The 60948-nt window shown below is 41.7% G+C and overlaps 1 protein-coding gene across 6 annotated transcripts; it reads right to left on the bottom strand.

The window, feature by feature from the left end:
* Positions 1-2286: 2286 nt before the first annotated feature.
* Positions 2287-49985, bottom strand: LOC133475618 (multivesicular body subunit 12B-like). 6 transcript variants are annotated; one of them, XM_061768721.1, is made up of 12 exons: positions 49959-49985; positions 44748-44804; positions 43108-43203; positions 34234-34329; positions 33645-33707; positions 31713-31803; positions 30622-30751; positions 29615-29725; positions 21172-21230; positions 10094-10149; positions 6475-6534; positions 2287-2883 (listed from the first exon to the last, which is right to left on the bottom strand). In XM_061768721.1, the coding sequence occupies exons 1-12, from the start codon at positions 49968-49970 to the stop codon at positions 2842-2844; spliced, it is 873 nt and encodes a 290-aa protein (XP_061624705.1). In that variant the 5' UTR covers positions 49971-49985; the 3' UTR covers positions 2287-2841. The 6 variants fall into 6 exon arrangements, with proteins under 6 accessions (XP_061624705.1, XP_061624708.1, XP_061624706.1 ...); XM_061768724.1 differs by lacking the exon at positions 6475-6534; XM_061768722.1 differs by lacking the exon at positions 10094-10149.
* Positions 49986-60948: the final 10963 nt, after the last annotated feature.

Genomic DNA, 60948 nt, shown 5'->3' with positions numbered 1-60948 from the left:
CACCAACTTCACTTCAATACGGAAGCGTGAAAACGGTTCCTTCTGCAGAAGAAGAATCCTCACACTGTCACTACCACTCCAGCAGCAGAACTGAGGAGGTAACATAAAACCCCGTCGAAAAGTTGAACCGAGGCAGCTGCGCTCTTCTTGGTCGGGCCGGTCGCCTCGATTCAACTTGTGTGAATCACCGTGACCTGGGTGACCGAAACGCTACACAGACACTCATCAAGGGAAGTCATCTTCATTGAACCACCGTGAACTCCAAGAGTCATCAGGGATTCCGGTTAGGAAAGAAAGACAGATACTTAAATATTTAGACTACAGGTCTGGAACAAGAAGCTACTAGTTTAGAGTTCTTCTCTTAATCGCTGCTAGTCCTCCATGTTAACATTGATATTTGAATTCAACAGCCGTCGATGGCAGTGAATGAGTTTATTCGAGGCAAAGTTGTAGTAGGGTTCCGTCAATCAAATAACGGTAATCAAGTCAAAATTCTTAAAATAAATGAGTATGATATCCTCCTGACAAATACACCTTTGTTTGGGATCGAGATTTATTTATTTATATATATATATTTTTTTTTTCACACATACAAATGTTATACAAAGCGCTTTGCAAAAATTCAAACTGACAATTCAAATGGCATGAAACAGACTAAATCCACCCCTCCCACCTCGACATAACAAGGCCAAACACACCCACAGGAACACGCACGCCCGCGTGTTTTTGGGGAAGTCTGTGACTGAACATCAAATCTGATAAAGGTTTTTAGAAATGTTGAGCCAAAGCAAAAGAGGAATGTATTGAGATCACAAAGTAAACATATTGTAATTTCTGAGGGAAGACAATTTATTTTGATACAGCAACACCTCTACATTGCACATTAACAGTATGCATTATTTTTTTTTTTTTGAGGGGGAGTAAACCAGCCCCCTATAATAAGTACCTGAAATTGCAACAGCTTGTTCTTATTTACTATTATTATTATTCGTTACTTTTAGGGTTAAATTACAAGAACAGAAATGAACAGGCATCCAGTTTGCAGGGGCGATTCCAAGATCAGAAGTTTGGGTGTCATGATTTGCTTTTGTTGAATTGGTTTTGATTAGATTGAGTTTGTTGCATGTTTTTCTCAAGTTTTTTGTCTGGTCTGCTGGTTTGGTTTTGGTCTCCAACGGTTCTGGTCAGCCCGTTTACCTTATGGCAACCAATCAGCTCCTTCCAGCCACTCGTTTGCAGGTGTGCCTCATTGGCTCGTCAATTTGTTTGCATTTACTTCCCTGTTTTTTTTGTTTTTTGTTCAGCTCGTGTCAGATCTTTGTTTATGCAAGTCATGTTTCTAGTTTTAGTCACCTTGAATTTTGATTTTTTGGGGGGGGGGACTTTGTTAATTTAGTCATTTAGATTTTTCCACGTTCGTTGTTTGGCTTTTTTGCTTTTGAAAATAAAATCCTTTGTTGAGGTTCATCCTGCCTTTCCTCCCCGCTTCCCTCCGCTGGGTTCCTCATCTTTTTTTCACCATCACCACACAACTGACATTGGCGCGCTGGGATTCATTTTAGAAAACGGGCTACAAATGCCTAAGCTCACATTTGAGTCTTCGATGACCCTAACGTGGATGTTTTTGGAAGGTCACGAGTCAACCGAAGCACAGGGAGAACATGCAAGCGCTGCACATATGGGAAGGCCCGAGCCTGGATTCAAAACCCAACCTCAGTGCTGTGAGGAAGATGAATATTATATTGTCATACACTGAAAATAATAACATTTTCAACTTTGGATCAGTTAATGATTAAATGTTAGGTTTCCTCAAGCATAGGTGCATATGCTAATAATATACAGTGCCAATGTTTTGCATCACTGAATATCAAAAAATAAATAAATCTCATTTGTTTGTGAAACAAAGTTTGACATGCTTTTGAAAGATATTTTACATGACGTTTATATTTGGTAACAGTGTTACTGCTTGTGTTTATTAACAGTTGATCACTTTCTATGCGAATGGGAAAAGGTATGCCGAGCATCAGAACTGACGTGAAAATGCACGTGAATGATCTTCTTGAAGCGCTGACTCAGTTAACGTGTCACTGCAGTGGAGTTTGGGGGTCTGGGGTCAAGGCTCGCCGGGTTGTGCACGCTGCATGATGAACTGCGTGATGGAAATCCATTTCTGCGAGAAGATGCACATCAGAGACATCTGTCTGTTTGTTGTGGGTTTTGTGGTCCCTCAGTGGAAACCAAGGGATGTCCAATGTCAACGTTCCCGCCAAATTAAAATTGCACATCTCAATTTGATAATAAATGCATTTATTTTTAGCATTTCACAATATTCTCATTTTAAAAAACAACAACAACATGGAACTGTTTTACAAATCAGAACATTTTGTGCTTTGTACAAAGCAGTGGCGTGCGGTGAGGTTCCTGATTGGTGAGGCACTGACTACGTCACGTGACTGTCAGTCAGTGGGTACCTGTCAGCGGAGTTACATTTCCAAATAGTATTTTTAACAGTTGAGGACCGCTGGCTTATCACTGTGACAATGATGAAATCATTGAAATTATTGGATTGAAAAAGAAAATCAACGTAAAGCACGGACCATAGAACTAAAATGGAACACTTTCATGTAATCATAAGGGTTTTTTTTTTACTATTCACATGCAGTGGAAAGGAAAGACCACCAGGGGGCAGTGAGGCTCTGCCTCACTTGCGTACCCGGACCGCACGTCACTGGTACAAAGCCATGCTTTCGCCCCCAAAAACATCATCAATCCGCTGTTGTTTTCTGCCATCGCTTTTGTCCACCCGTGTGGTCCATCACATTGAAGGAATTCAGAGGAACGTTATGCAACAATGCTTCGCTCTGTGCTGAAGTTGTAGTGAAACTGCGGCAGGAGGAAAAAAAAAAAAAACACCCATTAGTGAACACATTTCGCAAAGAGAACACGTGCTTGAATGCGCGTCTCCACTCCAATCTGAACTCGCCAAAAACATCACACAATACTCTTTACAGCTTTTTAAAAGCAGATAAATGTATGTCTTGACTATTTTAATACCATGCGCATTTATTTCAGATATGTTTCAGGTAAATATAGGTAATAATGTACGAGGACTAACAGGACTTCGGTCTGAAGTGAGAATTGGAGAAAAAATGTTATACTGCCCTCTCCTGGTGACTACGTCACTCCAGTCTGTGGAGGGTGACTCACGAATCAATTGGCACGTTATACATTAAAAAAAAAGCAAACAACGTTGTTATCAAAAGTATATACAGCATACGCAAATAATCATGATCTCGTCTCAATTTAGTCGCATACTCATAGGAGTCTTCATAACTGAGAATAATAATCAGGAAATAATAATAATTCTGGTGAATGATTGGCAACAGGTGGATACACACGTTTAGTGTACATTGTGTGTACATTTCGCACTTCTGCCCGTCACTGTACGTTGCTGTCATAAATAGACGACAAACGACAAATTATTTGTAGTAAATAAATAATATTTTTTTTTTTGGACCATGAAATTGAAATTGGATAATTTGCTATGCCACACCATATGATCTCTCATGCCATGGCACAATGGAGTCACTAATATACATATATATATATATATATATATATATATATATATATATATATATGTATATATATATATATATATATTATATACTTATATACTTAACTAAACTAACTAAAATATACAAAGAACACAAACCACACGAAATTGTAAATTGTAATCGTATGCCATTGTTTGAACGTTGTGACAATTTTCCCAAACAGTTGTATTACTTTAACGAAACACTAGAGGGAGCTGAAACATTACTGGAGTAAATGTTCCAGCTCTCCAACAAAAGCCGGCGTGCAAACTATCTTTGCATGTTGTCTCCATCAAAACACCTCCAATTGTGATTTGCATCAACTCGACGGAACCCCGAAACCTGTCACATGTCACAACCCCGTTAGCGAGGACACTCAGGGCCCCACCACACAATAAATTCACTTTCAACAGCTGGCCACGCAGCAAATAAATCATTTAGGCCTATGTATGTATCTATGTATGTATGTAGCCCATGTATTGAAAAGCGGGTGAGTGTGCATGTGCGGATGATGGATGGGGGGACGGGGCGTTATCGGGGCGAGCATGTATCAATGTCTGCCAGTTTTACACACAGGCTGACAGGACAGTGACACACTCGAACACGGGCGGCAGTCGCCCAGACGAGCCCGGCTTCATTTCCTGTTCCTGCTCCACTGCCAAAAATATGTGACATGTTGTCTTCATTAATTCCACCTCTATTTGGAGCTCTCGCTCTCACACCACGCGCACGCTGTGTACCTCAGTGGCTCTCTGCAACCAAGCGCGCATACGTCGGAAGAAACGCAAGGGAACACGCACGCTAACTCCCAAAGCAATGCTGACGAGCCATCATGCACGGGTGCTAATGAAAGTCCCCGGCATGTGTGCGCACACGCTTCATCCTCCATCCTCACGCACTCCCTAAACCCAAATCATTAAGCCGGCCGCCGCCAACATCTTTCAGCACGGCAAACCACACAAAGACGTCACTTTAAATCGTGTACTAATTAACACTTAAAAAGACACAAATTAGATATGCGTGGCTAAAAGCAATTATAATATCCGCAAGTTTTGCGAGTCATCTGGGAAATGAAAAGAATGCCTAATTGCTGGAACCAACATCATTGCAGGCGCCGCTTAAGTGATGCCTGTTAGGAAATGGTCTTCTCTCCAATTGCGTCGTCTACATCAAGTCACAGAGCACGTAACTTGCAGGCGGCCATGTTTTCAGCGGGGTTAGCAAACAGCCAATTAGCTCAAAACGACGTGACGTTTGGTTTTAAGGGCATCATACGCACTCGTGGCAACTTCTGGACAACAATTAAAAACCGAACATTCCGAAATCAGTAGTAGCAGTGGCTCAATCAAATGCTGTATGTTTTTCTGAAAGACTCAAAAAGTCGCCAACTCGCTTTTTTCCGACGCCAGAAAACAAGTACAGAGTTTACGTGAGTGGAAATGGAGCAAATGGACATTACCATTTGATAATTAACACAATTACCTCCACCAAGAGCTTTCCTTGGTGCTGTTTTTCCTCAAAGCAGGATTATGCAAAACAATATTAAGCCCATTTTTTACCAAACTTGTTGGACAGCTGGAGGGAAATGGGTCAGGGGATATACCGCTAAATGTTGATCCTATTGTTACAATGAGAGCATTTTTCAATATGTTACTCATTCCCCCCCCCCGAGCAGTGGATGCATGTTAATGAAGAAAATCAGGCATATAAAAGAGATTTGAAGAATTGTTTGGCCTTGGTGGAGGTCTGCGCTCTATTCCAGTTTCCGATGAAAAGCAGCACTTGTGTTATGTTTGTAAAAGTCTCACTAATTATATTTCTCTCCCGCTTGTGTAGATATCATCCTGGGATAATAAGAAGAGGAGAGAGAAGTAAAAATAACACAATTGTGAGGGATGCTTCCACTTGGAAACTAATTATCAAGCTAAGCTGCGACTTCATCCTCATCAGCCCGGCCGCGCCATTAATCTTGTGCTGTCGTCCACTTGACTAAATCCAGCGTGTTACACTATCTCACATTTACTTCATCAGCTCCAGTGCGGCTGTAATTAATGATTTCTCATGCCCTTCCCTTCCCCGGCTCAGCTCGCCATGTGGCCGCCTGCTAATCACACCCGCTGAAAAGAAAAAGGAAGAGGCGAAGGAGCGGAGAGGAGAGAGCAGCCGGGATGAGCGACCGGGTCGGGCGCACAAACACGCACGCACGCACGCACGCACGCACACGACGTTGACAGTGAGCTTCAATCAGATGACCGTATGACAGCACGGCGACGGCGTGATTGGGATAGTTTGTGACAGAAGACAGAGGCAGAGTGCAGAACAGACACCTGGTTTGATGAGGGAGTGTTTGCTCCGCAACACATCTCAAATCCAACAGCACCTGTTCTTTTCCAGTGCTCTGTCACTTTCTGGCAGTTCAGATACCACGGAACCGTGCTAATGAGAGCGAGGGGAGGGGAGGATTGTCCCTCCATTTAAAGCACACCCATATAGCGTGCAACACACACACGCGGGTCTTAATTCCCGCAGGCTACAGTGTAGCGAGGAAATTGAGCATGTTCCCTGCGCGAGCTCATCTTTTCCCGGGTGCCGATTAGAAGACCCAAACCTCGAGAACCTCCAACATTCCGAGAGCTCTGCTGGATTGAACTGTTTTGGAGAAGAATCGGGGAATAAAAGTCAAGGGCTTTGGAACAGGAGACAAAGCTTTTGAAGAGGCAATGGCTGCCCAGCCAGGGCATGCTTTTATTCAACTGGGGCTTAGTGGAGCCAACAGGGTCTCGCTGTCTCAGACACTTAATTACAAGCCCGAGATTGTTTGCTTTGCATTCCGGGCCAGCGGCGGCAGCTGCGGCCGAGCGTCGCAGCCTCTACTCACTTCCTCCTCGATCTCTGCCAGGGATTTGATCGTAATGCCCATTAAATTGACTTGCTGCATCTGAAATCAAAAGCGTGGAGAGGAGGGAGAAGGGAAGAGGGAAAGAAAAAAACACACAAGGAACATGGCGGTTAGGCTCATGGCTAAGTAAGCATCCTTAAAATCTTTAATCCTCTCGCTCTGTGTCAATACGAACCGGCTACGGTGACAACCGCTGCCAGCCAGCCAAATGGATCGCATTGAGCCAGCGCTGCCTGAGTGCATGCATTCATCACTCAGGGTGAGGGAAAGGAAAGGATAGCAGATAAAGGGATGCGAAAAGAGAGAAATGGAGAACAACGGGATGCGGATGAGAAGAATTGAAAGGACAGTGGAGGAAGGGGGGAGCGAAGAAGGAAGTCAAGAAGAGAGGAAACTATCGGGGCAAAAAACAAAAGCTTAGGTGAGCAGGAGAAGGCAGGAATGGAAAGGCTGGGAAGTGTAGTGGAGTGGAGCGATAAACGGGGGGAGAGAGGGAAGAAGTTCAGTCAAAAAGATGGAAGAAGTGAAAGAACAGAGCTTCACACTGAGTGGACAAAATGGAATCAGACCCATCGTTTCGGGAGAAGTCATAGTCCAGCATGACCCCCCCCCGTCGCCAGAAGGTCCCCCATCGTAATTATTTCCCTCAAAGACAGACCTTCATAATTGCGTGTATGGGTTCTAGTTTGGTAGATTGCGCAACGTGCGCAAATGGTGGCAGATCTTGACTTATTTCTTTCTTTATTTAATTAGGACAATGCACATGAATCAACACGTCAGCAAAAAAGCATTCATGTAACTATGCCGGAGTTAGCACAGTGGCTAAATGTCATCCGTTGTCCGAAAGTGGATGTCATAAAACACAAAGGCCACAGTGAAAACACAATACACCACGACAAATGGACAGAACGTACAACCCCAGTTCCGATGAAGTTGGGACGTTGTGTTAAACATAAATAAAAACAGAACACTATGATTTGCAAATCATCTTCGACCTATATTTAATTGAATACATATATAGATATTTAATGTTCAAACTGATAAACTTGATTGTTTTGAGCAAATAATCATGAACTTCGAATTTTATGGCTGCAACACGTTTCAAAAAAGCTGGGACGAGTGGCAGAAAAGTTGAGGAATGCTCGTCAAACACCTGTTTGGAACATCCCGCAGGTGAACAGGCTCATTGGGAACAGGTGGATGCCATGATTGGGTAGAAAAGGAGCTTCCCTGAATTGCTCAGTCATTCACAAGCAAAGATGGGGCGAGGTTCACCTCTTTGTGAACAAGTGTGTGAGAACATAGTCGAACAGTTTTAGGACAATCTTCCTCAACGTACAATTGCAAGGAATTGAGGGATTTCATCATCTACGGTCCATAATATCATCAAAAGGTTCAGATAATCTGGAGAAATCACTGCATGGAAGCGGCAAGGCCGAAAACCAACATTGAATGCCCGTGACCTTCGTTCCCTCAGGCAGCACTGCATCAAAAACCGACATCAATGTGTAAAGGATATCACCACGTGGGCTCAGGAACACTTCAGTAAATACAGTTCGGTGCTACATCCGTAAGTGCAACTTGGAACTCTACAAAAGCCATTTATCAACAACACCCAGAAACGCCGGCGGCTTCTCTGGGCCCGAGCTCATCTAAGATGGACCGATGCAAAGTGGAAAAGTGTTCTGTGGTCCGACGAGTCCACATTTCCTATTGTTTTTGGAAATTGGGGATGTCGTGTCTTCCGGGCCAAAGAGGAAAAGAACCATCCGAACTGTTATGGACGCAAAGTTCAAAAGCCAGCATCTGTGATGGTATGGGGCTGTGTTAGTGCCAATGGCATGGGTAACTTACACATCTGTGATGGCACCATTCATGCTGAAAGGTACATACAGGTTTTGGAGAAACACATGCTGCCATCCAAGCGATGTCTTTTCATGGACGCCCCTGCTTATTTCAGCAAGACTACGCCAAACCACATTCGGCACGTGTTACAACAGCGTGGCGTCGTAGTAAAAGAGTACGGGTACTAGACTGGCCTGCCTGCAGTCCAGACCTGTCTCCCATTGAAAATGTGTGGCGCATTATGAAGTGTAAAATACGACAACGGAGACTCCTGACTGTTGAACAGCTGAAGCTGTACATCAAACGAGAATGGGAAAGAATTCCACCTACAAAGCTTCAACAATGAGTGTCCTCAGTTCCCAAACGTTTATGGAATGTTGTTAAAAGAAAAAGTGATGCAACACAGTGGTAAACATGAGCCTGTCCCAGCTTTTTTGGAACGTGTTGCAGCCATCAAATTCTAAGTTCATGATTATTTGCTAAAAACAATCAAGTTTATCAGTTTGAACATTAAATATCTTGTCTTTGTAGTGTATTCAATTAAATGTAGGGAGAACATGATTTGCAAATCATTGTATTCAGTTTTTTTTATGTTTAACACAATGTCCCAACTTCATAGGAATTGGGGTAGAAATAATACATAAAAATAGGTTACGCTTCACATAAAAGGTTAAAATTCATGCATAAAACAGAAAAGAAGAGTTGTTTAGTTTACCCACGAGAGCAGGTCAGGTTTGTTTTGTTTGAAGGTGGCGTCATTGGACTTGTGTGGAGGCGCAAGACCCGCTGGCGTGTTTGCAAGTTTGCAAATTTGCGCCAAGATGCGACGCAGGGAGGGTGTCTCTTTTGGCATCTGCCCCGTGCATGAATGCCGGTCTAAACGTACGCCTACTCACACTACATCTAACCTTTGCCGCAAGATAGATGGCTGGTTAAACACGATTTTGATGAATTTGATCGAGGTGCAGACAGACAAATACGCGAGCTCCACGGACGTGTGTCAGACTTTTTTCATTCATAAATACAGGAGGCACACGGGCACGACTGATCGTCGGTGGGGGACAATGTCCAAGTGCTCACTTCGCGACGCAGATCGTGATCTGCGATCTCCCCCCGAAGTCCACTTTACATCATCCGCCCGTGGAAGTCTGCTTGCAGTTCCTTATAAACGTACTTTGCACGCTTCAACGAACGAAAGAAGACGACTTGGAGTCGGCTGTGTTCACGCCCACATGACACAAACCTCGTTTCAATTACGTCACCTTGGCGCCCGTCTACGAAATTACCACCGCCTGGTCTAACCGCTTTCTTGCAATTTTACGCCAAGCGCAGGGCTGTATTTGCGCTAGTCGTGAAAATAGAGCCTGATATCTGTATACAGTAAGTGTTTGTATGGAATGGACACAGTTGCATGATCACAAATGTGATGTGGAATGAACGCCTGAGTTCAGCCAAGAGCGTCGTGACCGCGACTAAACTAGCAGCTCGCTCTTACTGACCTCTCGTGACCCGGTGGTTCAATGTTTACAGAAAATGGTTAAATGGATTTAAAGATAGATAATGTTGTTTTCAAACTTTATTTCAGCTGTAATATCCAAATTCCAAATCAGTGCAAAAAAACCCAAACTGTACAACATTAAGTGTTATCACGATATTACGCCTCCGGACCGCTGACGTTGCCTTGGCTACGGCTGTGGATATGATATCCTTAACATACACCGGAATGATTTTGAAGCTTTCGGTGTGATTTTACCTCTTTTGGTGTATCATAAAATCGCGGAGTGATCTCAAAGGGTACATCATCCATGGCTGTAAAAAGAAAAAAGAAGATTTTTGAAATGTGACTTTTTCTACCAAAAATCACAATTTTGTCTTGACTTTGAGAGTTTGAACAAAACTACATGTGGCATAAAGAAGCAACAAAGCTATCGACATCCCCACGCTCCCGACAGCTCCCCTCCCAGCCATCTCCGGAGACAAGATGAAAGCCTTTTCTTATTCTTTGCTTCTCTCCTCCAACTCAGCCCATCCCAACACTCTTCCACTTTAATTACTCTTGATTATTCCTGATTTTGTCTTGTCAGAAATATGTTCACCTCACAAACAAAGCCACACTTACACCCGGCACAGAAAAATTGAAAGATGAAAGACAAAACGTTCGCCGGATATCAAATTTGCATGAAAATAAGCCACAGGGTTCAGCCCACAAAAAAGGTAGATTGAAATGAGGACTTGCCAAAAGCATGGCAGTATAATTAGCATTTGACCAAACAAACGAGCTTCAACAGAGCTATAATTAAGCAGGCCTGTAATTAAGTGTATGCCCTTTATCATAATGATCGTGGTTAAAATGGTGCGATGGCTGCCAGTTGATTATTAATGGTGCATCGTGCACTGGAATCAAGGTGTCACCGGTGTCAGGCGAGAGTGCAGCTCTTTATTTTAAAAAACAACAACATTAGGGCATAAATTAACACGAGGTGACAAGAGATACAAAGCCTCTCGTTTGCAGGCTGAAGGGAAAACTGCAGCTGCTTGGCCTCATTAAAAAAAAGAAAACTCTGGAGCTCCGACACTTGCTGCAATGCGCTTCGACGCAGGCCCAAATATCAGCGGGCCGAGTTCCCAACTGGTGTTCTTCAGGCGGCTGCCGCTGGGAAAGAAATTTCCAAGTATAAACTGAAGCAGATTTACGGTTTTGGAGCTTGCAGTGGTTTTTAGGAAATTCCAAAATCTGCCTCCCTTTGTCACTCACTTGAATGGCTTTCTTTGCTTCCTTGGTCATGGAACAATACGATCCTTGTAATCCAAGAATGATCCGAGACTGCACGGCCGCGGGTAAGCTTGTTTATAATTTTGGCTCCACCGTAGGACTAAAATAACAATCGAGAATAGCCAGTAGAAAGCAGACCTGGTAATGATAATATTCCAAGTAGAGTGTGGAAAATGGCAGAGCTCTTTGTGAACTTCTTCTTCTTCTACTACAGTAATAAAACACAATCAAATAAAAATCCCACAGTCATAAGTATATTGTAGAGTTGCACATTAATGGATCGGCAACAAATTTTGTAGGTTGTCTTCCACAACATTCACACAATCAAAGGAATTAAAAAAATATATATAACATTAGATGTTTTAACAAACGAAATGCACGAGGAAGAACATTACTTCCTTGGTGGAGGTAAAAACGACAAAGCGTAAACAAGTCCACTGTGGTTTCCAACTGTCTACAATCACAGACTGTTAAAGGCCTGCTTTGATACCCACGTTGTTTCAAAAGTGAGGTTATCTGGAGGATGGTGATTGGGACGGCCATCATGGATTTCCTTTCCATTGGGGGGTGGATCACTTTGAACTGTTTTTGATAGCTTATTTCAACGACTCGGCGTCGACACGGCCCCGTACATGGCGGTGTTTCGCGCCGGTCCGTGTTTACACCCCTCGACACGGTGACGGCAAGGATCCAAGTGTTGGACGAAACATTTTTACATAGGAGTAACATAAGCAATTTGTTCAAAGACCTGAAGATCCCACATCCCGAGAGTCCAGTGAGCTCGAAAGAAGACAAGCTGCGCTGCCGTCTCCTTCACCAGCAAAATGTTTGCAAAAAGGCGACGTGTGGACAAGGTATCGACACAGACAGAACTGTTACCTTCGTCCTTAATCCTTAAAGATTGTGATCAAAATGAAATTTTAACACAACACACTTCAGATGAAGTAGATCATTACTGTATATCACGTTGTCCGCTGTTTAAAACAGACATTGGTTTTCGTAACGTTAATTGAATATTTTTTTAAAGTAGTTGTGCAAAACCTTTACTGTATGTATTTCAGAAGTCTGAATACTTGATTAAGCCAGATCTAACATCCTTATTTTATTAGGTCTGTGTGGATATGTAACAGGCAAATTCTTTACGGAGATAATTTGCTGTAAGTCATCCAGACTTCAACACCATGAGGATGGATTTACTTAAATTGAACATTTCTGGCTCAGACAATTAAAGAAGAAAAGGAAACAACAGTTTCATTCATATTTGCTATTTCTTTTACTTTTGTTTGCATTACAGATTGCATTACAATATATACCGCATTAGGTATAAATTGCCAGTATTTGTCACATGATTTGTGTGTAAGTGTAATAATATTTTGACGAAAACCATTTCCTTGAAAAAATAATCAGTATCGGTTTAAGTCCCAGTGTCGATGGAATTGCATTACATTGCATACAAAAATGTATCGGTATTGTATCGGATCCAAAAAGTGCGGTTTGGCCTATCGCTAGGTATGATGGCTTGTTTAAGTTATTGAAAAACAACATCAAAGCAGGCGAATGCGCACGCACCGCTACTGTCACTGGGAGCAGAGGGAGCGAGCGAACGCATTTGAATCAATAGGCAGCCGTGGAGTGGCGAGATTGCGGCGGCTGATGGATCTGTGCGGCGCGGACAGACGTCTGCATAGCACCGAAGGCCAGCGACTTTCCTTATTGCATTTAAACCAAGTCTCACTTTGTATTCCACCAACGTCCGTACCGGCGAGGCTATCTTCCATCCAGATGAATGGAAAGGTGTTGAAGATGACTCGGTGTTAAGAAATGGATACCCGCACCACGGTCGAATCGAACGCAAAGGGCAAAAGTAATGTAAATACAATCTTCGAGCCAGGAAGTCCATTATCGAGCATGTTGGGAGCTGCTCAAATGGCCAGGCTACGGTTCATTACCTCATGTGTATCGCAGTATAGTTTACTTGGCACGTGGCGTATGTGCGAGCAGTCAATAGGAAACCGTCACCTCAGATTTCTGGCGCGGTGACCGCAATGATGGCGATGATCACAGCGGTGAGCGCGGAGGTGGCGTTAAGTAAGGAGGAACCCGTGGCTTGAGGGATTGTAGTGTAAAGAACGGAGTCAGCGCAGGTCCCGTGTGGATCATCGCCTTATTAATGGCTCCGTCAGGTGCCGTGAGCAATGGCTGCATTGTCATCTCCAGTCCCCGGGCACAGATGGATGGCTGTTTCAGCGCGGGAAGGGCTTCCTCGCATGCCAGCCGCAGCACTAATCCCTCACCCTTCCCTTGTTGGATGCACTTGATGGAGCGTGACCCAAATGACCTGAACCACATTTTACGGGTAAAGCTTTCGGAATGTTGATGAGCTTTTATTTTACACTTCACTAATCCAGCGCAACTACATTGATCTCCGTTGAGTCGCAGTTCCAGAGTGATTCTGAGTTGCTCCTGAATTAGATGAAAAAGTTAAGGATCTGGTTTTTGTTTGCTTTTCGTTTTCGTGAGCCCATACCAGAATTCGGTGGTGTCGTAATCTCAAATCATCTTGCCATGAAATGCCAGCCTCCCAAAAGAACAAACAAACTAACAAACAAAGAAAAGGAGAAAAAAAAAACTCCATAATATTTTATGAAAAAATAAATAATGTAATGACGAATGATGAAATAGAATCAAATAGAATGAAACAGTTTTTGTCACACTTTCTCCTTCACTGTACACATTGCGCTGCCAGTTCTGGTGTAAAGGGGGCAGTATAAGACACATATATGGCTATACTGCACTGGAGAGGCAACTCCTCTCTTTGCTTCCCAGTACGGCAGTGATATTAGTCGTTCTTTACAGAGGATAAACAATATATGCCCGTGAGTATTGTTATGTAATAATAATAATAATCATAACAATAATAATACATTTTATAGAGGGTTTTACAAGGTTCTCAAAGACACAGAGAACAGAGTAAGTAAGAACAGAGTAAAAAAACAAAACAAAATGAGTAACAGTGAAAAAAGTGAGTAAAACACACATTCATAGAAATGAAAAAAAAAGTAGAGGCATGCAGAAATAAGTAAGTAGGGAGTGCAACATGGCTAGGTAATGAAAGCAGATTGGAACAAGTGCATTTTGAGGAGTGATTTAAATGATGGGAAGTCACGTGTTGGGCCGACGACGGAGAAGGCTCAGCACCCCCCCCCCCCCCTCCCCCCCTCCTCCCAGTTTTTGTATTTGGTTTGGGGTATGGACATAAGGCTTATGTGTTGCTCCAACATTTCAAGGTAAGAACACCGCCACAAAGATGCTAATTGTTAGCCTGTGTCCCTATGGTGTTTCCCATTGTATATTAGCATTAGGATAGGAGAGGCTATGTAGTTGTTTAAAATACACAACGTGTAATTTTCTTTGCTTTATGTTGAGTTTGACAGCAACATAAAAGTTTGGGGGAAAGTAAAAACAAAAAAAAGTTTCCAAATAATATAGTGGATGTCCTCTAAAGTGTTGACATCACATGCATGTTACATGAGAAGAATCTACAAGTAAAGCTCCTCTAAAAATATCATTTTTTGTTTTTTTTAATTCAAGCAACTTGACGCAGCCTGCTCTCCATCTGTAACACGGCCAGACAATGCTCGAGCTCTCATGTCACTGCGACTCTCAATTTGAGGGGGAGCCCATGGAAATGCTATTCTGGTTGCGGCACCGGCTCTCTGTCACCTGTGCGGATAATGGTGAGTAGACAGACGCAAAGAACACTGGAAGAGGACCCCCCCTATGCCCACTCACAGCCCTTAGCCCCACTCTCTGACATGAGAAATAGTGTCCAGGCCTGACAGCATCTCGGAGACATATTGTAGTTTATTTTGTCGCCCGGGTGTGCCATCTGTGCCATTCCGATGGAGGGTGTGTGCTCAGGCTGCTGAGAGAGGGAGCGGGTGCCAGGCTGCGGGTCCCTCAGTCGCGCCACAGCCACGGCAGCTCATTAGTCAAATTGCCTAATGAGAGAGAATACAAATGGCCGCCTATCCTGACAGGAGGAATTTTGGAGATGTCAGAGCTCCTGACCCATACTACCAGAACAGATGATAGCTATATGCTATTTTCAGATTCTTTTAATGACTATGGCTCTATGAAAGCCATTTTTTTTATTTTATCGTTCCACAGTTTTACAGTCTAGACTAGAATAGAGGGACATTCAAATGAATGAAAAGTCTCTTTCAAAAGTGCATGGAAGCGTATCTTAATATGTTATTCATTTTGTTTATTATTAGTTATTTGTTTCTTGGCACATCAGATAGCATTTGAAAATGCATATTGTCGCTCTCCAATTAATTGCATTTTTTTTTTAATATATATATTTTTTTTACATATTTTTTTTCTGGGGAGGATATGATTTTGCCTCTATACGATGGCTGCACACGCTTCTACACTAAGGTTTGATGGCGGGAAAACCTTTTGGGGAGAAATGATATTGCATAACATGACATTACACATCTATTCCCATAATATTCATTATTTCGATGTAATTAATTGTACTTATTACGATGGCAATGTGTTATTACTATATTACTATTTTATTGACACTCAACACTTTATTTACAAATTGAAAACCCCAAATTAAAATTCAACTTGCTACCAGAGGGAGGCAAAGAGAAATCTAATGTAGAACGAGCCACTTACCTCGCCATCTGAGACACACATTTCTAAAAATCGGGATGTAGGAAGGGAGCCAGGAGGCAGTCCCAGTCGGACTCGGGTCCATCAATCTTCCAGAAAGTGGGCAGAGCCAGCAACGCCATTGCTGAGTTTAATGCGCAATGCTCCGAGGATATGGTAAGTTGGGAAACTCAAAAAGTGCAGCACTAATTATGTTTGAATGAAAAAAATGGGGGAAAGTACATTCATTTCAAACGAACAAAAAAGAGAACAAAATCCTTCCCACCCTTTTACTGCTGGGTGATCCCTTGTCCCTGGCCCGCTGTTGAGAAATTAAACGGACTATCATCTGACTTTAATCAGCAATCAGCAACACTGTGTCTTTTCCGACAGTGCCGTGGCACTGCACCGATCTCCAGCTGCGGCTGCTGGTAAATGTGCAGCTGAATGTCTGTAGAAATGGCCAGCGCCTCTCTGGACAAGTGTAAAAGCTGGCAGAGGGCTGACAGTAAATTGCATGCGCCGGATGGGACACAGCAGAAGGCACAATTACAAAAATCCCCTCTTAATTAGCAGCTCGCTAACCCGTAATGATGCAAGGAACGTGGCGAGGCACAGAACGCCTAACAAGTAAGGCCTACCAATGCGGAACACTTGGTCACGTGCTTGTGGTTCCCCTAAATGAGTGACCGATGCGCGAGTCTTTTTGATCAGTGCCGACACCCGGGTCGGCCTGGTCTCCACAACCCTGAGCGCCCAGTCAGCAACTTGCCCTCCGTACTGCGGAACAGCGGGACCCGCGTGCTTGCGGTTGGCGTTATCAAGTTGTCCGTGCTCAGAGTACCGGGCTATGTAAAGTGGCACCTCACGCGGTGAGTAATGAACAGTGCCAGAGTGGAAGCAGGAGGGATGACAGCCAAAGAGGCCTCCTTGGCAGCCGCTAACCTGGGCATGCACCAGTGTAGCATCCCTTAGAACCCATCCACCAATGCGGTGCTGCAATTTGTCATTAATTATGCTAATAAGAACATGATTTTCCCCCAGAATAAACAGGCAACACTTATTAGTATTATGGTACACAATTAGTTTTTCTTAACACACCGTTCATTGAGAATGCTAAAATCCAGAGTCGAATATTATGGTGGTACACGATCGCAGGCATTGCTATGGCCGAATGAATACAATTCTGCTCGCTTGCACCTCCTTTCAATATCCAGTAACGTCTGAGAATCTCCGTTGCAGCTTTTCCAGAGCGACTTCATCCCTGCACTTCCAAAATTGCACCACAGTATGTATTAGAAAATCATTCATTACAAACTTAACAAGTCAGCAAAGCCATTCAAAGATCTTTACGGCGTATTTGATCATAAATCTCCTTAAACTATATTTAATGGGTGGAATTTGCAAAATATTTTGATCAAGTTCTAATTAGATGTGTGATAACAACGCCTGCTGTACAGCAGGCAAATGAGGAAATGAGGTGACAGGCCCATCCATTCAGGCTGTCCACGTCTGGACGCCGGAACTGATGGAGCTTTGCTTCGATCTCAGCAATGTGGGATGAGGCTCTGGGGTCCAGTAAGCTCTGCAAAAGTCTCTGATTTGACTGTTTAAACGGGTCCAAAATGCTTGAGGCTCTGGGCCATCACTTACAAAAAACAAAACAAAAAAACATTAAGAGTCACACATGATTGGGGGGCTAATTCTTAATGGCAGCATATTGGCTAAAACCTAGTTAAGTTCAAACTTATTGAGAGTTTGTTAAAGAGTTTTCAAGATTAAACGCTCAACACGGGGGTTAGGGTCAATGAATGAATGAATGAATGAATGAATGAATGAATGTGGTTGGATGTTTGGCGGTGGTCGGAGGGGCCGCACGCACAGAATGGCAAGGGTGTGACTGTGTGACTGAATGAATAACGTTTCAACATAAGTGTCATGCATTATTATTATTTGTACCATTATTATTATTATTATTATTAAACAAAGTACTAAAGTACTGAATTATCATTTTGCATTTCAAAATAGATTTTGCTAACCACTGGAGAAATATTCGGCCGCGCGGTGTCCGAGTGGTTAGCACGTTTGCACGGCAGTTCTGAGAATCGAAATAAAAGAGAAGCTATTCTCCTTATCTCAGAGTTTTGAAACAACGTTTTAATAACATTTTACCTTTGTAACGTATAAAGATTCAAATAATATTCCCGTGTGTTATTGTCCTCCCGAATGACTCTTTGCTTTGCCTTTCGCTGACCAGGGAAATTACGAGGCAAAACTTGAATTTCAAGAGCGTTCTTTCATGTCTTGATGTAAGCGCTGGCATTACTTCAGACATCAAGAGCGGTTTCATAGAAATCCCATTCCATCTAAACGAAAAGCGCGGCAGTAAATCTGCTCATACCTCCCCCATAACACTTCCATAAATGATTCATTCGGTTCAGTTTAACTGATGCAAAACAGAATGTCAGTGAGCTGTGGCTGCCTGACTCCAGTTGCAAGTGGACTGCAATCCCGTGAGAAAGAGAAAGACACGGAAGAGAATGAATTTCACTCATAATACGTTTTGTGTCGCTAGCCAGAGGTTGTGTTTTTAATCCCTTCGACTAAATAGGTGTGCTATTCTCAAATATATTGGCCCGGCAGTGCAGAAACAGTTGCGATCCATCACGGAGTGCGATAAGGGCTCAAATGACACCCCCCGCGCCCCACCTCAAAGCCCCACCCCAGCACAGCCTGAAAAAAAATAAGATGGAACTTTTGTTTGAAACCTGATGAGAAACCTCTTAGCGAAAGTGCTACGCCAAAATAATCTTTTTTCTCCAAGTTAGTCAATCAAGCAAGGGTGTAGTTTGGGGGGGAAAGAAGAGAAAGGAAGTCATTTTGCTTAATCAGTGAGCACCATCTGGAACAATTAACCAAATTCCACAGAACCCAGAGGATCAGTCATATGGACTTATTAAAGATCCAGAATTATACAAGTTATAAATCCTTGGAAAAACCAAGCGTACGGCTGCCTGTCATGACTATTTTAACTTCAAATACAGCGGAATACTTGATAAGGCTGAAAAGAGGAGATTAATATATGCAAATTATGTTGAGCATTTAAAAGCCCCCCAACAACTGTCTTGCGTTTTTCCTGTCTCTTATTACAGGGCTTTATGTTTTATTCATACACCAACTTACCTGTCATTTCATAAGCTATATTATTACGAGGGTATTATTAAACAGCATAAAGTGGAGCTTTAATTGGAAAGCACCATTGCATCTTCCAATTATTTGCTGCAAATTAAATGAAGATGCACACAGTTTAATAAGATTTTGAATATTGTTTCCTGAGAGTCAAAAATCACTGTCATCCTGTCAAGATATTTTGCAAACCCAAGTTCATTTGCAGCTTTCTATTTTTTCCCCACCTCTTTCTCTGAAGGATGAATTGTCTCACGTCTTTTAATTGAACTTCCTCTAATGGATCGGGAAATAATTGCACTCCATATTCCTCTAGATGAGGGCCAATGTCAGGATTTATTTTGGATTAATGGGACAGATATGCAAATGTAGGACTTTTTATTAGATTAACAGGTGGATGTTTGCTGAACACTGTGTGCAGGGGACTTGCTTTCTCTGTTATCCCAGTTTTATACATTTTATTTCTTTTGAATGTATTATTCTTTGACACAGTTCAAGAATGCAGGATGGATTCTTTCATGATATATCATTTTCCATCACAACAGACCTAATTGGGAAGGCTTGGATCAAAGTGATGCCAGCATAGAAAAAGCCTACGATTGCTATGAAAACTCGATAACTCCTCAAATGAACTTGAACTGTCAAGTGAAAGGGGGATTCAAAAAATGAATGTGAATAGGTTTTAATAGTGTGGTAATAAATGTCAGAGCGCCTGCACATCACATCTGTACATAACGTGACTGCTGATGACACGTTTCCCAGACATGTTACCTCTCCTCCCCTCGCCGCGCTTCTCTTTCGTGTGCTGGGCTTTTTGTTTAGTTGGGAAGTGACGGAGGGTTTAATCAAGAAAGCAGGCAATTCATCAATCCTAAAGAAGGCGCCTGTACGAGCCTGACAGAGCGCACATGCTTTTAGAGCAACTCCAACCTGGCCAGCTGTCAGCCCGCACACACAGACTCCCACGCATGCACGCACGCACACGCGCGCACACACTAACCGTTCACAATTAAATAGCTTGTTGTCTCCAAGGTCACATCGGGTCAGCAGGCAATCACATTGTTAATGAAGCAAAGTTTTTTTTTTTTTCTGTCCAATTTTGATGCTGCGAAACAAACAAAAGATGTGCTGCTTCTTTTTGTCCAACGATAAATGAGGACCGTCGCAAGCGTATTTACAGTTTGTGCTAGTTCTTCACTGTCACTCACATCCCTTTGCAACCAGCAATATTTCTTCTCATTCTGGGGCCGCATATTATAGTCTTAAACCCGCATACATATCGTGACTTATTACAATAATTTGTCATTTTATGATCAATTAAACCATATTTTGGCTTTGTGTCCAGAATGTTTGTCAGCTGGGATGGGCTCCTAGCCTCCCCGTGAACCATGAACATAATGATATGTGTCGAAAAAAAAAAAAAGAAGATAAATGTGTGGTATTAAATTCCTGAAACAAATATTTCTTATGCCTGTTTATTATTTCTGAAACTATTTGGATGAGGTTTGGTAAAATGACCTCAAGCTCGTGTGTGTGCTGAGCAGCAGGAGGATTATCCTCACCACATGGTGTCTCTCTCCAGCTAGATAAAAAGCCGCCTGCTTCATGTCGTCACACAAACAGATTCCGTTTGGCGCTTCCTGTTCCTGCTTAAATTCTGCCTCGAAAATGGAAAAGCCTCTCACCTCGGTTTACGTCATAATGTCTCTTTGCCGGATAATGGAATGCAGGGTAAATAATAGGAAAGTTTCTCAGCTGCAGATCAAGCAGAGAAGAAGTGTAAATGCAGGGCTGTTTGTTGCCATTGACGTTCAATCAAGAAAGGGTTTCTGGTGTAATAAATCCTGCATAACACAGCAGCAAACAAAGTCAAAAATTGTTTCATTCTTAAAAGTCGTAACCTCCACGAGCCCACACTGCCAATTATCACTATTACTAGTTAAATCTATGTTTTGATCAAAATGGTAGAAACGTTTTTATCGGGTGACTTTTGGTGGTACATCCGACCTAGCACGTGAACACGTATGGAATATAGACATTGTCACGTTCCTCTTTTCTTTTCACTTTCACCGGTAAATACTCTTATTCCCACAATGCCACAAAAAAGTACATTTTGCTGCTCGTCAGAGTTTTCATCAAAATGTCATGGTTGACGACAGTGGCGGTAAAATATTTGCGTGTTTAGGTCTGAAGTGTGAGAGAGGCTCTACCTGTCAACGTGTAGCTGCCGCTCCTCTGGTGCTCACACTCCGGGCTGCCGCTGGTCGTCCTACGACAGACGGAAAGAAATAATACAGTGTCAGCCTATCAATACCGTACTTCAATGTGTGCCATATTAAATGAAAGGTTGCCGTACTGTATTCTTATAGCATTTATTGACACACGTTTACATGTAGCGGAGGCACGGAAAGTCTACGGAAATATTAAAGTCGCTCAGTCGAAAAGACAGACCGGAGCTGCGAAATCAAAGTTTGAGTTTAAACGGAGAAAATAAGACAATCGTTAAACCCGCCTCAGTCGCCTGCGGGCTCGCACAGACCTTCGACGGGGCTTTAGAACAGGATCTTGTTAAGTCTGGAGGAGCCACGGGATTCCATGATTCAAGGGAAGTCTGCTTTTACCGTTTCATGGCCTTGTATTACAGCAAACGGCACTGAATGCACTTTGTGGGCAGCTGAAGTTAACAAACCATACAAGATTGAAATCCTCATCAATCAAGCTATCACAAATTACAGCCCCTGCTTCACCCCTACGGATCGATAAATCCACAGCTAGTGAGGAGGGGAAAAAACTGCTTCAGGAGAGCTGCAAAACATGACGTGCCTTGGAGGTAGCTCAAGAATACGGCGGCTATAAAACAAACGATCTCATAACAATGACGCAAAGCAGTCAGTAATATCATTAAATGGGAATTGCTATGATTAGAACGCACAGACATTCGATGTTATACAAGACCATGCAGGTTCGAAAGATTCCGGAGAAGTCACCGTTGTGCTATAAAAACAAACAAACAAGCAGATTGTGGAGGCAAGAACGCTCCAAATGATGAGTGCTTTGTTTGTTTATACACGTACTATATACGTTCGCGGCGTATACTACATGATGCATGTTCTATGTGTGGATAGCAGCCTATGGTAGTTGGGAGAGAGATCAAATTGAAATTCTCCAGCTAAAAGGAAGAGGCGGTACATAAATTGCACCTTTGGACGACGTAGCTCGTCTAAGGAGAAGAATAAATACAATAATTTCTATCAAGTGCAATAAAAGAAGACTGTTAACTGGCTGTGTTATTCATGAGCTGATTTCCTTGCAATGAAAGTCTCAACTTTTTTCCCCCTCATTTACATTAGCATTTGGCCATGTTGAATGCAGACCGATGGTGAATTTTTAAAAGGTTGGCATCAATCTTGTGGGGACGATTGCCATATTCGTTGCAGACTTCTTTTACCTTGCAAAGGTTGATCCCGCAGCTGAAAGGAAAACTGCACATCTGTCAAATCGCACAGACATCCAGCACACTGATCAAGTGCTGGTGGAAAGGTTTCAATGTCTTCTTTAGGAGCCGGTATTTGTTTTTGTCAATCAATACCCAGAAACACCATCAGAAACTAAAAGAGAAGTGGGATAAGTATGTAGTGGACTCGATATTTGTACACGAAGCTCCCTAAACGCTCCCCATGGAAAACATTCCTGTGTTCATATGAAGCTTTTCTAAAGTAAATCTCAAGGGTCGCTTTTGCCATCTGCTCGCATTCCAAGGCCGCCTCTCTCCAAATTGGGATTTCCAAATACAATTTCAGGCGCTTTGGAGAGGCCGACATATGGCAAATCAATTAGACAACTAATGCCCAAAACAAAAACATGGCAAGTACATTTGCTAATCAACAGCAGTGTCGGGACTTGTATTATGGTAGCCACTGGAGTTTTGACAACCATTAATCCTCATTTCAGTCAAGGAGAGCCATACTGACATATTTTTGAGTAATTGGAATATTCAATTAGAGCGTGTAGTTCCTCATCACATTATAGTAAAACCGGGAACAGAGCCGTCCAGGATTTACACAATTACAACACAGATCAAGATATTTATGTTCCCATGAAATATGTCCGTGTCACAAAGCGTACCACAGCTGTTAAGGTCACGTCACAGTGTTTTTGCAATTGACGTTCAAATCTTGGACACAATGGTCTTCATTTTGCTGTATTGTCAATGTCAGACAGAAGAAGAAGGAGAAAAGAAACAGAAGTGGCAGTCAGCAGGATGACGAGGAAAGTGAAAGTTCTTCTTTTGACACACATCTCGCCTCCCCTGTGACAACACGTGCTGACGGCGCTGCTTCATAGGTGCCGTCATTCTCCTCCCCCTTTAAGCTCAGTGTCAGAGGCACTTCCGAATTTGGTGGCAAATCGCCGAAAGGATTGAGCCCGTCAGATTTCGGCCAATCATTCAATCATCTCTGGCATTGTTCAGAAACCACTGCGCTGATCTGAGCCAATTGTTGCCACCTTTCAGAATGTAACAAAGTAATGTGTACGCATAGGTAAGAATGGATTTCAACACCTTGGATAGATTGTCTGTCAGGAAACAGACACACAGTCAGGGTGGAGTAGGAAGTCTTGTCTAAGCAGCCTGCAACACAGGCTGCTCCAATCTCCTGCAGAGGTGCATGAGTGGCGCAGCCAGAAGGCAGCCCGAGCCACAATGTATTGACATGCCAATTGGCACATGGATCACTCTTTAGGTGTCACGTATACCACAGTCAGCTTTGCAATGGAAACAAAGGACTTTTATTTGTATCACTCTCCAGTTTAATTTGAATGCTACTCTGTGTACATTGGGCTAAAATTGTAATAGAAATGTCAAAAACTGCAGTCCAATTGAAGCAGATTCAGTGGTAATATTAGGACAAGGCTAATTTATGCTAGCAGTCACTTACCAGCTTTAGCAGTGACAGTTGTATCAGAAGAACAAGCGGAGATGTGGCCGTAGGAATGCAGAGTGAAAGAGGATGAAGAAAGAGACTTTCCGAGTTTGCTCGCATATTGTAGTGCGGCCAGTGGTTGGGGTTGTGACTTCCACCTCAGCCGCAACATTTGCGGGGGAATATGAGAATGTACAGTATTTACAGAATTGAATAGAATTGTAATATTGAAGAGAATAGCACAGTCAATGATTATTTATTGATTAGGATCTCAAACTGTACTTACACACTGATTCCTGAGAAGAAAAATAATGTTTTATTGGTTGAATGTTATGCTTTATTAATTGTAACGATCCAGTTCTTCTTCTTTTCCTTTGGGCTTGTCCCGTTAAGGGTCGCCACAGCGCGTCATCCATTTCCATGTAAGCTAATCGACTGCATCCTCCTCTCGAACACCAACTGCCCTCATGTCTTCCCTCACGACATCCATCAACCTTCTCATTGGTCTTCCTCTCGCTCTGTTGCCTGGCAGCTCCATCCTCATCATCCTTCTACCAATATACTCACTATTTCTCCTCTGGACATGTCCAAACCATCGAGGTCTGCTCTCTCTAACTTTGTCTCCAAAACATCGAGCCTTGGCCATCCCTCCGATGAGCTCATTTCTAATTTTATCCAACCTGGCCACTCCGAGAGCGAACCTCAACATCTTAATTTCCGCCGCCTCCAGCTCTGCTTCCTGTCGTCTCTTCAGTGCCACTGTCTCTAATCCGTCCATCAAGGCTGGCCTCACCACTGTTTTATAAACTTTGCCCTTCATCCGAGCAGAGACTCTTCTGTCACATAACACATCTGACACCTTCCTCCACCCGTTCCAACCTGCTTGGACCTGTTTCTTCACTTCCTGACCACACTCACCATTGCTCTGGACGGTTTACCCCAAGTATTTCAAGTCCTCCACCCTTGCTATCTCTTCTCCCTGTACCCTTCTCCACCCCTCTCATTCATGCACTTATATTCTGTCTCACTTCGGCTAATCTTCATTCCTCCGCTTTCCAGTGCATGCCTCCATCTTTCTAACTGTTCCTCCACCTGCTCCGTGATTTCCCTGCAGATCACAATGTCATCTGCAAACATCGTGGTCCACGGGGATTCCAGTCTAACCTCATCTGTCAGCCTATCCATCACCACTGCAAACAGGAAGGGGCTCAGGGCTGATCCCTGATGCAGTCCCACCTCCACCTTAAATTCGTCTGTCACACCTGCTGCCCTCGTACATGTCCTGTATTATTCTAACATACTTCTCTGCCACTCCAGACTTGCGCATGCAGTACCACTCGGGTACTCTGTCATAGGCTTTCTCTAGCTCTACAAGACACAATGTAGCTGCTTCTGACCTTCTCTGTACTTTTCCATCAACATCCTCAAGGCAAATAATGCATCTGTGGTACTCTTTCTAGGCATGAAACCATACTGTTGCTCGCAAATACTCACTTTTTTCCTGAATCTAGCCTCCACTACTCCTTCCCACAACTTCATTGTGTGGCTCATCAACTTTATTCCTCTATAGTTCCCACAGCTCTGCACATCACACTTTTCCTCCATTCCGCAGGCATCTTCTCACGTGGTAGAATTCTATTGAACAAGCTGGTCAAAAACTCCACAGCCACCTCTCCTAGATGCTTCCATACCGCCACAGGAATGTCATCAGGACCAACTGCCTTTCCATTTTCACCCTCTTTAATGCCTTTCTAACTTCCCCCTTACTAATCATTGCGACTTCCTTGTCCACCACACTTGCCTCTTCTACTCTCCCTTCGCTCTCATTTTCCTCATTCATCAACTCCTCAAAGTATTCTTTCCATCTAGCTAGCACACTACTGGCACCAGTCAACACATTTCCATCCCTATCCTTAATCACCCTAACCTGCTGCACATCCTTCCCATCTCTATCCACCTGTCTGGCCAACCGGCATAGATCCTTTTCTCCTTCCTTAGTGTCCAACCTGGCATACATGTCATCTATGCCTCTTGTTTGGCCTTTGCCACCTCTACCTTTGCCCTACCTCTCAATGTATTCCTTTCGCCTCTCCTCGGTCCTCTCAGTGTCCCACTTCTTCTTAGCTAACCTTTTTTCCTTGTATGATTTCCTGTACTGTGAGGTTCCACCACCAAGTCTCCTTCTCTCGCTTCCTGCCAGAATATACACCAAGTACTCTCCTGCCTGCCTCTCTGATCACCTTGGCTGCAGCGGTCCAGTCTTCTAGAAGCTTCTCCCGTCCACCGAGAGCCTGTCTCACTTCTTCCCGAAAAGCTGCACAACACTCGTCCTGTCTCAGCTTCCAGCACATGGTTCTCTGCTCTGCCTTTGTCTTCCTAATCTTCCTCCCCACGACCAGAGTCATCTTACACACCACCATCCTATGCTGTCTAGCCACACTCTCCCCTACCACTACCTGTCGCTAACCTCCTTCAGATTACATCGGCTGCACAAGATGTAATCCACCTGCGTGCTTCTACCTCCTTGTAGGTCACCCTATGTTCCTGCCTCTTTTGGAAAAAAGTGTTCACTACAGCCATTTGCAAAGTCTACCACCATCTGTCCCTCCAAGTTCCTTTCCTGGATGTCGTACTTACCCATCACTTCTTCATCACCCTTGTTTCCTTCACCAACATGTCCATTACAATCTGCACCAATCACGACTCACTCTCTGTCTGGGATGCTCAGAATTACTTTGTCTAGCTCCTTCCAGAATTTCTCTTTCACCTCGAGGTCACATCCTACCTGTGGGGCATAGCGCTAATCACATTATACATAACACCCTCAATTTCAGGTTCAAGCCTCATCACTCGATCTGATAATCTTTTCACCTCCAAGACATTCTTAGCCAACTCTTCTTTTAAAATAACCCCGACTCCATTTCTCTTCCCATCTACACCATGGTCAAATAATTTCAACCCTGCCCCTAAACTTCTAGCCTTACTGCCTTTCCACCTGGTCTCCTGGACACACAATATATCAACCATTCTCCTAATCATCATGTCAACCAACTCCCGAGAATTTCCTGTCATCGTCCCAACATTCAAAGACCCCACATTCAGTTCTAGGCTCTGTGCTTTCCTCTTCTCTTTCTGCCGAAGAACCCGCTTTCCACCTCTTCTTCGACTTAATGATCCAGTTCAGTTCAGTTTATTTTATTCATACCCGTTGGTAGATTTGTTTTGCAGCACGAGTTATTCATGTTGACACAACAACCACAACAGTAGACAAACATAAAAAAAAAAGAAATATTAAAAGTACTCAAGGCTCCGATCTAAATCTCACTTCTACCATGTGTGTGCAATGTTTTTTTCTGCAGAAATTTCCAATTGAGAATTACATAAATCATAAGATTGGAGCGATTGCCTCAAAATGTTGGGCAACCAAATATATTAAGCTTACCAGATTTGTTCTCCAGGCCAATAATAAAGCAATGCCTGAGTTCCATTTGTTAAAAAAGCAAGGAACCATCATAAAATAATGAATTTCTGTTCCCAAATGATTATTATTTGTTCAAAACAAAACTTTTGTCAAGTTATTTAAGTGACCATTGTTCTTGAACAGAAAGGTACCAACTATTTTGTGTCTCGCCAACTAGTTTAGAAGTGTAATGGGTTCTGAGAAATAAGTAGATAACTTGCTTAATGTATTATTGATGCTCATTTAACTTCGCAAATATGCAATGTATCGAGATTATAAGTACTAGTGCTGTTTATGAAAAAAATATGGGGGAAAAAAACAACTGTAAGCAATTTTAAGACACTTGTGAATGCTCGCAATAAACCAATTGCTTGCATTTGTACAGCAGTAAGCAACAGCTTTGCATCTAAACATTTTAGTGGCTCAATATGGTGCAACAGCCTGAGCCAATAAGAACTAACTATTGCAGTTTATCCTTCATTTTACTTGAACTACCGCTACTAATTGGTGAGATATAAAATATCACTTAAAAATGGAACTAGCCGCCATTTGAAGGTCTGGCAAAGCTTGGCACGATTAAAACATAATTGATATTTTGCATCCATTCAAAAATAGACCACAGCCTGAGGCAACAAAACATTTAAAAGGAATAATCGCAGCTTTTAAAATGATCCCGAAAATTACAAAAGGATGAATGTCGACTGCATTGAAAACATTTTGTGCCTATCGTTGAGAGCACTCACTGAAGCTGCGACTGAATAGCAATAAAGTATAGTATAGTATAGTATACTATAGTATATGGGACAATGCTATGAAGAGTCACCTTGTACTTCAGCAATCATGGAGTCATAAATCATTGTCTTTACTTTTAAATGACTGCAGACGCAGGCACGTGCGCAGATAGAACTCTAGTGGTGCTCGAGCACCAGCCCCTTTGCCCTGGAGGAAAAAAGGGCTCTTTCCACTGCAGGCCATTTTGTCTTTAATAATCAATTAAAACAAATTTTTAAATAAATAAAGCAGTTACGCTCTCATTTCTCCCCTCAAAGTGTTTTCATATCGGATGAGCATTTAGTTGAGTCCTCTCGAGAATTGTGCCCCTCACTGATCTGCGGTGCACATATGCAGCCCATTGACTCTTCTGTTCATAGTTCTATCCTTGACCGTGTTGATTGTGTTAACACAAATACATAAGTATTTGTGTACACATTTGTGTTTTGTTCATCTTCCAACTGATTTTGACAAAGGGTGCAGTTTTTTTGGGCTTGAGCACCCGCCCCCGAAAGTGTCTGCGCACGCAGACGTGTTTGCGGCTGCTTGTTAGGATGTCTGCTCTACATAGTTTTGCAGCGATGCCCGATTAACAATTTAAAGGGGCTTGGCTGCATACCCACAGTCCTGTTCTCGCGTGTCAGTGAATTATGGATGGAATTACTCTCAAAAAGAAGACTCGGAGTCCAGAATGAATTTGAATTTGAATATAAAAGTGGCATCGGAGGGGGTAAGAGTTGCTTGGAGGTCCAATTCATCCCAAACTCTGATCCTCACCAACTTGAAAGTGGGCTTCAAAAGAACAGGGAATGACAAGTAAGCGTTGCAAAGGCCTGCTCGCCGCCTCTGAATTTGTGGCCTTTTATTCCAGGTCTTTATTTATTCTCCTCAGACATTGTGAAGCTTTTATGTGGCTTTTACTCAGCTCAGCAAATGATGGCCAAGCAAAAAGCCTCACGCTCTGGCAAACATGCCAGGATCCTCTGCCAAGCCCACTGTGACAGCGTTTCAGCTGTTTATTTACGATTTGCAGTGGAAATCCCCAGGTCTTCATTGGCATAAATAATTGATCTTATCTGCCTTGGAGCTGACTGCGAGGCCCGAGGCGGAGGATGCAGCAGCGGCATGAGCAGAGAGCCGACATGCACGCACACTTCAGCGTGCCAAAGATCCCGGAGCTCTCCTCCCTTCCTCTGCAGCTGTTGCTCCATCTCCGGGCTACTTGGCCTCTCAGTTTGTGTGCACAGCATTGCTGTGGCTCAAGTCGGAACGGAAGTGGCCCGTCTTTGCCTTCTGGGAACTCGGCAGATAGTCGACGCTTAGCCCACATTGAACCCGTGCTCCCCTTCATTGAGCTGACCCTCACTACAATTGCCTTCAGCCACGTTTCCATGGACGAGCACAGGTGAGATTACCTCCGTAAAATGTATAGTAAAGTGACAATAACAACAATCAACAGGAAATAACAATCAAACAACACGGATTTGACAAAAATATTACCTTTCAATGTCAGAGGGGACATCATTTTGAACTCTGCCGAATCTCCCCTGAGATGACTGCAGATGAGGAAGCTCTCCCATTCGATACCATATCCCCATTTTATTGATCTCTCTGCGCAACAAAGAGAATTATATGCTGAGAAAGTGATCAAATCCCAACGTTTGTAGTCTTCTAAAATTAACGCAAGCCACACAACACACATCCATTCGTGGCTCGGACGTATCAACTTCCCTGCTGTAACCGCAGCATCGTCACTTTGTGCCCACGTTGTCATGGTGACCGCTGAGCCCAAATTTAGAACTTACCGCACGCATTGGAAAAAAAGAAAATAAGAAAGTGCTTTCACATTCGTGACTGGGTGAAGGGTGTCGACTTGGGATGGCAGTTTTATAGAGCGAGCTGGAGGAGATCCAGATTTTTTTGGGGGGTTCTTACGCTTTTGCCTGCTCACATGACCGCAGCACAACTCCAATCAAGTCCCACAAAGAGATGTTTCACCTCTGTTTGTCCTCCATCTCTTTTGTGTTTCGCTCTGAACATAAGGTTAGGGTGTTAGGGTTAGGTTAGGATTAGTGTTAGGACGAGGGTCAACCCTAAGCCCAGGGTTCACTTCATTTCATTGTGTATTCCTTGTTGCGATTGGAAAGGCAGCAAGAGGCAGACACACTGTGCGATTCAATCTGACGCTGCTTGACATCTGTTGCGATTTTATCTTCTGCACACGAGGCATGCGGAAACATTGGTAGCCACAGTGGTGACGCAAACTAACAAGCGAAAGTAAATTAATTTCAAGATGGCTGTCGCCCAAAAAGGAGACAGAGCTTTATAAATATATGAACTCTGCAGGACATCTCAGCAATTGTATAACAAAACTAACAATGTGAATGTGACTGTTCATTTTCGCGCTGTATTGAGGACATGCGATGACGCTTTCAGCTCCATGTTAATATCGGGTAGCATTCTTAACATTGATTTATTCAATTTACTTGCGGTAGTCAGCAACGTACCCCATGCAGGTGTAGTGGAGAAGATGAAACGTGGATTTGGCAACGATCTGGATGTCAAATACGGCCGTCTGCGCAGCTGCACGTGGGCTGATTTTCACACAAAGCCGCCTCTTCCTCATGGCGGGCTCCTCTGATCGAGCAGACATGAACGTGTCAGGCGGCAAATGGCACCATGTATTCTGGTTTTTTTTCAAGCCAAAAACAACCCGAGATATGTTCACTTGTACTAAATAGCTGTCTTGCTTTTGGCTAATAGTCGTTGAGAGGCAACGGCTTGATAATACCTTGATAATAGCAATTGCACATTGCTACCCCTGTACATCAGTAAAGTATCAGTTTGCGTGTAAAAACAAAACACGACAAAACAAAAAGCTACAAATCCACACGTGCTGTCATCATTTGTATGAGGTCAGATGAAAGAAGCAACGGAATCCTCCTTCAACATTAGCGCATGACAGGGAATTCAACCGGTTCCGGAATAGAAACTCATACATGATGCCGCACGTACAGTACATTAAACACAGCGCCACATAAAGTAATTAAATATTAAATTACACAATAGACAAACAGAACATAATGTCTTTTCTTCTTTCTCACAAAAAAAATGCAATCCTTTTGTATATTGCTTCTGTGCTTTTCTCATTTATTTCCCCAGCAACATTGTGAGTGCAGCATAAATGGAATGGTAATAAAAATAATAAATACGCTGTCCTTGCTCCGCACACCAAAATATTATTATATTTCCAAGGCATGGATAGTGAAGGGGAAATACATAGCACTCAAAAAGCACTAAAGCATTGGGGAATGCATTTCATTAATATTAGATAACCCCGATCCACTCTGCCTCTTCCCAAATAAATACATAAATAAATAAGGCCCTCATAAAGAAAAGCACAGCTCCAGCTTAGATAAACAATGACTCATGATTCTCTTCTTTTATACCTCTGGGGCAAAATGTTTATTTTATTCCCGCAGTCGACCATAAACTAAGCTAACCTGAACCCATAAAACATTCGCGAGCTTAAGCAAAGCTGCTGGTCAGAGAGTGCGAAGGCGAGCCAGGCTGTGGTCGCCGTTGTCTCTTTTCTTACTTGTGTCCATTGTTTCGTGCACTGCAACAAAGCCCTTTGGCAATGCGTCCTTCATGTCAGTCAACTTCACATCCACGACAACATCAGGGCCCTAACACACAGAATCAGAGGCCGTTGATGCAAAGTCAACTTTGTACGGATGCAGAGTAAGGAAATAAAAAGCTTGCTTTATTTTGGAGAGAAAATGGCACATAGAGTCAATTGTTAAGTCTCTTAACACGGGTGGACAAAGTAGCTGAAATAATTACCAGACATGTCAAAATCAATTTTTACAATTCAGTTAGTGTACTTTTTCATGGTTCTGATTCGATTGAAGAATGATATTTGGCCCATTGACAATGATACGATTCAATTTGAGGATAATAAATCGATGCACGATGCTTTTCTTTCTTATTTTTTGTTGTTGTTGCAACAAACGGAACCCAATCTCCATCTGAGGCTCGATGGAGCATCAAAAGTTACGTTCACACTGCAGGGCACGATGCTCAATTTCATTTCGTCGCTCACGTGACAAAAACAAAAGCAACTTCTATTGTGAACGGGAATGCGTCCGTGAAGTGATACGAATGCGCATGCGCATGACACAGAAGTAAATATAACCCTTGGTCTTGATGCATTTGTGGCCATTTCAAGGATTTTGTGCAACCAGAGCCAACTTTTTCTTATATTGAGTTTTCGCCACTGGTTGTTTTCTGCTCCTTCGTCCGCCATTGCTTTCGTCGCGCGTCTGTTTTGTCCAACAATTGTGACGTTTGTCTCCTTTTCATAACGTATAAGTCGGATGAACGCGACCTGAGGGTCCAGATTTCACTTGCGTCGGATACATATCCGATTTATATTCGTATATGAAAGAGGCCTGTGTCGGATATGAAAAAATTGGAATGGTACTGTTCACATTGACATGAAAAAAAAATCAGATACATGTCACACTGGGCAAAAAAAAATTCATGCCTCGATTAATAGTTTTTTAATAGTCTTTCAATCCTTGGTAATTACACTTTTCTAAAAAAAAAAAAAAAAAAAAATCTATTTTGGTCATTAGCTGGAGAATATAATCGAGATGAGGAAGTGGATGCTGTTTTGAAAAGATTCAGGGAGTGCGTCATCTGACATTTTCAAACATGACTCTTCCATGACTCCTTTACATTTTCATTTTTGGCCATAATAAATTGCAATAATACACAGCCGAAAGAAGAAAGTGGGCTGAACCAGGCGTGACTTGATGCGCAGATTCTTCTACTGCAGTTGCCTGACAGTCATTGCCATTAGAGAGATTTTTTATTCATAGTTTTTACATGGACTTAAGGAGGAATATGGATGAATGTTATTACTATGCATGGGAGCTTTTTTCATATTTGCCTCTTTTACTGGGGATTCCCCCCCCCCATCAGAACGTGACAAAGGGGGTTCATCTAGTTCAGCCGGAGTATGATAAATCACAAACTATTTACTTCCCACCCATATAATTCAAGGGATAATTTTACAGAATCTGTTTTTGTCGTAGACAATTACACTGCGAGTTCCTTTGACTGGCAGACAAAATAGCCTTTCTTGATAGCTCTGTCGTGTTTTATTTGTGTCAAAGTCTTTAAAACAATGCAGACACACATTTTAAGAGAATAAACAGGAACAAGGGCCGGGCTATTTGTATGCTATCCACTAGCCGGCAGTCCAGATTGAACTTGGGCATGAGGCAGCTGCTGCCGCGTTGTCTGGACGTTAGAGGACATTTTGTAAATGTAATCTTGTAATCTTGTCAAAACAGGAAGTGTGCAGATTTTGTTGAAAGTGCTTCATACTTTGCACGTTCAGTGGACACTTCTTTAGGTAAACCTGTACCATAGAATCCAATTCCAGTCACCTTCTCAAAGTTACCAAATATATATCTTTTTTTTTTTTTGGACTGCAATTATCAAAAACATAAATACCAACCTGTGTCAGCTCGGTGATAAAAGATGGGTTTCCAATGATTATGAACCAACTATAGAACACCAACTGACATAACAGAATTGAATAAAATGAAATACAGAATTAGACAATTGTTAGCATTTTAATGACACAAAAGCTGCTGGTGAAATTAAACAGCCTAAAATCAACCGTAAATAATGTGGTGTCATTTGCTTGAATAAAAGGAAGATTTTCATGTTCCGTCATCACAATCATCATTTTCGCTGCAGATACACTTGGATTAAATAATGATAACTTGTTAAAATACAGCTCATTGATGTGTCATCAATAAACAAATAACCTCAGGCGGACCAACGGCAAGAAAGATTTTGCAATGAGGGTCTACACACTTTGAATATGCATGGAAATCCATTATCTGTAAAAAAAAAAAAAAAAAAAAAAAAAAAACATCAAAACTGCACTGCCAGTGCTGCCCTTTTAAAAATAGGATTAATCAGAGTGCGAAGCATGCTAAAACATTCTGGCTGAAAGCAACAGGCAGACGGACAAAAATGTGCCACAGAGTTATTGCAGAATGCTCAAGGAAAGTGATACTTTACATTCCATCACTTACAGGTTTTCTGCTGAAACAGAGGTAGCGAGTGACCTTGGATTTGAATAAGCCGTCCTTCCACAGGTCAGCGTCAGAGCCATCTGTTGTTTGTGCTACCTACATCAGAAAAAAGAAAGAAAAAAAAACAAGGAGGGTGGAAAAAAAATTCAGGAGGTGGGATAAAGTTAATGTATGTATGCCATGAGCGTGTTGCCATTGTCTCTTCCTTGCATACTCGCCTTAATTAATGCTTGCCTACACTCGGGCTCCATCTCATTAGAGCTCTGCTTGCGTAAAGGAGTCTTAGCTTCCAAAAAGCTGGCTAAAAATATCATCCCTTGGGAGAAGGCTGATTAAAGATGCCCTGACAACAATCCGCTCTAATAAGGAAACCATACGTCTGTGTGCTTCCGCGGCAAAATAATATATACTTTCAAAATATGCAGTATCCCCGTAGCAAAGTACAGGTAAGACAAGAATACTGCACCTTGAAGTTTGACTGCTGTGCACCCTTCGTGGAGCCAGCCTAGTATTTAATGAGACAAATATTCAAAGAGTAAACTGCTGAGTATAGAAAGCAATTTAACGAGTGTGCAGAAATGAGGCTACACCCCAATAAAGGAGCGTCTCGTCCTTGTATAATAAGCTCATTCATAGTTATCAAAGATTGACGCATGCAGTAAGAATAATAGATTGCATCATATTGACAGCATTCGGGTGCCACGAGTCGAGCTCAAGGTCCTCAACAACATTGCGGCGTGTTGCGCGGAATAAAATATAACCTGCAGACTCCTCTATCGCTGAAGCAAATATGCTCGGTTGCGGCGTCATGTCCCATTGGCTCCAATGTGAGAATCACCTAAATAACTGCCAGGGTTATTTTCTAAAGGGATCCTTTACAAAGAAGAGTCAATCTAATGAGGTTCATTCAAATGAAGAAGTCATAGATCTCCGCACCCACCCGCACGCGTTACCCCCCCCCCCCCTTGACAATAATGATGAATGACCCCGGTGACTGGATGGGGGCGAAACATGGCACAGGGAGATTCATGCAAAACCACAACAGACAAGATGGAATGGGGGCGGGGGGGTTTGGGGGGGGGGGGGGGGGGGGTCGACTTGATGCAGGGAGCAGAGATTGTGAGGTGAAAAAGACGGAGTGAGCGTTAGATGAGAGGCGAGCGCTTCTCTGGCTGGGAGTCACCAACAGCACTTCAACTAAAAGTCCCACAAGGAGCCGATACATCACAGAGCCTCGGTCTTCTTCACGAGACAAGCCGTCTCGGCCGCTTTTTCCGGGTCAGTAGTCACAGCGTTCTGTCAGCATAAGCAAAGGTCCACTTTTGTGAAACCCAAAGTCAAGTTGAAGAGTAATGAGGGCACGGTCCTCTTAGGAGGAACCGCAGGCATCATCCTGCCACAGGCGGGGGCGGCTCCACGACGACGCAGCTTGAATGTCAAAGGCCGACTGCTTCGCCGTGGCAGAAGCAATCTGTAGTGGTTCTTCCGGCTGCTCTTCGTACTTCGTACAAAGGGCTCCTTCAACGGATGTGCGAGCGCCAACAGATGTCACAGCTCTGCATGGCGCTGATTAAAAAAAATTCAATTGCTACATCCCAAAAATCGCAACAACACGGATGAGACATGTAAACAGGTGCTGAATTTTCGATAGAAAGTGCTCAGGAGACCGACGAAGAGGAGCACAGCTGTACAGAAAACGCCACTCTGGAGACATAGAGGACAAACAGACGGAATGGGAAAACGATTGATTGCTTCCGTAGAGAGCAGAAGACTCAAAAGTGTCCCTGGCAAATTGCACTTTGTACAGTACTGTATGTGTCTGAATTCTGATGTGAAAATTGATGCGGTACTTAACACGTCCAACGCAAGTATTAGACCCGCGATTCCCAAACACTGTGCCCTGGCACATTAGTGTCCAATTTCACTTAAATCCATCCGTCCATTTTCCGAGCCGCTTCTCCTCACAAGGGTCGCGGGAGTGCTGGAGCCTATGCCAGCTATCCTCGGGCAGGACCAGCCAATCGGGTACACCCTGAACTGGTTGCCAGCCACTCGCAGGCCACATAAAAACAAACAACCATTCGCACTCACATTCACACCTACGGGCAATTTAGATTCTTCAATCAACCTACCGTGCAAGTTTTTGGGATGTGGCAGGAGCCGCTCGTGCCTTGTCCAGGTGTGCCTCGTTGTCTCGTCAATGTGTCTGTATTTAGCTCCCTGGCTTTGTGCGGTTTGCGTCGGCTCATTGTCGTTGCAAGTCACGTGTCGAGTTTTGTTTCATGTTGTGTTGACTGTTTTATTTCTTTGTTACTTTCAATCTTGGTGTTTTTGACTTTGTTAATGTAGTATTTAGAGTTTTCCACATGGCTTTGTTGTCTTTTTTGTTTTTAATAAATCATTTGCCTCCCTGCTTGCCTTTGCTGGGGTCCTCCACATCATTGGGAACACTGCAGTAGACCACCCACTAATTTTATGCCGGAGATGCCCTAAATGAACAGCATTGATAACTACCAAAATCTTTTTTTTTATGTTTTTATAATAGTTAATACACCAGAGACACACAAATAAATTGGTTGGGGTCCCCTGTACTGTGCTGCACAAATATCAATGACATCATTGGATAATCAACTTCGACTCAACTTTCATCACGATATAGTTGACTGAAAAAATCTTTGGTCATTTAGCACCATTAAAAAAACAACAACAACAACAAAAACGCTCCCATCCCGACAGGCCTACCGCTCAAATCTGCTCAGTCTTCTTCCCTGCCACAATTGTAACATTAGCAAAACCAAAAAATAAAACATAAAATGTATTCCTGTATCCGTACCTTCATCCAAATTGATACCATGTTCTTGCTTGTCTCATGCATCCTTTTGATGAAGTTTCATGGCAATTGTTTATGTTCTTGCTTAATCGTTCTAAAAGTACAATATGTCCGTCACTGTTTTTTATTATGTCAAAATTCTCGGAAAAAAAGTACATAATAAAAACCGAGACTTTTGCACAGCGCTCTTTATATTTACATCCTTATATTCTTAATACATTTGAATCTAATATCTAAAATCTAATATCTTTTGTCTTTTGTCATGGGATGGAGGTTGCGTGATGGCAGTGGGAACGGGAGGGGTCAGAGACTGTGGGCTGGAGGGGGAGATATTTTTTTTGTCTCTTATTACCTGCTCTGTGAAGCATTTTTGTTGCTTCTGCAAGTATGAAACATGTTAGGAAAATAAAATATTGATTGAATGATCGGTCTGTAAAGGTTGCCGTCTTGCTCAGTGTGGTTTGTCCGTTCCATGACAGCACGCGTTCGATTCATCGTCGGCTACTCGCCGACCATCACCGCAGAGCGAGCGCCATTTGGAAAATGTTTGCATTTTGCATGTTTAGAACAGAACCTGAGACCTTAACATGGCCCAGAAAAGGTACAGTGTAACTTGTGTATTTAAATTCCCATAAATTGGAATTCCCAACCCCCCCAAAAAAAATAAAAATTGTGCAACACTTTGGACTTCAAACCGCCAAAGAAAAACCAAACAAGTCTTGGACATGAAAAAAGTTGAAACACATAAGATGATTACCATTATTGAGTTCTTCCAGAAGAAGTTTGAGAAAGAAATTGTCGCACCTTTTCCCAAAAGCTGCAATTAAAGGTGAAATATTTTTTGTTTTTTTAGGGGGGGGGTAGTAAAAATGCTGAACCTGACTGGAATACCTTTTTCAGTCCAAGTACAATAAATAGATGTCAGCCAGCATTTCATATTAGTGATAATACTGTACTTTAATTAAGAAGGAGGACAACACATTTTGCAGAAGATTTACCGAGTGGTAACAGTATGCTGTTGTCAAGCTCTGGAGAAGAGATGAAATAGGATCTTCTGAATACCAAAACAATTGCTTTTAAGTGAATATTCTTCCTTAAAAACTGACTAGCAGTTTGGGATTCTTCTCCCTGATGTCCCAGCAAATGCAAAAGCAATGTTATGCCTCTTGAACTAAATGCAAATTTTTGTAATGAGTTTATGAGACTAACAAGTCAAATGCTTGTGAATTTGAAAGGCACCCCCCCCCCCCCCCCCCCCCCGATCCCCTTTTTCAACCGTTGCACAGATTCAAAGTACGCCTGAGCGTGTGCGCCGCGTTTGATGTTGGGTGGCTGCTCGTGCTTGAGAAAAGCTGCAGATCCCGGTGGAACCGCGTTTGATCTGGGCTCGCGCTCTCTCGTGTTGGAACGTTCTGCTCAAGTTCAGAGATGAGAACACACGGCACGGCACAGCATCACAGAGCAAAAGAGTTAATCAGCCCTTTGATTTGCTCTATAAAGAAAACGGTAACAGTGGTAAGCAGTAAAAGGAGTGTCGCACCGAAGGCCAAAAATCAATACAATGTAATATTGTCAGCACATTCATTCCTGATTTGTTTGCATTCCAAATTTGAAGATGAAAAAAACCAAACAAAAAACATCTTCAAATGATGTTCCTGAAGATGCGAATATTCTCTCGCACACCATTAAAGTGATTTCTCATGCGAGCCTCATTGCAAATGAATCAATTTTAATGAGTTATGAATAAAACATAAATAATATCTCCAAATAAAGCGCCATTCATTTCTTTTGGAGACCTCAAGGGTTTAGTATGATGACACTTGTCATATCCAAATACTGACACAAACCTCCAAGGTCGAACGCAATGGAGCAGAGGTGCGACCAAGTCGTTGCTTTGCGAGTCACAATTAAGTCTCGAGTCTTTGCCTTCAAGTCCCGAGTCAAGTCGCAAGTCCTACACTTTTGACTTTTGAGTCCTTTCAAGTCATTTTGCAAAAACAACATTAAAAAAGATATAGTTTCATAAATATAATATTGATAGTTAATTCATTTGTATATATTACATACTGCATTTATATATTTAATATATAATAAAATCTATATTTATTCATAAAAAACTAATTTGATAAACAACTGCATTGAACCTTTTTACAAAAACTAATCAAAATCTTTGCACCTTCAAAGCCAATTGTCAAAGGGGAGGGCTTAATTTATTGCCCTTTCAAAATCGATTGATAATACATTTTGATATACTGTGACTTACTTTTTCTCACTTCATTTCTGAAGTGACATTAAACTGAACTGTCACAGTAGATGTCAATTTGCATCCAGTAGTGCTGCAATTAGTAATTGGGTATTCTACTGACAGTTCCATTGGAATAATCAAGTATAAGGATAAAAAATATTTTTGCTTGGTTAAAGAGCAGTTATGAATTCACAAGAGAAAATGAGACATTTCAATTAATAATCAATGACCAATTGATTTCCTCTTTTAGATAATCAACAGGGTTATGGTCAGGGTTAGGCTAACCCAAACACTACTTTTCAGGAAACTGCATTTTCTTGTCTACAAATGTTGCTAGTGAGGCAATTTCAAACACAAATACAAATACAGTTCAGTTTAAACTTGGCATTTCTTGTATCAAAACCATAAGGCATTAATTTAAAAAAAAGAGGAACACAAGTTTGTCATTTTTTATAGAGGAACAATTTTATCCAACTGTGGTATCACAACACTAGGGGGCACTATGTAGAAAATAAAATGTCAAAAAGAGGTGAGGAAAAGGACACGAAGAAGAATGTTGTTTCATGTCGAATAGATGCTAGCTGTGTGCTGATCGACTGGTAAATAAATTGAATAAAAAAAGAAATACAGTACAAGACTGATTCTTGAAAACACTATACTGATTAAACCGGACTGTTACTGAACAGGAAGCCCAGACAGCGAACGGCCAGCCCGCCGTGTAACTATTTGCGTGATCGCTCACTAAGCTAGCTGCTAATGCTAACGAAAACAAGTATACGTGATGTCAAGCGCTGCGATTCCCACCAGTCAATGTTTTTATTTTTTATTCTTTGCAATCGTTAACATCCTTAATGTTACATTTAATGGCGTTGTCGTTTTTGTGTATACTAACAGTGGTTCTTGGAATGTATACCTTATTTAGCTGTCATATTTATTGTTGATTTATGTTGTACTGTCAATGGGTTCAAGTTCAATTGAAGTCAAGACTCATTGCTGTTCAAGTCCAAGTCGAGTTGCGAGCCTTTTAACATTTTGTCAAGTCAAGTTTAAGTCATCAAATTCATGACTCGAGTCATGTGACTCGAGTCCGTACCTCTGCAATGGAGACCGATTGAGTTCCAATTGTACACTGGTTAGAGCGTCTGCCTCCCAGTTCTGAGGACCGGGGTGCAAATCCCAGCCCCGCATGTTCTCCCCCGGCCTGTGTGGGTTTTCTCCGGGCACTCCGGTTTCCTCCCCCGGGCAACAATGTCACTTCAGACATTTCAAATGATATCAAGAATCCTCAGATTTGACAAACGAGAGACCAGAGCGAGATCTGACAAGCTTGCGCCCATCAGGGATGTCTGGGAGAGATGCGTGCGGCTCCTTATGCTGATGTTCAACCCACGGCCAGAAGTCACAGTGGATGAAAGTCTTATCCCTTTCCGAGGAAAATGCCCCTTCTGCCAATAAATGCCCAGTAAGCCAGGGAGATACGGCATAAAAATCTGGGCAGCCTATGATGCAAAAAAAAACAAAAAAAAAAACAGCCATGCCTGGAATCTACAGATTTACACAGGCAAAGCTGCGAGTGGCATTCCTGAGGAAAATCAAGGAAAACGTGTGGTCCTCGATATGACCACTGGACTGCAGGGTCACAATACTATTTTTTTTTTTTTTTACCAGCTATGACCTCGGGCAAGAACTTCTCAAAAGGAAACTTACCATGGTGGGAACAGTGACGAAAAATAAACCTGAGTTGCCTGCTGAAATCTGGCAGGTGAAGGGCAGGGCTCCACTTTCCTCAACGTTTACACATACACAAGCATGTTCTTGCTTTTACTCTGATTTACCTTTGTATTAGTTTTGGATAATAGTAGTTGATTTGCTTGATTGGTTGGTTTGACCATGAAAATCTATATTTTGTGTCATGACCTGTTCTGCTTTTCCTTTACTTTCAGTTGATATTCAAATTCTATTGCTGACAAAAAAAAAAATACATTTTGCCTTTGCTTGATCTAAATACATATGGGTCGGAATCGACCCGTAACACCATAAATGTTACTTTAGTTATTAATATTAAAATGACACCAAAAGTATTAAAACCAACATTTTCATGGATAACGAAGCCTAACAAGGTAACCAGGAGATGAGAAACAAACTGGATGATAGCTTATTGTTTTTAGTGTATTTTATAGCTGATTTAATACATGGGTCAAAACCGACCCCTTAACAAAAGAGATGATGACAGAAAGTTAACACAAGAGTAAGGTTAAACACGAATTGTGTTATTCGTTTCTAAACATGATTTATTTTCCGCTCAGGTGTGACTTACAGATATAACGTAATCTTTTTAGATTTTTTTTTAGGGTTTTGATATTTTTGATATATTCATTTGCACAGTTGCCATTATATCAGTATCACCACACTAGTGGTACACCTTCACCTATATTTTGACTGTTTGTAGTTATACTGGAGTGGCTCCAACTACTGGAGACAAATTTCTCGTGTGTCTTGGAACATAACTGGCCAATTAAGATGATTCTGAATCTGATTGAAACAAACAATAAGTACAAATTCACTAATGGCAATCAGGCATTGCTTCATTTTTGTGGTCCAACGGAATCATTTTAAAAAACAAGCTCATGGACAAAAATAATATTCCCTTTAACTTACTTTGTTGCACAACCATTGGCAGTAAAAACTGCAATCAAACAATTTCTTCAACATTTAATGATGAGCAGCAGCTCGCCAGCTGGCACCTGGCGACTATCGGCCAGCGCTAACAATGAACATAACTGCCCAAGTTTTACTCACTGCTCATTTTTCATCTTTGTCAAACAGCACAAACTGATGGTGCTCAATGAGCACACAGAAGATTCCAATCAAATCTGACCATTACCTAAGAGACTGCTCTGGCAAACAGATCAGTCAGGAAGAGGAATAAAGGAAACAGGAAGTAGAACATTTAGCTTAAGCCAAAATGAAACCACCACCAGCCCAAAAACATGCAGTAAGTCACCACGACGCTCTCACAAAAGACAAAACTAATAATTTTAGGTGACTTACAACATTATAGATGGATCTTATATCGTGTACAAATAATAGCAATTATGTGCCGGTAAAAACGGTGATATACCAAGAGGGACTAAAGTGTTGGGAAGGCAACTCGATTTTTATTCTTCATTAATTGCTTCCAGCCTTGTAAGTTTAAAGAAAATCACTTAGGTTTGTGTTCCTCAGTTCATAAAGTAAGAAAAGTAAGAAGAAGTAAGAAAAGAAATCGATCGCTGAGATCATTTTGGGGAAGCAAGTGATTGCTTAAAAGCCATGTTCCGTTTGATTGAAATTGTCCTGAATGCGTCTGACAGCACAGCCGTACAAGCGCTCTGGGAGAGGCCAGCGACAATTGCCACAGTGCGTTGAAATGACCCGGATGCCAGTTAAAAGGAGTTTTGTCGTAGGTGATACGGCATAACTCCTTCTTGTGATTAAATCATTCGGAACCTGCTTTCCTGACTAAATGATATGTTGCAGTCATTTTTGTCTCTGGAATTCCAAGAAAGTATACACAAGCAGAACATTTCTCCCCACGTCTTAGAATGCGCAAGATGAACTGCACGAGAATATTGCCCGTTTGGAACAGGAAATGTTAGTAGATCAGCTTCCACATCTGTTTGCACGAGCAATCAATTTTGCATTGCAAACCTTCAAAAAAATCAGGCCTTATATGTCTCAACCTCCATCAGTCCATTTTCTATACAGCAAAATACGTGCTTATGGATTATACCACCTGAGATAGAAAAAATTGACTTACAACATAGTAGTCATCTGGAGCCTCGCTGTGTGAAGAAAGGACCCCGACTGCAGAGAGCGGCTCTGTCGACATCTTCTCGCTCACCGCAGACATGTGCTGACAAAAATGGCAAAATGAAACACTGGCAATGTTTTCTCTCCAAATATGTAACTGGAATTTGATAAAAGATCTGCTTGATATATGTACAATATGGTACAAAAAAAAGAAAACTTGAGCACAAAACGACAGCCCGTTGCACCAATGCAGGTTTGCATCATTAAGCTTCATTACACAGTGAATGGACAATGCTCATCCTGGCTGAAAGGTCCACAATGCCGCGGTATTGACTTCTCAGTGAGGCTTATTGGGATGTAAACGAAAAAGCGTCCTTCTAACTGAGGATCCAATGACAACTCAGACCAAAAGAGCATTTGGAGACCACCCAATTACTTCAACAAGTCACAAATTAGACAGTGCAATCACATATTTTCAAGGAAGTCCCCATCAATTGCTATCTATCCCTGTCTCAGGGAATTTTGGCCTAATGGGAATGCAAGCCTTTTACAGGCTAAGTGGCTTTGCAAAGGTTTCTGATGCAACTTTATTCAATTAGCTTTAAAGCATTGTTGTACTAACTGACAAAGTTAGTGCATTCAATCTTGATGTTTACAGAATCTATCCCAATTACGTTGATCAAATTAAATGATTCACTCCAGAAACAGCTGTCACCTAACAAATGTTAGATTGCTGCAGTTATTTAAATGAAACAGGATGGCGAACTGACTAATTGAAAGCCAGATCTCTTTACAACTTGAAGTTGAGACTGAGACTGAAAGCCTTGACCCTTTCGTAGATGTTTCTGAAGCGCGAACCGAGCGTCCTAGAACAGACAGATATTGGTAATAGCGTGAAATGTATTTAAAAGGAACTTGGAAGTCATGATTAATTGTGTTTGAAGACACTGAGGCAAAATGTAGTGCATTAAATGCCTTTCCAAAGCTCTGTTCAACCAGACCGCTTGGAACAATTCATGCTGAACTGAACATTTCCTAAAAAGAACACAATGTAATGATGTTGTTGTTGTAAAGATTTAAGATTTATTTTCCTTATATTGTACATGTTATTTTATTTGGGAAGCTTTTGTTGATTTGAGAATTTACTGCGAGCACTGCAGTTTTTGTGTGTGTTTCACATCACGTCATGACATCTGTTCCTCTTTACACAAAAGATAAGCAGTTTTACTTTTCTGCTTTTTGTTGCCTAACTTTACTGAAAGTAAACCGAACTGTCACCTTTAAACCTAAAGACGAACTAAAATGAATGGGTCACGTCCATGCAGACTTTTACTCATCCATCCATTTTCTGTTGTGGGGAGCTGCAGTTATCTGGATGGAACCAATCTCAGTTGATTTTGGGCAAAAGATGGACGAGACGCAATCACAGGGCGTATATAATGACAAGCATTCCTACTCACATTTACAGGCATTGTCAGCGAGTAGAAAATGAACTGAAGACACACTGCCAGCAAGGAAGTCAGGCGAGCGTACCGCTACATGTCTTCCACACAGACTTTTTAAAACTCTCAGGCCACCATTATGAACTGTCGGATATCACAGACAGGTGCGTTAAAATATGCAGCCTGGAGTTGGGTATTTGTTTACCTGACTGAAGCTTCTTTGTCCCCTCAGCACGGTCTCTTCAGACTTTGCACCTCCAACCTGCAGGAAGTCAGAACCGACAGGGTCTAAGAAATCATTAACTATTACCAGGCCGGTTATGTTTTTATTCAGTCGTCCCATGGTTCTTGAGTGCTAAAAAATCTGGTACAGATATTAGAAAAAAGTCGTGAAAAAACTAAATATATATATGTGTGTGTGTGTGTGGTTTAGTTTTTTCATGACTTTTTTCTACAACCCGAATTCCAATGAAGTTGGGACACTGTGTTAAACACAAATAAAAACAGAATACAATGATTTGAAAATCATCTTTGACCTATATTTAATTGAATACACTACAAAGACAAGCTATGATATAATGTTCAAACTGATAAACTTGATAAACATAGAATTTTATGGCTGCAACACATTCCAAAAAAGCTGGGACAGGTGGCAAAAAAGAGTGAGAAAGTTGAGGAATGCTCATCAAACGCCTGTTTGGAACATCCCACAGGTGAACAGGCTAATTGCGAACAGGTGGGTGCCATGATTGGGTATAAAAGGAGCTTCCCTGAATTGCTCCGTCATTCGCAAGCAAAGATGGGGCGAGATTCACCTCTTTGTCAACAAGTGCGTGAGAAAATAGTCGAACGGTTTAATGTTCCTCAACGTAAAATTGCAAGGAATTGAAGGATTTCATCATCTACGGTCCATAATATCATCAAAAGGTTCAGAGAATCTGGAGAAATCACTGCATGGACGCGGCAAGGCCGAAAACCAACATTGAATGCCCGTGACCTTCGATCCCTCAGACGGCACTGCATCAAAAACCGACATCAATGTGTAAAGGATATCACCACATGGGCTCAGGAACACTTCAGAAAACCAATGTCAGTAAATACAGTTCGGCGCTACCTCCGTAAGTGCAACTTGAACCTCTACTATGCAAAGCAAAAGCCATTTATCAACAACACCCAGAAACTCTGCCGGCTTCTCTGGGCCCAAGCTCATCTAAGATGGACCGATGCAAAGTGGAAAAGTGTTCTGTGGTCCGACGAGTCCACATTTCAAATTGTTTTTGGAAATTGTGGACGTCGTTTCCACCTGGCCAAAGAGGAAAAGAACCATCCGGACTGTTATGGAGACAAAGTTCAGAAACCAGCATCTGTGATGGTATGGGTTTGTGTTAGTGCCAATGGCATGGGTCACTTACACATCTGTAAAGGCACCATTAATGCTGAAAGGTACATACAGGTTTTGGAGAAACATATGCTGCCATCCAAGCGAGGTCTTTTTCACGAACGCCCCTGCTTATTTCAGCAAGACAATGCCGAACCACATTCTGCACGTGTTACAACAGCATGGCTTCGTAGTAAAAGAGTGCGGGTACTAGACTGGCCTGCCTGTTGATTCTAATTGCAACCTATTTTTGGAATACTAAGTTAAATACTGAGCGATTTATTGTATACACACTGTATACACTGCATGAACTTGTTAAGGATGTTAACAGGTTAATTAAAAATGTAAAGCTAGTCCAAGTTTTGTAATTGCAACAGCCTGGAAGAGATGAATTTTATTCTCATCACGTGGCATTTTTTTTTTTTTTCTAATTTCGAGTTCGACCAGTGTCACGGAACGGATCGTGATCGACCGACATTAGAGATGCCACTGTATGTTATATCCTATGGTTATCATCCCAATATTATTATGTTGTAAGCTATAATAAAATTACATTGGGTAGTACAGTATAACATAATACAAAACTCGAAAGCCTCTATATAACACCCGGGAGACAATTTGCCAATTGAAGATTTATCATATATAACCCAATCATACTAAATCAATTATTTCATTTTGTAATTATTAACCAAATTCATTCAAATCTGACACCACTGTTTTCTGGTGCTTTGCCTCCGGCGATGCATTGGCTTGTTGGGTTGCACTTGATGTGATCACTTTTCCCGTATTGTTCATTCCAAGAAATTATTCTCTAAATGGAGGGAAATGCTCAGCGGCAAACGGCCAGCTCAAATGATCAGATTTTTCACTGTCTGCCGGTATGAGTTCACAAGATGCTTTTCATATTCTACACGCAAGGCACTTTCGAGAGTTTACAAAACAAACTTCTTCTCATCCAAACAAAATGGAAGCGCATGCTTCAGTGTGATGATCATGCTCAGACATTATACAGTATTCAGATATTATTTCTGTCTGAATCCAAGAGTATGGCTGTATTTTAGATTAAGTGTGTGTATTTGTGAGCTCATAATTGTCCTCAAAACACAGTTAGTTCATTTTTGTATTCTATAGAACTATGTGCCATTGTCACTGTCACATTTTCTTGAGCATGCCCGAGTGAAATAAGCCCAATTTATGTGTGTGTAGCTTTTGTCATATAGTTATTTTTATTAAACCAAATTATTCCGTATTCTGTAGTCCAAAGGTCCCCCGCCGTAAATTATTATTATTATTATGAGTTATAGGTAGGCATTTTTTTTTTCTGTCCGTTCAATTAAGAAATGTTTTTTTTTTTTTTTTAAATAGTAATGTTAATAGTGAAGTTCTTCGCAGGATGTACTCTTTTTGTAGTGCCCACCCTTATCATCATCATCATCATGCCTCTTCAAACACTCACCAAGTTCACAGCACATTGTTTCCCATCAAGGTGTTGCCCTCCTTCTACAATCTCTTGTGGCAGGGCTCAAGTTGCCATCATGAAATGTCAGCTGTCGAGACACGCTGAGGGCCGAAGGCACACCTGGCAGCTTGTTTGTCTAATTGTAGAAAAGGTATCTTGAGATACCGACGGGGGGGGGAAAAAAAAAATAGTATTGTTGCCATCAACTCTAAATGAAGACAGCGTTAGGCTGCTGTGAGGAGCATCTGTTAGAGGGTCCACAGCCTTGCCGGAGCTAATTAAAATAGTGAGATCCCGGTTCACATTTTATTTATAAATTATTTTAAAACAGTGATGGTTTCCTTTTCATGTTTAAAGGTCATCGGCTGTGTTTGGTAATTTTCCGACGCTCACTGAAGATGGAGATTTTTGCGTTGCCACGTGGAGAGTAATAATGTCCTTATATCAACTTGGGAAATCTTCTGAGCCCCCAACGTCCCTGTCACCTGTATGAACCCATTATGGACCGTGTCGAAATGTGCAGGACTCATTTCAGATATGACCCTCACCGCCTCCTCCTCTGTTTTCAGTCTACGCATATAAACCCTTGTGTCTCCTGAACAGCTCATAATAGCATGTTTTAAGAAGCCCGCTCTGAGTGCCCCCATAGGATAGAACCTTGCAAGGCTTTATAATATCATGCTTTTCTCTAAGTATACGCCAGTTCTGTCTCATACACCAGTTTTTAACTGAAACAAAAAAATTCAGTCAACCATAAAATGACACACAAATTAGGTCTACAGGACCTATGCACAGAATTGTACAGGGGAATCGTCCATGTTGGTTTCAAAGTAACCTTTTTGGACAAGTTCTAGAGCTGGAAGTTCTACTCAAGCCCCCATCAAAACCATGCATCTTAGACACAAAACTCGAAGATGGGCGGAGCATGGTGTCAAAGTCATTTCAATCATTTCAAAAGAGGCTTTATTATCATTTATTTAAGTTTATTTTTGCAACCTGATGCGTTTCCGAACAAACTTTCTTATCGTACACCTGCATCATATAGTATTAACTTCAAGCTATAGTATGTAACCTACGGTGCCCCCCTATGCTCGAATTCTGCATTACAACAAAAGAACAGCGCTGTCACTTCAATATGACGTAGCCAATGCATGTTATGCCCCTTATATGTGATTCGACAACATTTTTACTATTTTGAAGGACACGCGTCGTTTCCGTGTGCCACCAACTGGGCCAGCGCGGGAAATGAATAGGGCATTCACTAAATATAAAAAATAAGATACTGAAAAAGCCGCCAGCACGGAGAAAGACTGGTTAGCACATCTGCCTCACAGTTCTGGGGACCGGGGTTCAAATCCCGGCCCCGCCTGTGTGGAGTTTTCATGTTCTCCCCGTGCCTGGGTGGCTTTTCTCCAGGCACTCCGCTTTCCTCCCACATCCCAAAAACATGCATTAATTGGTGACTCTAAATTGCCCGTAGGTGTGAATGTGGTTGCAAATACTTGTTTGTTTCTGTGCCCTGCGATTGGCTGGCGACCGGTTCAGGGTCTACCCCGCCTCCCGCCCGAAGACAGCCGGGATAGGCTCCAGCAGCCCACGACCCACGTAAGGATAAGCGGTAAAGAAAATGGATGGAGGGATGAATGGAAGATAGTGACAAATACAGCAAGATGTTAGAGGAGCTGAACAGCTTAATCAGCATTGTGTCATCTCCTCCAGTAGTGGCTTGGGTGAAAATGCCTTTTTTTTTTTTCACAAAAAAGTTGTGGATTATTGCTTTGAGCGTGACTGGTGCAGTTGATGCTCCTCTTTAATTGTCATCCTTTCTATAGTTATGTCTTTTTATTCAGCTCTGAACCTAATGTTGTGGCCAAAATGGTAACAGTTTGGAGCATTTATATGCAATTAGAGAGTACGCTTCGAGTGTTGTTTTTTTTCCCTTCTTTTTTCGACTCGTACAAGCTTCTTATAGCTCGTCCGATCATCCCAAATTACACCCACACATGCATGCACAGCACAGCACAGCACAGCACAGCACAGCACGCATCTTTTTTTAGACGCATGCATACTTCCTTCCGTCTGGTGGGGAGTCTGGACTGCTCCGACTCACTGCGCCTCACTGCCCTTGTGCAGCGGTGTGCCAGTTGTGCCTTCCCCCATTGCTGTGAATGCCACCATCTGGTGTGCCACGTGGACATCATAATCTCCCCTTAATTACATTAGCAGTGCAATCAGTTACTGCATTACAAGGCCGGGCAAAGAGCTTTTAAATCTTGGAGGAAATCATAAATAATTGCACTAAGTACCCAGCGCCAGATGTGCGTGCCAACTTGGCTTCCAAGAGATCAATAGTAACCTCACCAACCGTGTTCCAAATGGACAAAAACGCAACTATTTTGTCCACGTTGGTCCATACCACTCACTGTCGCCGCCATGCTGTCCCTTCGCATTCCCGCATTTTGTGCATTTGTTAGCTCACACCGAGATGTTGAGCTTTATTGGTTGTGCCGGTCACCGACCTGTTGCTGCGGCTTTGACTGATGACATCCAGGAAACTCTGTGTACGTGATGTTTCTTACCGTTGTGTCCATTACTGCACCTCTCCATCATATTGCTGTCATGTAATTAGATGTCAAAAATTGAAATCCAACTATTCTTCTCCGTAGTTGGATGAAAGTGCACGTGCGTAACAAGACATTACACATTACTGCCTCTCCTCGGAGGGGATGTCGTCTTGTATCGCTTGCTACTTTTCACTCATCTTCCTGTCATGTTCTCCGCTCCCAGGGCTGCTCGCACTGACACGCTTCTCAGTCAGCTGGTTGCCAGCTCGGAGCACTTCCTCGCCCCAGCTCTTTAATATCATAGTGATACAATAACGTGTTGGAAGTTTTCCTCGTTCGACTAGACTGGGAGGGATTTGAGTTTCCATTACAGGGGATGCCGGCCTTTGCCTGTCCTGAGCCACGATGATAAGTTTTGATAACACAAAGCTTTTAGTCCTTAATACACAACAATATTCCTCTGTTGGGAATTCTTATCAAGAAAAAAAAAATAGTAGAAGAACACAAATAATTATGGCGGTTTGTGTGTTTAAACTTATGATCGATATTTTTGTTGTTGTTGTTGGTCTACGTGTCAAATGTTGGCTATACATTAGCACAGCACATCAATATAAGTCTGTGATTCTTCATTTGGATCCTTAACTACCTCTACATGTTGTTTATTGTTACAGTACTAACATTATCTCGTCATTCAATTCTCTGAGCATCAAAAAATACATTCTATGGTCAAAACTTGATATTAGAGATTTCAAATATGAACTTTTCTCTGCCAGTCAACGCTTCTTTGCGTACAGATCGTTGTCTTAAGTGTCGGAGTGGTATAAGCATGCACAAAAAAACAATTTTACCAATAGCTCAAGTCGTGCAGCATTGCCATTGAAAGTCACGTTCATCCACATATTTTTCTCACACCGTGGGAATAAGCTATGAATTCACGAAACAAGACTGACAATTTATCTCAGAGAGGGAGATATTGATATTAACATGTGCAATGCCCATTTCAACTTGATCCCAATGTGGCCTTGCAAGTGCTATTTAAATGAGTGGGTGTCATTCCAGTGACACTTTGTGAGGCAACAAACAGCAAAGTGATGAAAGAGAACTGCAATATTGACTAAATATGTCTTATCGTTCATCATAATTTATCCATCCACTTTGTCACAGCTTCAACATTTAAGGAAGATAAACGATACAAGATGTTGTCCTCTCTTTCATACTTCCGTGCTCCGGGAAGTGTGTCCAATATGGACTCACTTTATTCTCTGCAACGTTGGCGTGCGTTTGGGTACTAATGTTTTTTTTTTGTCTTCCCCCATGATATGATGAACATATAACCCGTGTGAAAAAATATGTATTTAATGAGAAGTAATGTACCTTATAAATATCATGTACCTCGTAAATAACAAATCTGGACTACAGAATGTCCAAATAACAAATGCAAATTAGAGTTATTTGTTAGTTGTTTTTCAGGTGGCTTTGAGCGTGCCAAAGTGTCAATTCACGAGGGGACTTTGAAAAGTGTGGCATTTGCTTTTTCCGTGTCATCGTGTGCATTATATCTAAGAAGGAATAGGATCCATTGCAAGGTGACCGTTTGGAAGAGCACAGACACCTTAAAGTTAAAAAAAAAAGTACTGACTTCCTCATGAGCCGCACTCGTCGCCGCCGTCTGCTCCCCTGCCCGCTAATGCAAAATAACAAGACCGAAGAAATCTTCTGGAGGGATGTGACTACTGTCCAATTTTTGCATACAAAATGAATCTGATCACACATAGGCGTCAGAAATGTGCTAACGAAACAAGGAATTGCAAAAGAGTGACTCGTGTAATAACATCCAGTGATCGGCCTAACCTATAGCAATGTCTCTTTATTCAATTTTTTTCTTTCCTTCACATCTATGACTCACACAGGACTTTGTCACTCAAGTCTCTCATGTGCACTATGTGAATGTGCTGTTTGTCTGCTGTGGCGATTTGATCAATGCTAGCCAAGCAAGCTCGCTCTACCAGGGAGACGGGCATTTTATAAGGGTATAAATAATCAATGACGCTGCATCCGTAATGGCCTGTAATGCAGTTTGGTAACCTCACCCCGCCCCCACCTGCTGTAGTGTATTTGGTGGTTAGACAATGGAAAAAGATTTCTGTGGTTAATTGATAGGACAGGCGAATGGCTCATACATACATATATATATATATATATATATATATATATATATATATATATATATATATAGTGTTGTTCGAGTGCACCGCTGCATTGTCATCGATGAGGGACAATGTCGGCGATCTTCCGGGGGCCCCCCTAGGCGGCTGCCCGGCTTGCCTTCCCTGTCGTGCGCCTCTGCAAACAGGACACATATTTTTTAAGTTTTACTCCTCCCTCATTCTCACCCATCAGTCTGTATTTCCATTATGACTAACATCTGCCCGTTTAATTTTCAGCTCTGTCATAATATGTCGGCCTAAACTACAAGAGACGATCTCTTATTGATTACTTTCCCAGCAGCCCTGGCGCACGCCCCAGCTGATCACGCCTCTAGTGCACGGACATCTCATGCATTTCAGATAATAAGCCTCTGCTCTGGAGTTGAAACAAATTGGATGTGCAGTCAGTCACTGTCCAAGTGAATCATGTTGCAGTCTGTCAGTGGACTAGACTTGGATTATCATTTTATCCAAGCGAAGGCCAAATAAAGTGAAGGGAAAATGCCACGGAACAGGTTTAGAGATTTGTTTTCATAATTTTCATTCAATGAGTAATCATTTAGAATATTCATACAAATAATATACATTGCACATTTGGAGACATCATTTAAAAAACACAAACTTACTGGTACTACTTTGTGTAGCGAGACGTTCTTCATCGTGGAGGCAAACTTTGCTGCCATTACACTTCATTTCAAATCTATACGGTAAAACCACAGAACCGACAGTTCTTGTTTATGCAGAATATTTTCGGACCTGTCGGCATCTCTCTCTGTAGAATGTCACACGGCGCTTGTGAACTGACTGTACAATGTGTACATTGACAAGGCAGACACAGATCCATAACTACTGAATGTCCAACAATGAACATTACAGCCATTGTTGTTGGCCCACTTGGGTTTGTGGAACAGGAAGAAAAATAAAGCATCCTCTCATTCTTTGACGAGGCTCCGTTTCAAACTGTGCGCCTTCTCGCAAATCTAAAATGGACATTTTTTTGGGGGGAGTTGTATGGAAGGACATGATAAATAATACATCAGGATTATAGAGCACAGACTGTGCTGCAGCGACTTTAATGAGTCCACGGAGGGAAAACAAACCCAGACAGAAAACAAAAGCACACACATCCTTAAAAACATCTGCATTTAAACCCGAATAAATCTGGCCACTCCTGCCCACCAGCTTTAAGTATTAAGTTAGTGGTTTATGCATGGCCAAGGCACAGCAATATCCGATTTGATAATCTAATATTGATGCAAGTTGTATGAGATATGTCATTGTTCTCTTTGGAAAGTACACCTGAAGTGGTTTGCGGCAAATTCGGAGAAGTACAATAATTGGCACCCTAGTGTCAGCCTCCCCCTGTTTGGTGCCAGCTGTTTAAAATATGGATGCTATTGTTTTCATTGTTTGGCTTTTATTAAGTTTCACTTGGGTCTGTGGTATAATCCTCAGACTCTTGACCTTTTCTGCCGTGTGGAATAAGAACATAAACAAGGCACTGATGTATTCCCCGGTTTACTAGTTCAGATGAGCGGCAGGTTTGGATTTGAACTCTGCAATGGGGTCTGGATGCTTAAGCAGGATGCACAGAGAGATCTCTTGTGGCGTTAGGCAGCGGAAAACCAACTTGCCAACTTGCATTTACTTGCTTTTGGCTTCGTTAAGATCATTTAAGTTTTTTTCTTTTTTTTTAAACCGAGACACATTCCAACAAAACACACATAAGAGCTCTAACATAAGTATGTGCGTTTCTAAGATAAAATACAATATCTCTGACTGATCTGAGCACAAATTATTACTACTATTATTATTAGTATTATTATTGTCATGATGTAGTACCAACAATTTCAAAAAATGGCAAGAAAAAGAATCACATTCCAAAATGGCAAGTCCTTTTTTTTTTTTTTAAAGGGAATTAAAGTGCCACGTCTTTCAATGGTTGTGTAATGTAGATGTAAACACATTTTTCCCCCCCACCCATTAAGTCTTGCTTAAATACACAAATAAGAAAATGATTAAATTTGAGTTAAGTCTTTCTCAGTGTTGAATGTCATCTTAAATCATGCAGAAATGTGATAATTACCCACACAAGGCCAAAAGGGCCCATCACTGCCACTTTAAATCCAATAAACGCCCCGACCTGATCACTATAATTGATCATCTATCAGGGTCATTGAGGAGTCCAGTGCAGCTAACCGCCGCTTATAATTCCTCTTGATCATGGCTAATTACAGAAAGTGGGAGAAAGCAATATCGCAGATACGCAGCGACAGCTGCTGCCTGCGTGTTCACCGAGGTAGGATAGCATCTTTTAATAATGATGAGCTGTGAGGCTACATACAAACACTAAGTGATATTCTCATATTGAGATCACCTGTGCTCGTGTCTAACGTGGCTGATTTAAATGTATCTACCTGCATCATCATGTATCAGATTGATTTTTTTTTTTTTTTTTTTTTTAGAAAAAATATGAACATATAAGAGTGGAAATGTACAATTACAAGTGGTTACGACATTAATCGGATGAAATTCATACTGTGAACAAGTGCGGGGTACGATCCAGACCCAACAGTGATAGGAGAAAATCTGTGATATGGAGAGACCATGTAAAAAAAAATAATAATACAATTTTACCGCTCAACACACATTTCAAAACACATTGAAACATTCAAACACGAGTATACTTATTCTCAAGTATTCCTTTGCACCTGTTCTCATTTGGAGGCTTTCTTGCTTGCAGTTCTCCAAATCAGAGGCAAAGCATGCTCGCTTCAAGATGTTTATTTGTTGCTCCCAGTTAAAAGTTTACTGTAAAACTGGCATATAAAACAAAAGAAATATCAATATTTTATATTTATTTCATCACCAAAAATGTTCAGACAAACCATATAATTTCATCCTAGGTCTGATACATGCATAAGTGTGTTTATTTGATTTCGGGCACTTTTGATTTTCGTTTTTCTCAAAACGAAATAAAATGTGACACAAAATACATACCTTACCTTAATTGTCATCTTTCTGTGACTCAGAATCTGTTCGTGTCCATATATATTGATTTAAGATATATATATATTTTTTAATTTGGTCTTTTTGTCAGATACCCTCGAGAAATGTCATTACCGCCACAATGGCATATTGATTAAAAATCGATTAATCTTGTGATGTTAATGACATTTCAAAGTTTTTAGCTAACTGTGCTATGCTGGTGGAGTTATCTTATTTTTTTTCTTTTAGCTAGCTAGTCCTGTACGACATTTTATATGATTATCAAGTTTTTACAGGAAAATCTTTAAACATATTAACACTACAAGTCGTTTGGTAATGACATGCAATCAAAATATTACGTACAAACGAGGAAAAAACTTACTCTTCCAGTTAGCAAAATGTCTGACGTCTCTCTGCCCTAGCATGTGCTTGAGTGACAAGACAAAATGACACAGGGAATTAAAGAATCAGATTTTGAATTTAACTTGATTGATCTGAAAATGGTCAATGTGGCGGTAATGACAGCAACTTTAAGGGACATACATATTTTAGTCAAAAGAAAAAGACAGAATTTGACATGTTTTGTATATATGATGAGAAATCATGAATTCTATTATATTTTAAGGAATGTATGGTAAAGGTTACAGCAATTTAGCATTTTTTTGAGTAGAACGATAGAGCGATATATCTATACCCTGTGCTAGGGACCGGGTGAAAAAATACCGCCATAAAACCGCTCAAAAAATGTCAAAATATACTAATATAAACATGAGAATTTCGACAACACTTATAATTAGGCACGCCCACCGCTGGTTATTGAAAAAATCTATTTAAATATATTTGTTCTTTAAGTTTCATATCAAGTACACAAAAAGGCCCGCAATCAAATAAACACCCATAAGATTTTTTGGGAAATCTTGAGAGATTTATTTTTTATTTTTTATTTTTTTGGGGGGATTTGTTACAGGAATTTAACATTTTTAACCACACTGTGTGTGCTTTCTCGGATAAGATTGTTTTCCACCACTGATCAAGAATTTAGTCTTCCAGGACAGAAATTTTGCGTGATCAAACGTGATCTAACAAAACTGAAAAAGAAACGTAACACCAGCCGGGAAACAGAAGACACACCATGGAAGAGGAAACACGAGAGGAGGGAACGATGATGGTCTTGGGACTTTTTTTTTTACGGACTTTGTAGTCTACTGAGCGAGCCAGAGGTTAAGTTAATAACATGTTCAGTTAATAGCCGGCGTTATGGTCCTTGTAACGCGGGTAGGACATGTTTGTTTTTATTTACGCCTGCTCATTGGTACTTTATACTTTAGGGGCATGAGTCAGCTTGCTGCTTGATTGGCTATCTTCCGTTTCACTCAACGATTCACGGAATCATGACTCGGGAGTTGTCGGCTTTCTTTTGGTTCTAATTCTTCTTCTTCTTATTATTGAATATTGTTATTATTAGTATTGAACATGTTTAAAACCTAAAATAACAACCCTGCCAAATTTGAATGATTAAAAAAGTAGTAAAGTATTAAAAAAAAGAAAAAATGTTGGATTCCAAATCATGAAAACTCGGGCCATTCTCTCAGCTCTGGAACACTGAATACTGAAATGGCGGCCCGTTCTATGTTCAGGTGTCAGCCGCTAAAATCTGATCCTTACACATCCCGTTTATGTTTCCACTTAACGCCTCTGGTGGCTGGAATATATCCCACCGAGCTGTCACGGGGCTTTCTACGCCCAGACAAGAGGCACTGGCCACGAGCTAGCCAGCAAGCTAACAGGCTACCGGAGGCTCCTCGGAGCTGACGTCGCAGGCAGGCGGCGGGCTTTCCTGTTCTGAAAATACCTCACCAGTGATGGGACATCATGATTTCCTAGGAATGTTGTAGAAGTGAAAACGCAGAGATCTATAGAAATAAAGTGTTACATATTGATATGCAGGCGGCACGGTGGACGTCTGCTTAACACATCTGCCTCACAGTTCTGAGGACCGGGGTTCAAATCCCGGCCTCGCCTGTGTGGAGTTTGCATGTTCTCCCCCGTGCCTGTGTGGGTTTTCTCCGGGTACTGCGGTTTCCTCCCACATCCCCCCAAAAAACATGCATGGTAGGTTGATTGAAGACTCTATATTGCCCGTAGGTGTGAATGTGAGTGCGAATGCTTGTTTGTTTCTATGTGCCCTGCGATTGGCTGGCGACCAGTTCAGGGTGTACACCGCCTCTTGCCCGAAAAAAGATGGGATAGGCTCCAGCAAGCCCGCGACCCGTGTAGAGGATAAGCGGTAAAGAAAATGGATGGATGGATATCAATATGCATCATTATCTGTTTCTTACCTTGTTATATCATTTTTGATCATTATAGTGAGAAATCATTAACATGATCAGTGTCTTTCCATAGATGAATATCATGAATTATTAATAACACATAATTAAAGGTAATTTGAGCAAATTTCTTGGTAGACCTTCACATTAATCAATACCCAAGAAGTATCTCTCAGTTTCAAAAAGATTGGTGACCCTTACTTTTGGGGAAGGTAAAAAGTGCAAAACAAGTACAAGCAGAGTTGCTCAAATGATGATGACTACTTTTGCAATAATAGGCACTTTGTTTCGTCAGGTTTGCTCATTGAGAAAATGTGTAGTTTATTGAACTTTTATAGTAAGACGTCAACCCGTTTTCACCGCTGCGCAATTTCATAAAAGCCGTCCAGGCCTTGAGTAACACTTTTTATAGTAATTCGTTTACGACTCTGGTCGCAGAGGGGCTGCATCTGCTGCCGCAAGCACTTCGACACGTGTGGAAGCCATGAGGACCCAATCCGCTTTCTCCAAGACCTCCTCTTTTCCTTCAGAAGCACATCGTAAAATATTCCACCCGACTTTTACAATCAACTTCTTTGACTGCGGTGTTGCACATTTATATTTTCCCAAAATGAGACTGACATAACCTTGGATCATTGGGGGGATTTCAAAATGATTCTGCGTTACAAACAAAAAACATATCATTCGGGGGTGTCTTGTTTTAGTGAGAGGATGGGCAGGAAAGGCGAAAGCGGCATGAAAATGATGCTCCAGATGCAAGAGAAATAAAAAGACAATGAGACAAAGAGATTGAGTGACTGGTCAAGAGTCTCTCTTGAGACGAGTGGGAAATCGCAACCAGATTCCGAAGCTAAGCTCATAAACCCTTGGAGGCCTTTGGAATGTAAAAACCTACTTTTCCTGTCTTTCGAGTACAAAACTAGCGTAGCAGTTTCCCCACCCTGAGCATTGCTCACATGGCCGTTCCCTGAAGCTTGAAAGCAAAACATTACTCAGCTGGCTACTCCCACTGGGACGAGAGCGCCGAAGATGGAAATGCAAAGATAGTTTTATTGTGGGGCTGCAGACAAATAAATCTTAATATGTATTTTGTCATGTTTGTGTGCCAACTGCAACCCGGGGGAGCTGAAGTGTTTGTGATGTCATCTGCAAGATTGTGCGACATGTTATGAGATCCCACGTTAACCAACCGTATTTTCTTGACTGAAAGTCAGAGAAGAAAAAATTAATAAATCCAATCCCAAATTCTCCGATGATGAAATGTACATTGTTTTGAACGTATCCTTACACGGCGCTCAGACTTGGACTCGAGTCCCGGTTTACGCTCAGGGCTTGCGGCAAGGCGCAAACCGACTTGTCCAGAGGTTGCGGCGGTGGCGGGGCGACGGTCACCCAGGATGAAATGGTTTCGGCTCACTGATGTGCGTGAAAGCAAGTCGATGGCAGGTGTCGATACGAGGGCATAAAGTCTGGGATTGACCTGCTCCGAGCTGGGATGTCAACACTGCGCAGCCCCTGAATGTGAATTATGGCTAACAACTGCTAATGTGACCACACACACGCTTCTCTGTCACTGTGTGCACTTTTATTTATTTTATTTTATATTCATAGATATTCTGTAGTTTACATGCTGACCTGTTGTCGTTCCATTCATCTGTTACATCAGATTCGATTCAAAGACTTCTTAACTTTTGCATAATTGTTCTTTATCGTTATGTTATATAGTGTTATGTCGTTATATTATCATGTTTGAATATTTTGTTTCATTGTTTTCTCAATGGATGGGCTGGGCTCCCATTTTGAAGCCTTAAATTACCAACCGTGCTTTCCCATAAAGAGTTCCACCCACAATATGAACATCATGATCACCAATCGGCAAGCTACCTAAATAATTACTACAAATGAAATACTAATATCAAACAAATCATAACTACATGAGGGGAGGGGAAAAAAACAAAAAAAAACCTTCTGCTCCAACTAAGCAACATTGCAACGTGTCTTTGGAGGCAAAACAAACTTGGCAAATGAAAGGTGGCAGCTCATGGCAAACTGCACTTCAGAGAATCCAACTTTTTTTTTTGCTGCCACATGTGACAAGTGAGCCATGCATCTTTGCAGAATAATACATGTGCTTGTCTTATTATTTCTTTTCAAGTCCATACAATGAAAAGACTTCATGCGCTCGTCTTGCCAGGGCCGGGACAGCAAGGGGAGTGCCCTGCAAAATATTCTCTCTCAAGCCTCTGACGGGCATTTCTGTCTGCATGTCAGCATTGCAACTTTGGAGACACATTTGCTTTTAATGAAAGCTATCCGGGAACGACACAAGCGATAGGTATTGTGATGACACATTTCACTTCCACAACGTACAAATAATCTCTCAAACCTTGATTCCCCTTCAAAATGTATTTTCTTGAATTATTCTATCCTTAACAACTGAAATTGTGGTGACAGCATTTGTTAACATGTCCTTCAGGACAACAACAAAATGGGTTATACCACACAGAAGTACCTGTGCCGATAATAATAATAATAATTTATCCGTGCTTCCATTTTTTGTCATTTGTGTATTAAATGCGAGCCAAATTCTGATCGATATATTTTGTGCATTTTATCAATTGTCTTTGGCGTTCTGAGTCCCCCTAATAATCCTTTTTGGATTGAAATTCTTCTGCTGCACTGCGGTCACAAGGGGGTAGCATTGATACAGTTGTTTGAGGTCTATTGCTGGCAGCTCAGCAACAGGACAAAGTGCCTTTGATGTAATTGAGGTCTTGGACCTCTTGGAAATAGCACAATATTGCTTTGTATGTGGAAATGCTCAAGGAACAATGGATTTCCATAAGTGGATGTAAAATCGTATTTGGAGCATCTCTGGCATGTTAACCGCTTTCTAAACATCAGGGAAAGGGCTTTTTCAAGATGGGACAGGTAATTTGAGGCACTTGGCTCGAAATAATGGAATGCAGCAGTAGGATTAAATGTGTGACTATAACATTCAAACTTGACTAGTTTATGGCAGTGCAATTTGAGGTATTTCCAGTTCAGTGCAGGAAAGCAAAACACGTCCTAATGCAAGTCAGCAAGCACCGTAAAAACACATCATTGTCAACTTTTTTTTTTTTTTTTAAATCATCATTAAGAATTACAAATAGAATTACATGATGTATGTACCTGGGAAAAAAACGCTGTCAGAAAAAAAAAGATAATTATGACCTTAGCCAGCATATATTGTGCTGCTAATTATCAATCATGCCAGTGCCACCCAAGTATTCCCCTAACTAACATTTTTTATCGATCCATCTTATCATGGGAAGAAATACTTAAGAGTAAGATTCTGGCAGGGACCCATAAATAAAGGTTACCCATTTACATATTCAGTTTATCATGAATATTGCATACTCTGTACATAAAAATTCAAATGCAGCATTTTATGAAATATGATCATGCTGCAAATGTGAAAAGACAGAGCGCAACCCATTC

The sequence above is a fragment of the Phyllopteryx taeniolatus genome, chromosome 3 (genome assembly GCF_024500385.1).
Source record: "Phyllopteryx taeniolatus isolate TA_2022b chromosome 3, UOR_Ptae_1.2, whole genome shotgun sequence".
Classification (NCBI taxonomy): Eukaryota; Metazoa; Chordata; class Actinopteri; order Syngnathiformes; family Syngnathidae; genus Phyllopteryx; species Phyllopteryx taeniolatus.
This window is presented reverse-complemented; position numbering and strand designations above follow the sequence as displayed.

Bases quoted from the DNA above. Each gene is read 5' to 3' on its own strand.
- LOC133475618 (XM_061768721.1), bottom strand. The intron at 43,204-44,747 runs GTAAACAAATAC...CATTTTTGTCAG, and splicing joins GACAAAGAAGCTTCAGTCAG to CACATGTCTGCGGTGAGCGA. The intron at 34,330-43,107 runs GTAAGTCAATTT...TTTCTGATGTAG, and splicing joins CTCCAGATGACTACTATGTT to GTAGCACAAACAACAGATGG.